This window comes from Enhydra lutris, unplaced genomic scaffold (assembly GCF_002288905.1).
Source record: "Enhydra lutris kenyoni isolate GAN:26980312 unplaced genomic scaffold, ASM228890v2 scaffoldscaffold15, whole genome shotgun sequence".
Classification (NCBI taxonomy): domain Eukaryota; kingdom Metazoa; phylum Chordata; class Mammalia; order Carnivora; family Mustelidae; genus Enhydra; species Enhydra lutris.
In genome coordinates, this window is record NW_019154099.1 from 18,338,593 (window position 1) to 18,410,681 (window position 72,089).

At 37.0% G+C, this 72,089-nt stretch overlaps 1 protein-coding gene across 1 annotated transcript; it reads right to left on the reverse strand.

Moving 5' to 3' along the window:
* Window positions 1-34,734: 34,734 nt before the first annotated feature.
* Window positions 34,735-40,027, reverse strand: LOC111147128 (protocadherin 20). The gene is made up of 2 exons (XM_022503032.1): window positions 39,896-40,027; window positions 34,735-38,832 (listed from the first exon to the last, which is right to left on the reverse strand). The coding sequence occupies exons 1-2, from the start codon at window positions 40,025-40,027 to the stop codon at window positions 36,106-36,108; spliced, it is 2,859 nt and encodes a 952-aa protein (XP_022358740.1). The 3' UTR covers window positions 34,735-36,105.
* Between the last annotated feature and the right edge of the window lie 32,062 nt (window positions 40,028-72,089).

A 72,089-nucleotide genomic window follows, 5' to 3' on the forward strand; every position in this document is an offset into this window, starting at 1 on the left:
ATTCTTGAAAGCCAGTAATTATACATTTACTAGCACCATTGGCTATATTCTTATGTGTATGTTTCTGCATACATACTACCAGTCATTGGAAATAAGTATGTTAAAATTTCCCACCAAGATCATGTATAGATATATTCCTGGTAAGTTTGTCAATGGTTATATACTTTGAAGCTACATCATTCTAAGTTTTAAATTGCTACATTTGATTGCTGAATTGAAACTTTTATAACAGTGAACTATCTGTCTTTCCTTAGTCATAGTTTTGCTTTATAGTCTACTCTGAAATTAACAGCAACATCAGAGTTACTTTTTTTAGATTTTCCATGGAATGTATCTTTCTATTCTTTGTTTTCCATCCTGAATAATTGTGTTTAAGTATGTCTTTCATAAGTAAAATATAATTGAGGTTTTATATTTTATCCAGTTGATAATCTTATCTTATAAAGGAAGCATTTAGATGATTTATATATAATATATTACTCACTTATTTCAATTTAAATCTCCTAATTTATTAAGTGATTTGTCTTTGCCTCATCTGTGCTGTCTTGCTTTTTTTGGAAGTGATTGTGTAAATGTCATTGTTTCACTTTTTCTTTTCTTCCAACTGAGAAATATTCTTTAAAATTCACTTTCAAGTGAATTGGTGTGTGTGTGTGTGTGTGTGTGTGTGTATAATTATATATATATTCAGAAAAACAAAGATATATTTAGAAAAACAAAAATTGAAAAATATTGTGTTTAATATAGACAGAGAGAGGTATATTATAATATTTAGGGAAAATTTAATTTTCAAGCTAATAAAAAGAAAAATAAAACAAATGCATACACTCATTCTTAAAGGATACAAGGAAGATGAGAAAAAAGCATAGGTAAAGTAAAGAGAAATCACTTAATAAAATGGTACACTGAAGTAACAATATCAAAAGTAATGTTCCATTTATAAGACCAGAATATTATATTGGATGAAATGTTTCAATTATATTATGTTTGAAATAGGTTTTGCAGGGGGGTTTTTAAAGTCTTTTGCTAATAACTCCAGTATCTGTAGTGCCCACAGGTCTGTTTCTATTTTCTGTTGTTTCTCTGGGTTGTGTTAATTTGTTTCATTTACTTGAATTTTAGATTATTTTAGTGTGTTAAACATTGAATTTGCAATATTGTTTATAGAAGTATTTGTATGCCTTGCTGATATTATTCTTCTAAGAAGGATTTACGGTTGTTTTTGCCAGTCAGCCATAGAAAGTAACCATCCAGAATCTCAGCAATCAGTTTCATGTATTGAGTTAGTTGAAAGCTGAGTTAAAGTCTTAGTGGTAGTCTGCCATTTCTTGCTCAGATTTATGCCTAAATTTCAGCCCTTTGTTAGTTCAGCCAAAGCAAGGACATTCATCAAGGACCCTTTAAGGAGTCATTTGATTACACCTCTGTACCCCTGAGTGCCCTAGTCCATTAAATTATCTCTCAACATCTCAGCTTCTCAGTTGTCTCTTTCTTCAGTAGAGGGCTCCAATTTCTTGTCTTACTTCTCTGGCGCTATGTCTTTCTCCTTATCAATTCTTATCAGTTCTCTACCTTATGATGTCTTTTAAGTTTTCATAAACATATGAGAACTTAAAAATATTTTTTCAGCAGAGTAATTGATCCAATTTTAGTCTATCATTACTGAAAAGTAAGCCCTTAATATCATGGGAATTTATTTTAATAGCATGGTGACTAAAATATATTATCTTTTAATGTCTTTTCTTTTTAACAAGCTGTTTTAGTCTTTATGAAATCCCTTTTAAGTTGTTGAAGTACAGAAAGGAATTATCTCCACTTCACAGGTGACATAATTAAGACATAGGATATGAGGCATAAAAATGTTAGTTTATTGTATGTCTCACTAACATATGCATAGAGTTGGGGATTTGAATACTTAACTCCTTTCTAAATAAGTAGCATTAGCAATGTTAAAGGATCCTGGCAGCAGCTACAGTGGGAGATATAGCCATATTCTCCTCTTTATTCTACCTACCAAATCGGCGACCTTAAGAATAACATACCTTCCCTAGGCCTATGTCTTACTTAGATGAAAAGTGGTTGTCACATAGTAAACACTCATTAAGCTTTTGTTAAAATGGATGTGATTTAGTTATAGTATCTTTTTTAAAAAAGATTTTATTTATTTATTTGAGAAACAGAGAGTGAGTGACAGAGAGAGAGAATACAAGCTAGAGGAGGTACATAGAGAGAGGAGAAGCAGGCTCCCCACTGAGCAGAAAGCCCGTTGTGGGACTCGATGCCAGGACCCTGGGACCATGACACCAGCCAAAGGCAGACACTTAACTGACTGAGCCACTCAGGCATCCCTATAGTAGATTTTATTTAAAAAAATAATAATAATAACCTATATCCTTTCTAGCATTGTTCTATTGAAACTGAAATTCTTTAGGATATCCTTTTTTTCCCCTTTTTGCACATTAATGATATTTCATGATATATTCTATAAGAAACAGTTGGATTTCTGGTTACATAAAATATAATACTTTCTATGTTCTATGTGGAACATAAAAATATAAAAGCATCTGCTCGTCCATTTATCTGTAGCAACACATTTCACTTGGATATATGTGACAGAGAATGATATTTAATATGGTTGAGGTTAAGATTTATTTTGGAAGATTAAGAAAAAGCATTTCACAATTTTATAACCTATCTATGGGATGCTATTTAATGTATGTGACCCACCATAGGTCTTTCCTCACTCATTAAGACTTTCGTTCCCAGAGCTGTACAATGGGGCACTGTTTATATTTATAGACAGTGTTCTTCTGGATGAAATCAGGACGGATTTTTCTCTAAAACTACAGAGTAATTAAACCTAATCTGAGGAATTTATAACTTCTGTATGTGCAGCAAATTTATCTCCTCCACTAGGTTTGGTAAAGTGAGAAGAAAACCTGTGATAAGGAGATTAACATATGAATTATTATACATGATTATAGCCATCAGAAGGGAATTGGATGTACATAAACAGATGCATGCTCTAGTCCTCCTCGAGTGTCATGATATTCTGGGCCACTGTAAAACAATGGTAATGTGATTGGTGGATTCGCTTCACGAGAGTTTTCCCTGTCATATTGAGTTTGTCAAAATTTTATAATAAAACTAGTCTTAGGAAAGACAAGGAGAAATGAGAAGTCATCTTGTTACTTGTTTCTCTTACTCTCTAATCTGTCCTCCCTTTCCTCAAAGGGAATTCTGACAGGGCTGTCAAAGTGATATAAAAATTACAAATAGTGTTCCAACAGGAGGAAAAATGTAATAACATAGCAGTAATGTAGTATGAATGAAGCAAGAGGTATTGCTACTTTTTTTATCTAATTCCATAAAAGAAGGTAATCGCTGCTTCTCTGTGTGTGTGATTATAGAAATGTCAGTACAATTTTAAGGTTTTATATAGCCCATCGGTTTTTAACTTAAATTAGATCCAGCAAGAATAGAAAAGATTTAAAGACAAGCCAAGAAATAGTCATTTAGTGTGGTAATCATAGAGGATTCGGCTAAAACTAGAAGTAGTTGGAGTAGGATGAAAAATATTTATGTCATTTCCAGTTTAGTGATTAACCAATAATTCACAAAAGGAACCTACCAACATCAGATATTTTCCAAATTTCGTGGAGTGTTGTTGTTTTTTTTTTAATAACCTGATAGATGGTGGCTTGTACTGTTCGTGTTGCATTTTAGATTCCAAAAGCAGTATTTTAGAGATTTGTATGGGAGTGAGAGAGCAGTTAGGGACATCTGGATTGCTCCGGGCATGACCCAGACATTTTCTACTTGTCCCCTCCTCTTCAATGAGAATAATGATAACTAACCCCGAGAGTCTTGGTGAGAACTTTGCCAAGAACAGTAATAAGTTCACAAAGTATCCTTTTGCAATTAAAATTTAATATCACTATGGAAATCTATTTACTATTTATGCAAGATGTTGAGAATTTAGAGGATGGTGTTATTGACTCTATAATAACTTAAACATTTCTTCCAGTGTAGAATTCCTTAATGAGGGTCCATGGATTTTGTGGGGATTTATAAGTAGGCTGGACCTCAGGAAACAGAAGCACCATTTTCTAGAGTTCATGGTTTCCTCACATTCTCAAAGGAATCTTCATTCCCCAAAGTTAACACTCATTTGGGAATAAGATCCTTATATTACTATATAGCATTTTGAAAGAAAGGCACACAAAGAAAAGCTATATCCTAGGATGGTATATTTATAATTAGCATATAAAACACTTTTACAGTGATTAGGACATTTAAATGCAGATTATTAAAGCAGAGCAAACAGGAAGAGAAGGCTCTAGGTAAACAAAATGCACCAATTGCCTAGTATATATGTCAGGCATTACGTTGTGTCCATCATACAGATTTCATTCTTGTAGAATAAATTGTATACTTGTACAGATCTAAATATGATGACTATCTGTGATAAAAATAGTTTTTAATGTCAATATTAATTACACTTTAATGGAAGTCATTAGATTTGACAGAAGCTAATGATCAGTGGCCCTCAACCTTTGCTCCATATTAGAATAACCCTGGGAATTTTTAAAGAACTCCAGAACATAGGTCCCACCCAGATTATTTGCATCAAAAACTCTAAGGGAAAGGCTTGTGCACTGGCATTTTAAAAATATCTCCTCAGGTGATTCCATTGTTCAGAGGGTGTTGAGAACCAGTGCTCAACTATTTAAATGAATAATACTTAATTATATCATTCAAGCAGTAAGTGCATTCAAGTACAATTTTCCTTAATTTATCCTGACGAACTAACAATCCATTCATTCATTATTCATTAAATATACATTTATAGAATGCCTGCTGACAGGTGAACACTTTGTAAGATGTTGACAATTAGTGATAAATGTTTGGGTTTTATTCTCAAGGACATTACAGACATAAAAGGAAAATGATTATTCTGTTTGGGCTTGAATTACCATTCACAGAAATTTGCTCAAGTAGTTTTGAGAGAAAAGCGGTTTTAAAAAATTCTTTGTGGTTTTGATATCATGAGGTTTTTCAAATAGACTTCAGACATTTTTTTTTTGGTAGTTTTCATTGTTCACTTCATCCAACTGTCAAAAATTTAGCACAGTTTTATAATACTTCCTACACAGGCAACTGAACTCAAATGGAGTAAAACACTTTACCTTCTATCTCTAAATGCAAGGTTCTAAAATCTTCTTTGAGTGTTTAGTAGAGACCAACACTCTTATTTTATTTTCTTGTAAACTAACTATTAAATTTTTATTACAGGTTAGAACTAACAAATGAGTTCAACCATATTGCAAGCTCACAAATCAATATGCAAAATCAATTATACTCTATACACTGTCAGTAAACAGTATCAGCATGAGAGTATGAAAACAATCCCATATAAAATTGTGGGCCGGAGGAGGGAGGGGGTGAAATGGGTGTGGGTTTCTTTGTGAAGTGATGACAATGTTCTAAAATTGCTTGTGAAGTTCTTTGTAAATTTCTCTTAACATACTAGAAAATGATCGAATTGTACACTTTAAATAGTGGACTTTTATGGTATGGGAGTTATATTTTAATAATTTCATTAATAAATTCCATTACAGGACTATCACATGTCATCTCTTCTCCCAACAACACTACCTCTAAAGTCCTCATTTTCAGTCTAACTCTGTTTTCTTATTTCTTGAAAAAAAAGAAAGAAAGAAAGAAAGACCCAAGAGCAGTAAAAATGCACCCCTTATTTTCTATCCTCAATCCCATCTCCTATTGCCTCCTCTGGGTTTTTTTGTGGTTTCTTCTTCCCACCCTGAGATCTCTGTATTGGCATTCTAGATTCCATCTATGGAATTCTATATGTACTGAATTCCCAGGTAATCACAACCAGTCTCATGGCATTTAATATTCTCCACATACTAATGAATTCCATGTGAATCTCTAGCTTAGTGTTTATCTTAAACTCTGGAGCTGTCTGTTCCAGCTGCCAATTCAATATCTAAAACTTCATTTCCAATGCTCAACTCCTTACTCTACACACCTCTGAAACCTTTATCTTCCTCTGTGCTCTACCCTGTCTCAGCCACTGGAGAGTTTAGACTTCTTTGTGTTTAGATCCAAACCTATGGAATCCTTCTTGACTTCTCTTAGTAAGTCTTGCAGATGACTTTCTGTTTCCTGTGCTGCTACCATCCTAGTCCACACCCCCATGATAATATTAAGCCTCATTCTGGTGCTCTGGGTGTCAAGTGGGGAAAGGGAGCTTGGGATACTAACATTCAGAATGTACTTTTACTTAATCTCCCTGATTTCAGTGCCTCTGTTCTTAGTGTAGCATATACTCCATATTTCTTAAGCCCTCTGGTGCAACCACTGCAAAGTACTCTTCAAGTCTTCTGTGTTGGAGTAGCAGTCCTCCATCTGAGCAAAGAGGGATGGGAAATTTAGGGATATATTTGCCTTTTATATATTAGCTTCAACCAATATCTCTGTATTCAATCCAACCTGTTCAACCACTTTCAAAAACACCTGGTACCATCCAGTAGTGTACTGTTTGAGTTTTTCCCCATGGTCAGCTGAATTTTCAGTTTTCCCAGATCTGCTCATTCACTTGCCACTTTTTCAACTTCTTTTATATATCAAAAAGTTTGTATCTGTTACTTCTTTCAGACTCTTTTTCAATGTTTTTCCCTTAAGTTTTTTTCTGCCATTGGAATGCAGTCTCTGGAGAACCAGCAATAAACAGAGTTTTTAAAACTTGTTTTTGTTCATATACCCATTATCTTTTTAATTTATCCCAATTAAGTTTTCATCTTTACCACTCCACTTAAGCTGTTCTTTTCATGACCCAAAATATTTCAGTTTGCTAATCCAGTGGTCACCATCTCAGCAACTTCCAACGAAGTTGTTTACCCATTTAGTCTTGGAATACCATTAACACTTGGTTTTCAGAATACCATTTTCCACTCATTTATGGTTTTTCAGGGGACATACCATTCATATTGGTTTTCTTGCCAGCTCCTATTTTTCATTTAGGCCTTGAGGTATTGATGAACCCCAAGGGTTTGGTCTTAGGTTTCCCTTTTCTATCTACTTGTTTAAAAAATAAGTTAATTTATTTACCATAGACTGAAAAATTATTTAAATGTAAATTGTATTTATATATAATCCTGATCTCTTCCTTAAGATTCAAAGCTGATTGTATACTTATCTTGTTTACTTATTGTCTAAAAGGCATCCTCATGTCAACATACTCAAAACACGTCAACATCTTCAACACTCCAAATGTTCCACTTCCAATCTTCTAGCGTAGTTAATGACATCACATTCATTAATTCTTTGCTTAAATACTTCCTATTTAATTTATTTAATACTTCCTATTTAATTTATTTAATACTTCCTATTGCTTCTTACCACGTTTGTAATAAGAACTGAAGTCTTACCATGATTTGCTTGTATCTTGTTTGTCCAACCACTCCATTCCTTTTTTAATCTTATGCCATTCTCTTCCCATATCACCTCACCTTCATTATTTCCACAGACGCATTCAGGCCAGTTGCTTTGAGCTGTAAGGCCTTAGGACTTTTCCATTTTCTACTCCTTCTAAATGGAGAACTCATAACATCTCATCACTGCTCTTTATTTTAACTCATGTGTCAGCACAACAGTTCCTTCCCCAGTATTTCTCTTCATTCTCAGTCTTTTTAACCTTTTGGATTTTGCTCATCCCATATCTCCTTTTCTCATGCTTATTATCCGTCTCAGGATAGTTTCTTCATTATCTTTCTTATTTATTTGCTTTCTTATAAAAATTCAGTCTCTCATCCCTATATCATGTGGTTGAAAGAAATAGTTAATGACTATATCATACAATGAAGGAGGAAGACCAAGTGTTTAAAAAGATGGTGTTTGACACTGAGTCAACCAAATAGCATGGTGCCTAACCTTAGTTTCATTTTCCTCAAGATTTAACATGCAACCTATCAGGGAAAAAAGAAAAAAGCAATGGTTAGTGTTAGTTAATAAGGAGTGATCAAGAAGTTAGTAATATATCTGAAAGCATGCTGTCATAGAAATCAAGAAAGAAATTTCCAAAAAGAGGACATGTCCAACAAGTGTCAGGTCATGGTAAGATCTTAAGTTAGATATGGAATGCAAGGGGCTTCCTAGATGACGCAAGGGACAAAACGAGAACTGAGTATATAGATTTTCTTGGGGTTGTTCTTTATGAAAGGAAGTAGAAAGGTGGTGGGATATTGGCTGTGAGGGAGTAGTACTCTGACTAAACTCATTTGATAGTGGAAGAGCAGTTGCCATTTGGGCATAGAGGAATAGCTGCCCATATTCTTCAATGGGATAAACCATGGTTGCTTGAGTTCAGGGATAAATATTATAAAACAATACAATATCTTTCTAATAAATTTTAGATAGCCTTCCTTTAAGTTGCCCTAAACTGGTTTTTCCATGGTATAGATTCCTTCGTTTTTTGCTTTCAATTCAGCTCTGTATGCCTTGTGTATATTGGCTAAGCATCCCATATCTTGGCATTAGGTTGTCCTTCACATTTAGTTTTCAGAGTTATGCACTTTGATCTTTTCTCTATATATGTCTCAGCACTTCAGTTGGAAGGTTACATAGGTGATTATATTCAGAAGCTACCTTAATGCAGAAGTCTGTCAAGACTTTGATAAGGTGTCGGGGCGCCTGGGTAGCTCAGTGGGTTAAAGACTTTGATAAGGTGTCTTGTATTTTTTATTCTTCAAGTTCTTCCTATTTCCAGTTAGATCATAAAAAATTATGTATGGCACCTATATTAATTTTAATACAAAAAATATAAAAAGTATTGCTTACAAAAATACTTTATCTTGGGGTAGCTGGATGGCTCAGTGGGTTAAAGTCTTTGCCTTCTGCCCAGGATCCTGGGATCAAGCCCCACATCAGGCCTGCTTCTTCCTCTCTCTCTCTCTCTGCCTGCCTCTCTGCCTACTTGTGATCTCTGTCTGTCAAATAAAAAAAATACTTTATCTTCCCTATTTGTGTAGAGTTGATACAAGAGATACTCATTTAATAATATTTCCTGTACTTTGGCAAAGTATTTTATAAATACACCAGCAAATATATAGTCTATTATATAGTAAAGTACTGTAACAAGAGAAGAAGAAATGTAATAGCGCTCCAGGAGTGATCCTCTTCTGATCTTAAATAGAACATTGTCCGTCCAGCTAATGCATATTGCGCTAGAGAAGAATTCCAATCTCTCACTTCCTCTCAGTTAGGAAATGGAGCATGTATCAGAATTGTAAACATAGAACAATGTGTATGTTTTAAGATTATATATATATATATACATATATATACATAATAAGAGTGTGTGTGTGTGTGTGTGTGTGTGTGTATATATATATATATATATTCCTTAGGACTCTACCAAGACACTCTCAGTACTAATAAATGAGTTCAAGGAAGTTGCGGGAAGCAATCAAGATAGAAAAATCACTTACATTTCTATATATCAACAACAAACTATCTGAAAGAAAAATAAAGAAAACAGTGCTATTCACAATAGCATCAAAATCAATAAAAGACTTAGAAATAAATTCAACCAAGGAAGTAGAAGATTTATACTAAAAGAATAAGACATTATGAAAGAAATTGTAGAAAAACAATTAAGATAAAAGGTACTCCATGTTCATGGATTGGAAGAATGACTATTTCTAAATTTTCTCTACTACTCAAAGTAATCTATAGATTCAACAAAATCCCTATCAAAATTTTAATGGTGAGGTTTACAGAGTTAGAAACAATCCCAAAATTTTATGTAAGCACAAGGATTCCAAATAGCTAAAGCATCCTGAGAATGAAGAACAAAGCTAGAGGCATGGCACTTCATATTTTAAAATATATTACAAAGCAGTAGCAGTCAAAACAGTATGGCACTGTCATTTAAACAGACACATAGATGAATAGAACAGAATCAAGAGCTCAGAAATCCTCGTATCAACTAACATTTGGCAAAGGAGCCAAGAATACTCAGTGAGAACAGGATAGTTTCTTCAGTAAGGGTGGTGAGATGAATAGATATGCACATAAATAAAAATGAAACGGAATCCCTGTCTTATACCAGTCACAAAAATTACCTTGAAATGGATTAAAGATATAAATATAAGCCATGAAACTATAAAACTCCTAGGGAAAAAAAAAAACATAGGGAAAAATTCCATAGCAGTCTTAGCAACAATATCTTTTGAATGACACCAAAAGTACAAACAAAATAGAAAATTTAAAATGTGGGACTACATTGAACTAAAAGTCTTCCACACAGCAAAGGATATTATTAACAGAATAAAAAGACAACCAAAGGAATGGGAGAAAGTATTGCCAAACCATAAATATGACAAGTAGTTAGTATGCAAAATGCATAAGGAACTCATAAAACTCAAAAAAAAAAAAACCCCACAAATAATCCAATTAAAATATGGGCAGAGGATCTAAACAGACATTTTTCAAAAGAAGACATACAAATGCCCAACAGGTACCTGAAAAGATACTCGACATCACTAACTATCTGAGAAAAACAAATCCAAACCACAGTGAGCTATCCCTCCACATCTGTCAGAATGGCTGTTGTCAAAGACAAGAGATAACAAATTTTGGTGAGGAGGTGATGGAAAAGGAACCCTGGTGCGCTGATGGTGGGAATGTAAATTAGTGCTACCACTATGAAAACAATATTGATGTTCCTTTAAAAAATAATATAGAACTACCATCTGTTCTTAGCAATCCCACTTCTGGGTATACATCTGTAGGAAATGAGATTACTTACCTTGAAGAGAGAATCTGCATCACCGTATGTATGGCAGCATTACTCATAATAGCCAACGATGGAAATAATTTGAGTGTCCATCAATGGATGGATAAAGAAAGTGTGGTGTGTGTGTGTATGTTATGTGTGTGTAGTATACATTGAAATATTTAGTCATAAAAAGATGGAAATCTTGTCTTTGCTTCAACATGTATGGACCTTGAGGACATTATGCTGGGTGAACTATGTCAGACAGAGAAAGTCAAATGCTGTATAAAACCATTTATATGTGGAATCTAAAAGAGCCCACACTGTAGAAATAGACTGTAGATTGGTAGTTCAAAGGGACTAGGGGTTGGGGGATATAGGGAGATGTTGGCCTAAGTGTTTAAACTTCCAGTTATAAGATGAATTAGTTCTGGGAATCTAATGTACCATATGATGACTATAGTTAACAATATTGTATTATATATTCCAAAGCTGATAAGTAAAAGTAGATCTTAAATATTCCCAACACACATACACACAGACACACACACAAAGGTAATTAAGTGAGGTGATGGATGTTAATTACTTCTATTATGATAATCATTTCATGATATGTGCACATATCAGATCATCACATTGTATACCTTTAGCTTGCACAGTAAGTCAATTATATCTCAGTAGACCTGGAAAAAAAGCCAGTATGTGTTTGTTCTGAAATTGACATGGAATTTCTTTAAGCAATTCTAAGGATTAAGAAATACCAAATAGGAAGGAATGAAACTGAAATGCCAATTTCAGAAGTTATTATAAAAATGTCCAAAGAGTAAAATATCAAACATTATTTAAAGAGATAGAAGACAGATTATTATAAATGATCTGCTGAGTACAGTTCCATATACCTGCTAGAAGAGAACAAGATCTAAGTACTGGTAGATAATATTCCAAAATGTTTGCTCTATATCTATTATGGGTAAGCCCAATGTGAAGAATTTAAAAAATATATATCTCAGAGAATAAAAATATTCTAGGGGCACCTGGGTGGCTCAGTGGGTTAAAACCTCTGCCTTCGGCTCAGGTCATGATCCCAGGGTCCTGGGATCGAGCCCGCATGGGGAGGGAGGGTCTCTGCTCAGCAGGGAAACTGCTTCCTCCTCTCTCTCTGTCTGCCTCTCTGCCCACTTGTAATCTCTGTCTGTCAAATAAATAAAGAAAATCTTTGAAAAAAAGAATAAAAATATTCTAAGTCATCAAAATATTAGAAAAAAGCCCAGTTATTTTACTGTGAGGTTATAAACATAACTGAAGAACTTCTTGATAGAACAAAATGATTTCTTACTTTGCCTCTTTGAAAATTCTTCACTTTTCTTTTTTTAGGAAAATAAGCTCAATTTTTTAAAAAGATTTTATTTATTTGAGAGAGAGAGAGAGACAGAGAGATAATGAGAGAGAGCACAGGTGGGAAGGAGAGGGAGAAACAGTCTCCCCATGAGCAGGGAGTCTGATGCAGGGCTCAATCCCAGGACCCTGGGATCATGACCTGTAGGCAGACAAGAGCTGTAGGCAGACACTTAACCGAGTTACCCAGACACCCCAATAAGCTCAAAGTTTTATATTGAAAATGCCAGGTAAACCCTTGCCTTAGATTGTATTTATTATATAAACCTTCAGCCTCCTATCTCTTTTCCCAAGTCCAATGGCATGTGCTCCTATTAAAAGTTAAAGTAAATGACCAGCTACCTTGAAGATCAAGGGTGACTGACATTAAAATAATTCAAAGCCAGATTTCTAAAGTGATGTTATTAAATATTAAACATCATTATAATAATAGTTTAATAAAAAGTCATCAGTTCTATTTAATGTAAAATTAGAAAAATGGTTTATTTTGATGGATTAAAAAGGTAAAAAGGGCATTACTTTAATATAGATTTCATGTCATTTATTTAATAGATGCAATTATAGATGCATTTCAAGTGATCTTTTGTGAAAGAAATATTAATGCTCATGAAAAGGCGAACTCAAGTGATTGTAGGTAGTGTGCACTATATGCTATTTAAGAGACATATTTAAAAATTCACAATTACTTTAGTATTTTCTAATTCAATTACACAGAGAGTGACAGGTTCTGGACAGACCCTAGTGGTGCTAAGGACAAATTCCTGGTCTGTCAAGAGACTCACAACTGGGCCCATTTGTGGCACAGAGCCATCAGGACACTCCATAAATGTGTATCTGTCCTGCCTCTATTCCTGGCTCAAACAGAAGCTGGATCTCCCAATTGGTCACCTGCCACTGCTGGGACATCTTCCTGTGTGTGAGGAGAGAGAGGGAGAGAGGGAGAGAGAGAGAGAGAGAGAGAGAGAGAGAGAGTGTGTGTGTGTGTGTGTGTGTGTGTGTGTCTTCTATATAACATTCCCTTTTTAATACACACCAAAGATCTGAGAAAAATTTTGTTAGAGAATCACATCAGTCTTTCAAAGAATGCAGCCTACTTTCCATGTTGCTGTAATACTGAACAAGCATAGAAAACACGAGCAACAGAAAGCATATCCTACAAAAAAACATCCTGCTGATAAAACGCATGTGGCAACCAGGTCTCTGGAGATTTGGAGACGCTGCCTTCCTTCAAAATAGATTTAAACTTACAAACAGAAAACACTGTGAGTTCTTTTCTTCATTTGAACGAAGACTACATTGCACTTGTAAATACACTAGGGCGTATTCTTAGGAATGGTTGGCACATTTCAATTTAATTTAATTTTAAAACTTTTTATAGCCCTTATCTTGTGTCACATTTTTTTTAAAGTCATGCATTGTTTGTTCCTGAAAACAAACATGTAAGAAGATATTTTTACTCTATTTTACAGATGAGGTGTATAGAGTACTTTTTTAAAAGTGTTTATGGTTGTCATGAGAATGTACCTGGTATTCTGCTACTACAGAGAATGTAATTGACCAAGGGTTCTAGGTGCTGTACTTTGAAATCCATCCTCATGTTTGTGCCATGGCTGTACCTCCCACAGGCTGCTCTAGGACAGTGACTTTGGGATACTAAGGCAAACTGGTTTCTGGCAAACATATGGCCGCCAGGACTCCTAGATGGCTGACTTGACCAAACATTCTTGAGACTGCCGCTTGAATGGTGGTGTCAGATGCTTCCACTCGATCTTTTCTTTCTTTCTTCATTTTTTAATATATATATTTTTTTAATTTGAAAGAGAGAAAGCAGGGGCAGGAGCAGAGGAAAGAATCTTAAGCAGACTCCTCACTGAGTGCAGAGCCTGATGTGGAGCTCAGTCTCATGACCCTGACTGAGATGATGATGTGAGCCAAAATCAAGAGTCAGACACTTAACCCACTGAGCCACCAGGTGCCTCTCCACTCAGCCTTTCTAAGCTCAGTTCTGCTTAACTGTTCCAAAGGATGAAATGCATGGAAGTGTTTCATTTCATGATTTTAGTTTGTCCCTGCATTGTGAAAGTTTTTAAAGAATGCAATGAATGAAGAAGAACAAAACAAAAATAAATAAAAGAAGAAATTAATTTCCACTGTGTTCAATTCACTTATGAATGTAAGTGCAGAATCCTAATTAATATGCCTGAAAATAATTCAACACCATATTCAAGAAAAATCAGAAATGAGTATCAATAGTGTTTTTAAAAATATGATGAGATACCACCTCATACCTGTCAGAATTGTAAAACTAATAACACAGGAAGCTGCAGATGTTAGGATGTGGAGAAAGGGGAACCCTCTTGCACTGTTGGTGGGAGTGCAAACTGGTGTGGTCATTCTGGAAAACAGTACGGACATTTTGACAAACAAAATTGTTTTGACTAACAAAAGTTAAAAATAGAACCACCCTATGATCCAACAATAATATTATTAGGTATTTACCCAATGAATACAAAAATACTGATTGGAAGGGGCGCGTGCACCCCAATGTTTATAGCAGCACTATCGACAATAGCCAAATTGTGGAAAGAACCCAAATGCCCATAAAGTGATGAATGGATAAAAAAGAAATGGGGTGTGTGTGTGTGTGTGTGTGTGTGTGTGTGTGTATGACATTACTCAACTATCAAAAAGAATGAAATCTTGCCATTTGCAATGACATGAATGGAGCTAGAGTGTATTCTAAAAAAATAAGTCAGAGAAAGACAAATACCATATGATTTCACTCATATGTGGAATTTAAGAAACAAAACAGATGAACATAGGGAAGAGGAAACAACGAGAGAGAAGCAAACCATAAGAAACTCTTAACTATAGAGAAAAACTGAGGGTTGCTGGAGGGGAAATTGTAGGAGTATGGGCTAGATGGGTGGTGGGTATTAAGGAGGGCACTTGTGATGAACACTGGTTGTTATATGTAAGTGATGAATTGTTAAATTCTACTCCTGAAGCCAATATTACACTATATATTAACTAACTAGAATTTAAGTAAAAATTTGAAAAAAAAATGTGCTGAAATATATTTGCTAGTACTCAAAATTAATTTTCCAAAAGAAATTAGATTGGTAGTGTGAGATTATTTTTTTAACATAATAAAAGAAAACTATCTCATATTGTATTAAAATTTGATGTCTTTTAAGTTTGTAAATGGGACCAATCACTTTGAAAAATAACTGTTTAAAAAAACTGTTAAAATAACTGTAAAAAAAGAAGACATAAAATAAATGTAAAAACTAAGGGAAAGTGACTTTTTAAAATTTTTAATGTGAAGGCATTAAACATTAGCTTAGTTTTTCTAGTTGAAGAGAAAACCTCTAAATGCAAAACAGCTTACCCCTGAGTTATCAAAAGTCCTATTGTAAAAGACCATTATATTCAGGCACCTAACATTACCTGATGAGAATGTCTACAAATTCTAAGTGCTTTTTTTCTGTTAAGGGGAGAGAAACCCAATCTTTTGAAAAAGGGGTAAAATTCTGGATTTTTAAAATGATAATAAAAAGATCATAATCAGTTGCCAGGGTGGATCAATTGGTTGAGCGACTTCCTTTGGCTCAGGTCATGATCCCGGACTTCCAGGATCGAGTCCCGCATCGGGCTCCCAGCTCCTTGGGAAGTCTGCTTCTTCCTCTGACCTTCTCCTATCTCATGCTCTCTCTCATTCATTCTCTCTCAAATAAATAAATAAAATCTTAAAAAAAAAAGATCATAATGCAAGTGATAACTTAAAATATAAAAGTAATTATTAAATTGCATTTTATCATTACATATTCATATGAGAGTTTGTCATGTGAAATGTGTAAATATATAACATTTTGTCACGATGCTAACTTTTAATATTTTAGGTGAAATATAGTGCTCATAATAAAACAAAGTTAAGATTGAGCCATATATTATTCTATTTATTAGATGTAAGATTTCATTGCTGTCAAGGTCCTGTGCATGAGTAAATTAACTCTGACTTAGAGCTGAATTCCAAGCCACAGTAGCCTTTTGCAAACACATTCCATTCACTTGTCTTCTTACTAGATTATAGATGATTTGGGTACAAGAGCCAAGATTTAATCACTTTTGCATTCCAGTCAAGAGGGAACCAGATATGAAACTGTGGTTTCTTCTATTAAAATCTTTGTAATACTTATTGTATTTTATTGGAACTTAGGTATCATAGATTATAACATGTACTGCTAAGACAGCAAGAACAATGCCAACTCCAAGTGTAAAATCCATCTCTATTTTGGAGATGATACATGTACAAAATTTTGCCTCTTAGAATTCATGAGCTATGATAATGCCACCTTTACCATCAGTTCAGGGATCCTTCATGGAGAACTTTAAAAGAAATACCCATGGTCTTGAGCCTTGGTCTGCTTGCTTAAACTCTTGAACTCAGCCAAACCATGATCAGTACCTTTCAAGACTAGAGTATAAATATTCACAGACTCTGATCCCTCGTGTAAATTATCTTCAAGTAAACCCTAAGTGTCTCGAGTATCTTCTTCTCCCAAATTCCCACCTCCTATTCTCTATGGGACCACCAGGAGTAATTTTGTTCATCCTAAACCCACCATTTTGTATTTACATGGTCTATATTCCAGATGCATCCCTCTTCAGTCCTCTGTTGAACTCATATTGTCCTTTCTTTTGAGCCGGTTTCCCACTCCATCTGTCCCCTAGTTTTTAACTTGCCTGACCCAAACTCTATTGTGTTTGTAGCAGGTACATATTTTACTGTTTATATGTTCACATGTATAAAAATGCAACCATATTTTCCTATATCTCAATTTAACTTCTATTTTAAACCTCATTCTACTCAGTAATTAATCTTGCCAATTCAAAGTGAATTCAGTCAAATTTGTTATTTCTGTTTAATATGGGTTTATAATTCAATCATGTTAAGATTTAAATGTACTTCTGAGATCTTCTCCTTAGCCTTCCATAATGAGGTTAATTAAATTTTAAGTCCTGCTAGGCACACCTCTTGCTAGAGGGTCATTGTGGACATAGGACTCTCTAGATTCTTCAGGATATAAAATAAAGCTAAGGTCTTATGCTTGGGCATAAGAATGGTGAGCTGAAGAAATTATATTATTCCATTTCCATTTTGCCTTCTGCTGCTAATGACCCAATAATACATGAGCTATAGCTTCACAAAATTTCCAGTGGGGATGGTCCAGGCTGTACTGGGGAAACCATCTCATGGCAGGCTGAACTCAGATTTAGAAGCACAGGTTATCCTTACTCTTGGACTCCAAACTTGAAGGGTTCCAGACTGGGAGATGGAGGCAGTGATTTTCCACCACCACTCACCCACCCTCTCCCACCCACCTATCCTCTGTCGTATGCACAAATTACTTTTAACACATTAGCTTGTCTTCCCCCCAAATTTTTCTTTTTCTTTACACATCCTGAGTTTTCTAGCTCAGAGTTTTCAGGGAAGAATGTCTTTGGCCAGTACATGTGGGCTTTCTTCCTCACATCTGAATCTTAAGCTTTTGTTCCTGGAAACGGAAAATGTCGTGTGTTTTCTTCCTGGCTTAAATCCAACTATTCACTGTTATGAGTGGTGATCCTGGCTCCTACACTCTGAATTTCAGTGATCATGGGTAGCAGAACAAAGATTCTACAATTTATGTCTTAGATTAGTATTCTGTCATGCTCAGTTAACATCTTCATTCTCTTATATTTTTCCTTCATTTTCTGAACTAAGCAGAAACATGGCTTTTTCTAGATGATGCTACTTCTCTAATGCCCTTAATTCTCTATTTCCCCATACTTCATGTGGCTCAGGGTCAAGGGATGCCCTGTGTCCTCTTTATGAACCTGGTAATAACTTTCATCACCCCAATTTCCTGTAGGAACTCCTCTCATGGACATTCCCCAAAAATTCAGGGCATTGGAGTGCCTGGGTGGCTCAGTCAGTGAAATGTTGACTCAGTTTTGTTTCAGGTCATGATCTCAGGGTCCTGGGATTGAGGTCTGCTTCAGGCTTCCCACTCAGCGGGGTGCCTGCTTTCTCTTTGTCCCCCCCCACTGCTTGCATGCTCTCTCTCCTTCTGTCTCTCTAAAATAAATAAATCATTTTAAAAAACACAAAAATAGAGAGCATTTATAGGATGGAATTTTAAAGAGGACACTAATCTAATGAGATATAATTGACATCACTTTTCAAACTGTGATAACAAAAGTGAGAATTTTCAAATAATTTAGATAAAACCAGTCACGTTACTTTAAATGGCCATTCAATTTAAAGGTATAGAAATCTTGATAATGAGAAGATGAATGAAAGTGGATTTAGGGTTGAAATAGTGTTTCGGTATTTAGAGTTGATAAAAGGTGTTTTTTTAAAATTTTTAATTAAAAAAATAATTTAGGATTCATCAGAGAAGTCACAAGACCTGTGATTTTCCTTTGGGCACAGTGAGTAAATGAATAAATGCTAAGGAACAGTTTTGGGGGGGAAAAACCCAAAGCTTTCTGTTTCATGTCATAGTGTTTTAGAAGGATACATTTATATTCTGCTATAATTTTCTTGGTCACTGCCAACCCCAAAGTTCATTGCCTTTCCCACTTATTCATAGAAGATATAGCATATTCCTTGCAGTCATCCTATTTCATTAAGTCCTGACACTCTCTGGGTTATTTTATCATCCAGGTAGTTGATCTAGGCACCAGTATAGTATTTCATTGCCTTCTATCCAGTGACCCTCTTACCCACAAGGTGTAAGCCTCTGCTCCCCTGGGCACACTTTGGACCAGGCATTTGGCCAGAACTGCTCCACTTCTAAAATAAGAAATATATTGTTTTGTCTGACCACAACCTTCTAACCTACTCTTTTAACTTAAATAACTCAATTCCTCCACCTGATTATGTATTCCTAACCTATGGTGTCCTCTGCTTTCTCCACCTCAGCTCTCTCATCGGAATTGTTTATGTCTTTCTTAAGTTTAGTGTTATGTCTACTTCAACCACTCTAGTATCTTCTAGTATCTTCATCTCTTCTGCCCCATTTTCTTTTCATCACTACTGTCTCAGAAAATCTGTCTAGGTTGAGATTCATAGGTCCCTTTTCTCCCTGCTGGCATCTGTGTGCATGAAGAGTGACATAGAAGATCACAAAATCATGCCAATTCATGTTTAAAGCATCCATCGCTGTCCTTTTCTATAATTAGCTCCTTTTCCTTTTCCAAAAGCAGTTATTTCAAACATCCTCCACTCTCCACAAATTTCTAACTCTACCATCTCCCCTTAATTCTCAACAGATGATTTCATCTTTCTACTTCTTTGTCCCTCACAGAGAGAATAGGTAATTACTCCTTTAAGTTCCTTCAACCAACTTATAATTTCACCTTTTCTATAATATCACCCATCTTTGACCTTTATCTCTTCTTTGGATAACATGCTCTCTGCCTGAATTACCTTCAACCTGAGCTATTGATTCTTCTTTATTTTCTCCTTCTATATCTCCCTTCATATTAATTCCACTGCATCCAATATTTTTCACAGGAGACAGGAAGAAAGAAAACCTCCTTCAACCATATACCACTCTTCAACTTTGCCTTGTATTTCCTCCCTCTCTCTCAAAGCCACATTTCCAAAAGGGAATTGTCTGTTCCTATTTTCTGATGACTCTAAATTCCACTGCAGTTTTGCCTTCCCTCACACCATGCACCGAAACTCCTCTTGTCAAGGCCACAGTGACCTCTTTGCTGCTTAATCAAATCTAGCATTTTAAAATATACAAATTATTTTCACCTGCCTGCTGTTCTTTTAGTATTATTTCAATCTCATAGTATTATCTACATTTTCTGAATAAGAAACTGACACTCTGAACGCTAATTTGGTCAACATCACAAACATAACTACATTTGGCAAAAGTTGAGCTTGAATCAAGGGCTTCTGACTCAGGATCCTATATTTTGTGATGATAAAATAAGGTGAATCAATTATATTCTCATATTCATTATTCCATGGATATTTACAATTTATTTTTTACTTACTATCCTATATTTCCATTGCCTACATTGATAGCAGATGCCACAGCATCTGAAGTTATTAATAATTTAGATGACCCAGAAATTTCTGGGAAAAGGGGAAGCTAATGAGAATAGTTTTGCCTCATGAATTTCTGAGCAAACATAAAGACACTGAACATGTTAGAGGCAGACTAAGTAATATAAATTGACTCAAGTAAAAATCTAAAAAAAAACCCAAAAACCAAAAGAGTGAAAGAGTAAAATCTCACCCATTTTGAGAAACTAGTTTGGGCTTAAAAAATCAAATTTTGAATGATTTCTAATCTGTTGGGGGAAACAATTCCAATCTTTTCTCTTTTTCTTTATAAATCTCTTTCCATTGAGAAACTTATATTTTGGTGATAAGAAAATCATGCAGAAGAATAGATACAACCCACAAGAATTTTCAGTGCATTGCTATGGCATTGGTCTATGTGAAAGGCCCTGAAAAGCAGAAGAAAGTAAGCTCTCCATAGTAGGCTTTTCTAAAGAAATTGCACTTGAGCTAAGACTTAATGGATTGCAGATGTTTTTCAGATGGATAAGAGAGGAAAGGCATCTAAGCAGAGGGACCAGCATGTACAAAATGCAGAAACATAGATATCCTGATGTGTTTAGAGAACTACAACTAGCTGTCCCAATGAATTATTAGTCAAGGCTTTAAAAAATATAATTACCAGGGTGACAATTCAAAATAGTTCGGAGGACTAAAATCAGCAGAGTGGGTTTATTGTTCACACACTGGAAAGTCTCCAGAGTGGCTGGTTTCAAGCACAGATGGATGGGAGGACTTAAAAGATGCCATCAGTTCTCTGTTCTGTTTCCCTCTCCTGTCTTTCTCTCCCTTTCCTTTCTCCCCTCCCTCTCCCTCTTTTCCCTTCTGTGTTAGCCTGATCCTCACATAGGCTCTTACACAGAGAAATCAAAATAGCTACCAGCAGTGCCATATTCCCATATTCCTGGATCACAAAGTATGTATTCATTTTATGACTATTATCCTGTGTGTGAATGCAGATTGCTTAATAATGTGTCCCCTACTGGCATGTCCCACCTTATTTTTTTTTAAAGATTTTATTTATTTATTTGACAGAAAGATCACAAGTAGGTAGAGAGGCAGGCAGAGAGAGAGGGGGAAGCAGGCTCCCTGCCGAGCAGAGAGCCCGATGTGGGGCTCGATCCCAGGACCCTGAGATCATGACCTGAGCCGAAGGCAGAGGCTTAACCCACTGAGCCACCCAGGTGGCCCCCACCTTATTTTTTATTGTCTACACATATTTCAGTTATACACATACCAGGTTAAGAAATCCTATTCTAGATGAATGGGGAATCATTGTCAGGAGGGTAATAAATTCATGTGTGAGAAAAACAAGATGATTCTAGTAATTTTAGAGATAACACAGGAAGACAAAAAATTGCTATGGCATTTGTGACAGTTCAGACAATTGTTGTCTTTACAATGTTTATGTCATAATCTAACCAATTATATATTGATATAAATATGGGGTATTTTCATTACTAATAAACTCTGCAAAAAGTATGGTCATACACGCAAGTTTGAAGCTATTTTCTTTGGTTATCTTTTTAGAAGTGAAGTGCAAAGGGGAAGATAATGCACAATTTAGAATGTCTGCATACATTCTAAATTATTAGAATGTATTCTAATACATTGGCCAATAACCTTCCAGAAAACAATTCCCAGTTTTTACTTGCATCCGCAAGTATATTGAATTTTTGAATTCGATATTTCATTCATTCATATTTGAATTTTCCAGCAGCACAGACTCCTTGAAATTATGTAGCTTTGTAATTGTCAATATGATAATGCAATTATGTTAGAAGAGAATTTCTTTATGTGTATTTTCACAAAGCAGGATCTGTCTGTAGTTATCTTAATGTGTCCATTTATGGTTTGGCTAGTAAAGGGTGAAAGAGATGGTTGTCTTAGCACATTTACTATCTGGTGACTTAATTTTTAATCATAAATATGTCAGTGTGTCTACCTAAAGCAGCATGACAGGTGTGAGAAGGAATTGACAAATCCAACATTTTTACAAAAACAATAGGTTAGCAGCGCAGATTAGAGAGAAAGGAGCCAAATGAAGATGGCATATATTACTGGCACCATGTCTCAGATGGAAGGGCCAGGAAAACAAATGAGAGAACCATTTGGATGTAATTAGGAAGCAGGAGGCAGGAAAAAGAAAGAAAAGTCTTGTAAACTAAGAAGCAGATGATGCCTCTCTAGCCAACTCCCCAAATCTTTCAGCTTCCCTTTCCTGCTTGTTCTGCTATAACAATGTACATGGACACTCGCTGAAAATGTATTCAGCCTGGAGATTATTAATAATTTTGAAACTGAAACCAGCTGCATACAAAATACTGTAGGCCAAATGCTTCAATTGGTTCTCCTGGCTTTATGCATTTCCTATTAAGACATTTATCTCATTAAATTGCAGTTTTATTTTTCAGTGTCCTTAACTAAACTCTGAGCTCCAAAGAAGAGTTCCGATAGCATGTTTGGATAGTATCTCTGTACATGCCACATCTTAGATGCTTAATGAGAGTTCTTAGTAAATTAATTTATGAATTACTTTTCACATATCTCCATGGGCTTCCTTCCCACCGCCCCCCCCCCATTCAAAGCAACTGAAACTCAGAATGAAACACACCACTTTTTAAAATTATTTGTCCATTTCATCAGATATTTAGGGGTAAGCCCTGAGGATACAAAAAATTGGCCTTGGAAATTTCTATACCCTTGATGTGTAGTACTTTAAATAAGGCAGTGTGGGCAAGGGGAAGTAAAAAAGGAACTAATATTTGAACTGTGTACAAGATCTAGTGTTCCGCACTTACGTGCATTATTTCTAGTCCTCAGAACAACTCGAAAGGCATCTTCCTGTGTGGATGCTTTGGGGACCATGGGGCTCATAGGTACTTACAAAATGTCCTTAAGGTTTTAACACTGGTAGTTGGAAGATCCAGGATTAGTAAATGCTTATTTTCTTTACCTTGTCAAATGTTGCTGGTCCTTATTTACTTTCTGGAGCTAGACAGTATTTTTCTATTTCTTTCCAGTCATACAAAACAAGAGGATGAATAGTGAGCTTGTCATCAGCACCTCTTTCATTCCTAGTAATTAAAACTGATAGTAATTCTGGTTTTGTTGCCCTCATATTTTCATGCTTAAAATAGATTTTCTATATTTTTCTCTTACTCTTCTTCCTTACTAAATACCTCTCATATTGGTAGTTGAAATGGGGTTTCCAGATCCTAGAAAAGACAGCCTCCTGAATAATTACATTTTTTTGTTTCCCCAGTGGCCATACGTGAGACTTCTGTTACCCACTCCCTCGCTTTTGCATGAGCCAGAACATAAGATCTGTGTGATGATGGAGTGGGCCCTCCTTAGAGCGGCACTCCCAGGCTTAACTCCAAGCCTCTGCTCAGTTGCCTTTTAAAGTCAAGATATGACAGTTTTATTCTGAAGTACATAATTATTCCAATTTATGTGTAAGGACCACCTGCCATTCTTGCTTTCATTCTTTCCACAAATATTTGTATAACTCTCTTGTGGATAGAAGACATTATTTAGGTCCTAGAATGACAGCTTTTTATTTTTAAGACAAAGTTGTTGTGTGCATCAGGTTTACATTCTAGTAACTGTCCTAGACCAAAATTTCCAGACATATTAGTTACCATTCTAGCTACTGTGCCTGCTTTTGATGATGATGATGACAACATTCTGATGAGGGAAGAAAAAAAAAAAGACCTGATTCATGCAAATTTATAGGTTCAGTCTTTAGAGAGTGTTGGAAATTGCATCTTTTTTTAATAGCAGCTTCAGGGAGGGTGCCAGTGATGAAGTAAATCCCAAATTGGCTGAATAGTAGAGTTCAAATAAAATTGGCAAGTTACAGGAATAATGGGACTCACACCTGGTGATTCTCAAACTTTGTTTCACATTCAGGTCACCTAGAGACCTTTTAAAAAATCTTGATTCCCATCCTACACCCCAAACCCATTCAATCAGAAAGTTGGTGGGTGAGACCCAGGTATCAGGTTGCTGTTGGTTTTTTTGTTTGTTTCTTTGCTTCTTTGTTTTAACTCCCTGAGTTATTTCAGCATGCAGACAAGCTTGAGAGCCAATGATCCAAATACATTTTTATCAACCTTTCATGTACATGCAAATCAACTGGGGATCTTATTAAATACCGATTCTGGTTTCATAGAGCCTGGGTGGGCCTAGGTTCTTCATTTCCCCAGGACTAGCCAGATGTTTTTACTGCTGGTCTGCACTGCACATACTGAAGGTCAAGGCTCTAACCAATAATTCTCACCTTATCAGGGCTGGAAGAGCTCTGGAGCTAACCACTAGCCCTTTACTGGGCAGTGGTTACTTCAAATCCCATTCAGGACAGTGGAGGCATATAAGCATTCTGTGACAAGGACCACTTAGGGGAAAGCTTTCAGGGAAGAGATTGTGATGTTGTAGGTTTTCTGACAATTTTGAAAACCTCCTCTTCTGCACCAAAGCCTGAGCAGGAACTGCTGGGACCTAGATCTGCAGGTGCTGATCTCCTTGAAGATGTTCTGGAAATACCATCATCAGGACACATGGTTTGCTTACTGATGTTTACCTAATGGCCAAGAGAAAAGAAGAGAAGGCCAGGCTTTTTACCTACATGTGGAACTTCAGTTCTGTAGTTTCTGCCTATTCTAAATGTATTTCATAAGTGAATAACCTGACTACAAATTGTTCCACAACCTAGTGGGTGGTTAGACAGATGATGGTAGGAAAGACCTGTACTTTTTGTAGAAGTAGAGCTTAGAATCGGGCAACTTCTAGAAATGAGTTATTTGGCCCCAAGAGTGATCACCCTAATTTCTTACAAAAATGTGTTCTAGCTTATCACATAAGATCCCTTGTCTCCCCAATTCTTTTTCCTTAATTTTTTTTTTCTTAACTACGTGAAAATTCTATTCTTGGAATATGTTTTTATTTTAAATTTTTTTAATGTTTGAATTTCAAACTTACTTGAACTAGTGTCCCCAATTTTTTTCTTAGATTAGAGTTTAGAACAAAAGTCCTACTATCATAAAAAATGGCTGACATACAAAATGAAAGAGAAATGTACACGTTTAAGAAAGGGAACTGTCTTTTTGCCAAATGAGGAATAATGTGACTTTGAATTTTAACCTTTCAGTCATAGGAGTCCTGATAGGAATCCAAAATATTTGACGGTTCTTGCAAAATGATATTATTCTACCAGTACAAAATGTATTCTATAATATAATCTTATTGGACTATTACATATTAGCTATGCCAATAATAATGCTCAATAAAAGTCCGTGCATACTTAATCAATGATTCTAATGAACTTCATCTTCTGTGAATTTATTGTATAGAGGTAAACAGCTTTTGAATAGGAAGTCAAGTTGGTAGAAAAGTAGAATAAGAATGTATTAAAAAAAAAAAACTCCCAAAGTGCTTGTTTTCAAAGAATTAAAGATTACAAATCACTTCAAATGATCCATCGATTAGAGAGACTTATCCATTAGAAAAGTTCTTTTTTCTGCAATAACAAAAGAAAGATATATTTTAACATGCATCTTTTTTTTAAATCAGAGCAACCTTTTACATATGCAATCATAACACATTCACCCACAGTGTATCTCAGTTACAAATATCAGCCATTCAATTCATCTCATCCCAAACTGGGTCTGAGATGAATTCAACAATTCAGCACTGTTCATTCCAGCTCTAGTCAACCGAGAAAATCCTTTATGGTAATAAAAACACCTCTGGTTTTCTGTTTATTTCTGTGACTTAGTAAAAGTGAAATGAACACAGAATCTAAATGGCAGGTTTTCACTGACTGGAACACTGTACATTTGTAACACATGATTTTCCATATATATTTATATTGATTATTTAAAATTTTTTTTCTTTACTTAGAAAAGTACAATTAGGTATGTACTTAACACTCCTGTAAAGGAAAATTCAAAAACATCTGTTATAAAAGTTGCCCAAAATACAACCAGACTTTGTTATAATCATTCAGTTAAACTAAGATCCATGCCCTTAGTAGATCTGTAATTTGTTTTTCAGGATACTGTTGTAGTTTCTATTACTACTTTAACAAATTACCACCAAATTTGGTAACACCCATTTATTAACTCCCCTTCCTCTAGTCAGAAGTCCCAATACAGAGTGACTCAAACAGTCCTCTGCACGGTGCTTTGTAATGCAGACATCAAGGTGTCAGCAGGGCTCTGTGGCTTTCTGGAAGCTCTGCGGATGAATCCACTTCCAAGCTCAGTCAGGTTGTTTGTGAATTCAGTTCCATGTGGTTACAGGGCTGAAGCCCCTCCCTGTGTTCTTGTTGACTGTGACTTAGGAGTCTTATTTCCTTAAGTCTGGCTATCCCCCCAGTTCTAAGGTCCATAATGTCAATTACATTTGTGACCCCCCCCCCTTTTGCCATGTTACAGAACATATCCATAGATTCCACGCACGAAGAAGGCATGGTATCTTTGGGGCATTATTCTCCTTACAGATAGGCTAACAGAGGGATTCTGAGAATGTTGAGCTTCCGTTAGGAAACACTGACAGAATGGTTGAGTATGATCAAGGAAGCTCAAAGGTGAAGAAAACATCGATGTCTGAAGTTTCCTCCTGGTTCAATGAGACAGATATTTTATAAGTTTTCCTAGATATTTTACCTGTCTTTTCTAATATGTACCTTCACCACTAAGGTCTTTTAGAAATCATCTCCAATTGGGCTAATTGACAATCACGACCCAACGGTTTGACAGAGAATATTGGTATGACATGGCACTTCAAACTGTGTGTCCTGAGTCAGGCATAAAGCACAAGAAAGAAATTAATTCGATCCACTTAAGTTGTATTCAATGTCTTATTTCAAAGAATCTTCCAAGGCAACTTATACTTAGTTATTCTTCACAGAAATCTGTGCTTTAAATTGCTAACCACATTCGTAAATGAGGTGGGGAAAATGGTAGGTTCTATAGTGCTTTTTGAAGGATAAAGTCTTTTGTGGACTAGATGGAGAAATCAGACATAGGCAGGACAGTTGGCTTTGCTAAATTTGAATGCTTAGATGATTCAGTGTAAGTATTTTAAAGATAAGCTAAATACCTGTTATTGAAATTCCTCTCCTTGCAGTGAATGTTAACTGCTATTTAAAAAAAAAAAAAAAACCCTGTAAATAAAATGGAATTTTTACTGTCAAAAAATGAAGGATCATAAATTAAAAGCTGTCTCAACGCAATAGTGTTTTTTAGCACCTGTTTAATGGTTAGCGTTACTCACATTCATTTAGACTCTGAAAACGTTTAGGATCTTATAATTTAACTACAAAATGTGAAGGAAACTGGTTTCCCAAATTAATAAGGCATGGGGGATGTGGGGAGTGTGGTGAGGAGGAGAGTGAATGCTGCTTTTCTTTCTTTTTTTTTTTTCTTTAAAGATTTTATTTATTTATTTGACAGACAGAGATCACAAGTAGGCAGAGAAGCAGGCAGAGAGGAGGAAGCAGGCTCCCCGCTGAGCACAGAGCCCTATGCGGGGCTCGATCCCAAAATCCTGGGATCATGACCTGAGCTGAAGGCAGAGGCTTTAACCCGCTGAGCCACCCAGGAGCCCCTGAATGCTGCTTTTCAAAAGGGAAAAAAAAAACAACTTTTAAATAATTTAATTTTTTTTAGAATTTTAAAATTATTATTCACTTAAATTTTTCTTCCTCTGTCCATCCCACTGTACCTTTAAAATATAATTTTTTTCCCATGAATTTTCTACAGTTTCCTTCTCTGGAGTAATTTTTCTTCATAATAAGATGGAGAATTCAAAATGTATGTGCAGTAATTTTTATATATTAACATTAAAATGTTCTCTCATCATACATTTCACCAGATCTCATAGCTTTGAAAAAAAAAATAGTGTTACATAGTATTGTGTGAAAGATTTACATAACAATTCCCAGTGTGCATTTTACATTCCTATTAAATCAAAGCTTCACATTGCCAAGAAAGTATCTTAAGAAAGCTTATTAACACAAAACTATGAATTTGAAATGATTTAAAGTGTATTTGCAAAATAGAAATCAGTGCTATTTGTGAAACATAGTGTGGCAGGTTGCTTGTACATATGTAGAGTCAATGAATATCATAGTTACATTTTAATTATTCTGAAACTTAAAATTTATGATCTTTCTAAGGGGAGTAACTGGTTTACAGTGCCTGTTGCATTTATTTTTTTTTTCTATTGCACTTGTTTCTTTAATTTTTTAAGTGAAAGTTTCCTTTGAGAGTTATAGGGAATTCCAATTTTCAAATTGAATGAAAGAAATATGTTATGAAATTCTTTAAATTTACCCATTCTACCCACAGAAAACAATTTCTATTCATTAATTCATATACATTGCAAAGATGATATTCCTCCAATAATGTTTATATTCTCCTTATTAGCCATTGATATACTGCATATCTCTGGGTAACACCCTGATTTGCTGTCATGACCTTTGTCTCTCTGGTAGAGGTACGCAGGTAAGAGGCATAGGTGATGAGCTGAAGGAGAAGCAACATACTCATTTCTCTATTTGTGTAGTTCACATTAGTTTTTTCCCAGCTGGGGAGTAACCTTTTTGGGGATGGAAGAAGACTTACCCTTGTGACTAGCACAATATCTTGCTTGTAATAAGCATTGGCTGATATGTTTAGCAAAGGTGTTTAGTAAATAAATAGTTAATGATAATAGTTTGTAACTTTGTTGAAGATTCAGGATATTGTACACAAATCTGTAAGAAGGACAATAATCCAAAGTTCCTTTGAGGTAGTGAAGTTTGTGATTTAGTGAGTTCCTAACATTCAGTCATTCTGGGTTTACCTTCATTTACCTTACTATATAGGTGTTTTTGTTGTTGTTGTTTTTTGTTTTGGAGGGTTTTTTTGCTTTTTATTTTTTAGAAAGGGGGAGAAAGAGAGAGAGAATCCCAAGCAGGCTCCATGCCAAGTGCAGAGCCCAGTGTGGGGCTTGATCTCACATCCCTGAGAGTATGACCTGAGCCAAAATCTAGAGTCCAATGCTTAACTGACTGAGCCACCCAGGTGACCCAATTCATTGTCAAATCAATCACATCCTTTCATCCACACTTGGACTTACATTTTCTATAATATAAACATGAATTTTGCACAATAGTTATTCCTACATTTTAAATCGAGTTTATTCCTTCTGTATTTCTGTAGGGTTCATAAAATTGTCCTTGATTATTCTCCCCTATTCTCTAATCTTTTAAAGTTTTATGTTTTCTTACTATTTTCTTGCAATTACCATATCTGTCAAATTTTAGGGGCACCTGTGTGGCTCAGTCAGTTAAGCATCTGCCTTTGGCTTATAGGGTTCTGGGATCAGAGCTCAGCATCTATTAGGCTCCCTGCTCAGCGGGGAGTCTGCTTCTCCCTCTGCCCCCACACCCCTCGTTCTCTCTCTCTCTCACTCATTTTCTCTCTCTCAAATAAATAAAATCTTTTAAAAATTATAAAATAAAAAAATACCTAATTGTATACTTTTCTATATTTTTTCTTTAATATAAGAGAATAATAAAATAATAAAAAAATATGTTATTTTTTCTTTATCTTTAAACTTTATCTTTGAAATTGTGGGTTTTTTTTCTCCCAGTGCATGCAGGGGAAATACATGAATCTCAATAATTCAAATGAATAAATTAGTTTTGATTGACCTCATTTTTAGCTGAGTTTTCATCTCAGAGGTTTTTTATTTTAATTTTTGGTATTATCTTTGTAAGTATAACACTTTGGTTAACTTTCTGATGAAGGTAAAGAGAAAATATGTTTTAAGGGAAATATTTGAAGGAAAAGTTGGATTTTGTTTTTAGTAAGATTTTGAATATTTTTTTCATTCGTGATTCCTGTTTTTTCTTCTAACCCCTTATATTGTCAAGTTTTTTCCTAGGTATTCTATAGCTTAGTTTGTTCAACTGAAAAATGAGAGGGTTGGACTACATTATCTCTAAAGTATCGTGGTCTGACAAGTTAAATCAAAGTCCTGTCCCTCATGAGATTTCCAAATGAGAAAGGACATGCCAATTCATTGTAAAAGGAGGGAAAAAGTCAAAGGGCTCAAGAAGTGAATAAGTTCATTAGATTGCTTTGAACATATGGGCCTTTAATCTAAAACAGCATCAACTTTATGGATTTTTATTGTCTAATAAAGATATTGATTCAATGAATTTGAATGAAGAATGAGTAAAAAACTGCTAAGATAATTTCATGACATGCTAGTTAATTCCAAAAACAATAGTAATAGCTAATTTTTGTGGAGTACTTTACTTGTGTGAAATATTTTGCATGAATTAATTTATTTGATTTGCAAAATTTTATGAGGAGATAGAACAAGTTCATCATTTCCATGTAGATGAGATCTTTGGAGGGGCAATTTTTTCTAAGAAAGGACAAATAACTTTTCTTGAAGCTAGGACTGCATACAATACTGTTTTTATACCTTCTATACATTTATTTAGCCTGGATTGGAAACTTCCACCAGTGAGTACTAGATACTAGTAAATTATTCATTCACACAGGATAAACTGAGGCATAAGATACGTTAAATGACTTCTTTCATCCAAAAGTGATGTTAAACCTCAAGACCTATGTACTTCTTGACTGTAACTACCCATTTCACCTGCGCCTAGTTTTTGGATCTTGTTCAGAATTGCCTGCAACAGACATATCACTGTTTCTTGATATGCACACAACACTTGAAATTATATTTGCATCTTATTGATTTATCCATTTGATATTTTGTTGCCTTTTTTCTTAAATTTTTAGTATGACTCTCCTGCCTGTGGAGATGTTTAGTGCAACTACAAGCAAAATATTGCGAATGGACAAAATATTCTTCATGAGGTCAACTTCATGTTGGAATATCTACCACATGGGCACAACACGATAATGTTTGTTAAATTGAATAGAATAGACAGTCATAAATACGAAATAAACTGGGTAAATTAGTGCCCTTTATAATTCCATCTGTGTCATAAAACCCAAGATTAGAAAGAGGGTTATGGCTCCAGCGCTGTCATTGCTTATTTAATGTTTAGTAAATGAGTTCCCTATCCTTAGCAAATTTGTAAAATAGGCTCGAAAGCCAATTATGAAAATTGTGAATTTTCTGGCTTCTCACTTGTGGATTTTTAATTTCTATTGGTCTCACAAGTTTATAGCTTTAGTGTATAGCTTTGTCAGCTATAACTCATTTACCTGCTGTATTCCATACTGAAATATATCTCGTTCATATTCCCTTAAGGCCCAACCTTTCCCTTGAATTATCACTACTACCTGCTGTGGTCTCTAGAATCTTTTTCAACAGAAGCTTCATACATGGCCAAAATGATCTTTTAAAAACACACATTCCCTGGGATAAAATTGGAACCTCCAAGTATGACAATGAGTCCCTTCATTATCTGAAGTACACCTACAGCTCCAAGCTCATTGTTCATTCTCTGCATCCCTTCAGCCACAATTATGATTCTTCAATCATGACATGCCCACTTTTGCCTGTGTGCTTATACATTATTCCCTCTTCCTTGAATCCCCTTCTCTCTCCTCTGCCAATTTCCCCTGTCTAAATTTTTCAATTAGACATCACCTCCTTTGAGAGGGCCCCAGTTAGAAATCAGCCCCTTTGGGAAGCTTTCTCCAATATTTTCTAAGATTGGGTTAGGTCCTGTTCTCTTGATGTCCTGGGAGTAGGCATTTTCCCCATGCAGTGTTTTGAGATTGATAGGTCTTCTTATTGGCCTTCTGCACCATAATCTAAAGTCATAGGGGTGGGGGGCGCACCTTGGTGGCTCGATCGGTTGAGCATCTGTCTTTGGCTCAGGTCATGATCCCAGCATCCTGGGATCGAGCCCCACATCAGGCTCCCTCCTCAGCGGGAAGCCTGCTTCTCCCTCTCCCACTTCCCCTACTTGTGTTCCCTCTCTTGCTATATCTCTCTCTGTCAAATAAATAAATAAAATCTTTGAAAAAAATAAAGTCATCAAGGGTCAAATACTCTGTCTTGCTCTCAGTTAAATCCCTGGTAATTAAGAGTACTAAAATAAATACGAATGGAATGAATGAATGAATTTGTTTGTTTTAATGATCCCAGTATCTTAATTCTTGACACTAGTGGGTTTAAGGATTAAAGTTCATCCAATTTTATTCAATACCCTCAAAGGAATACATTCCCAATTTAGGTTTATCAGAGAAAAAAAATGCTACTATTTTAAAAACAGTTCTGTACAATGACATTTAAAAAATTATTTTAGACTGTATGCGTGTATGTATATATTGATCTGAAAAATAGGTATGATCTTTTCTTATCAGATATAGAGACAACTAGAAAAGACATTATAGGAGTCTCTTTTTTTTGAGAGATTATCAATTTTCAAAATTTTTTTCTTGCTTTCAGTCCATTTGTATGACTGTCATTTCTACCTTTTAATATTTATTTATAATTCATACTGTGAAAGCACACGGGTAAGCAGAGATTGCACAGTCAGCAAATGGTATTTTGCAGCAATTGACTGCTTTTTTGAAGTGAGCAATCTACCGTAGAGGGGAGAAAATTCTCAGGTATCATGTCTCTGGCCCCTGTGAACTGGGACTGCCCAATGTTGAGTTGAAAAACACCATATGTTCCATATTGTCTTCCCTTACATTCTCCATGGTCTGTCAAAGATCTAGACCCCACACTCTTCACTTCTCCAACAAGAGATTAGAACGAGTGTCCATTGACTCAGGAGAGGATTGCATAGTTCCTCCTTTTACAGTTGTTAATTGAGACATTTTCTGGGAGCACAAATTAGAATCCTTATGAGGTATCTTACTGGAATCAAGTCAACTTTATACCATCCCTAATATTGTGCCAGTGATGTTTTCCATAACAAGATTATTTCCGTTGTTTTCATAAAATTCATGAACACCCAAAACACAAAGGATTTTAATGTTATTTTCATTACACTCGTACTACTAAAATTGTTTTAAAAGAAGAATATATATATTTTTTCCTTTTTAACCGCTATTGATAGAAGCATAACTGCCAAGACAACTTTTTTTTTTCTTTAATAGGGTCAGGGAATCTACTCTCAAGACTCAAGTAACGTAAATTGTTTTTTCCCCTGTAGCTGAAATTGCTATGTTGCTTTTAAATTTCCCAATCCAAATTAATGAACAATTTTCTCTGTAGTATGAGAATGGCTTTGGCAGTGCAAAGATCAGAGCAATCTCTTCTTCATTAAATTGGGCAAAGAGGATTCACTGGTTCTCAAACTGTTAAATGGATATCGGGGTTTTTAATGAATGGAACATTTATTTTTGTGCCAGCTCAACTAACAACATTGACATGATTAGCATACATTTTGGCAACTGTTCTAGCACAAGGTGTTAGTAAAAAGGGTCTTTTATCTTTGAGCTTAATTTACTTAAACTTTCCTTGTTATAAATGCTTTTAATGTGAATGAGATGTTTTTGTAAAGGAAATCCTGGCACAAGAGGTTGTTCAGAAATACGCCTTTTTATTAACGTTATAGGCATTTCTCATGCTAGAGATGAAGCCTATACCTCCAAACACATGAACTTTCTTCAAATTTAGAAATAAACAGAATATTTTGTTACTTGTACTCATGGTGAAATCACTGCCCTTAGGATATTTTTAAAATTTGTGGTGCTATGTATTTCAGATGTAGTTCCTTTCTTTTAAAAAGAGAAAGAAGAAGATACAAAAATAACTAGAGTATGGTTTCCTCCATCGCTATACATTAATTATGAATGAAAAGTTTTGAGGGTTAAATGATCTTAGTTTCTTAGCTCAGGTGCCTCTCATACAAAAGAAATTTCCAATAAGAATATATTTCCTTTTTGTAACAAACAGTACTGCTTCTGACTCTTATTTTATTTATTCAAATTGTCAAACTGAAGAAAATAAGAAAAATGAGTTAATGCAAATTTGAAAGGTCCTGGGTGTTTGCATTCAATTTTTTTTTGCAATGTATTTTTAAAAATATATTGAAAGCTATTGTAACACAGCTAACAAGGGATTTGTCAGAAGTATGTAGTAAAATGAATGTGTATAGTTGATACAAAGCCAAAAATTAATATGCATGTGCTCACGCATGGGAATAAATTTTCATCCAAATGCCTGTCAAACATCTAGGCATACTCTCTATTATATACATATAATATCTCTATCTACACACACATTCAATGATTTACCCAATGTTTAATTGAGTAATGAATTAGTTTAATATAAACTTTAGCAAATAGCATATTTACGTTACCCACATTTACTTCTAAAAGCAAACAAATGCCAATAGCAGGCACTTCAGTGAAAGAACAAGCCCGTGTTCAAATATAAAATGGTAAAAATGAGAAAGAAATTATGAAAATATATACCTTTAATTTGCAGACATATAAACACGTTTGGTACAGTACAGACACATGAGGCCAAAAAAGTAGAATGATCCAGCTTAAGCTAACACATTCCTTGTTTACACAGATACTTTGCTATAGCTCTCATATAAAATAAAATTCCCAGCTCAACACAATGAAGTAAAAGAGATCAATCACTAAGGAACCAGCTTGCTTCGTTGCAAAGGATTCAGTAAAAGCTAAGTTATCAAAGAAATCTGCTGCTGGGCTTACAAATAAACTCTTGGACCTAATCCAAAGCCAAAGAAAGGAAGCCAGAAACGGTAGCCAACAAACCCAAACAACAAAAAGATAAGTATAACTTTTATATAAAGGGCCCAACTAAAACAACCGGTAGTGTACACTAGCTTCTAGAATAATTCCGCTTTAGTATGATTTTTATTTTCTCAGGTGATAAATGAGTTCAAGCACATAAAAACCTAATATTTAACCCAAGTATGAAGTACTACCGACAAGTTGTCAGAGCATCAAAATGTCATAAACACCTACGAAGCAACTAAGGATTGAAACAGGTCTTTGCTCCTGGCTGTTTTCCTTGGACACAATTTCCAGTTACAATGTCTGTAAGGGAGAATATACACATTTCCCCTGTCATAATAGCAAGCGCAGTGGTAAAGGGAACAGAAAGCCATTTGAGTACATGGAGAGCAAAATACTCTGCAGCAGTTCAACTCTGTAACACACACATGGCCATGTTTTCACCCTGGCTAAAAAGAAATTGCGCTTCTTTGTAACACCTTCTCTTTCAAACTATACATGATGTACTTGTGAGGTAATAAACATTCTGTTTACAAATGCATTTCTTTTCTTTTTTATCATACATTGAAGTGCAGTGAAATTCAATTTATTTCAATTTCATATCTCTTAAATGTTAAAAACAATATATTTAAAATATACTCTTTCGTTAATTTCATGTACAACAACTGTCCTGTACAATACCTCAAAACAGTTCCCTGCAAAGGAGCAGCTGATGCCCTCTTGTGGTTAAAGGACTTTTTAGACAAAAAGATGCAATGTACCATTTTCTTACCTTATTCTCAGGTTCTATCATTCTGCTTGGTGAATGAAAGCTGCAAACCATGTCCAAGCTTTTTTTTTTATAACAGTTCTATAGCTGTTAGTACTAATTTTCATTAAAAAATGCTGTACACATTTTATAACCTCTGATTTTAAATTTAAAAACCTGTAAACAGCTTATTTACAATATAGTACAAGTTATAAATTAGTCGTCCTTCATTGGAACTGTCATCTACACACTCTTGTTTCGGTGATGGAAACTACCCAAAGTCCACTACATCTCTGTGCTGTTCCACAATGAAATATCAAATATTAGAAATAGCCATTGGTTTCCTCTCTCTCATATGCAAGTCAATTTTTCCTTTGAGTGGAATTTGTACTTCCAAATTTTCGTCTTCCCTGTGATGCTTTTTCCCTCTCCTTAAGCAGATGTATATGCCCATCCCTGTTACAAGTGTGAGAGAACCCAAGCTTATTACAGAGAGAGCAACTAGAGTGGGCACACAGGACAGAGACTCAACTTTCCTATGCGTTGGTTCTATTGAGATCTGTGGTTCTTTCTCCTCTATGTTGATTTCTGGTTCCTTTCTTAGAAGACTCTCAATGTAGCTCTCATTACTGACAGTGTCGTTGACAAATAAGTTCACCATGACTGTGGAATGGAGAGGTTCTGGGTAACCATGGTCGCTCACTTTCACCAGTAAACGATGAAGTCCATAGTCTGTCTGCAGCAATGCCTCTTCCAAAGTAATATTGCCAGTTTTAGGGTCAATCCTAAAGGACTCAGGCCTAGGACCTCTTCTTCCTATGATGCTGTAAGCGATGACAGCGTTCATGCCCGTGTCTTTGTCAACAGCATAGACTTCTGTAACTGGGGAGCCGGGGAGAGTAGAAGGCAGTACCAACAGGTAGGACATGTTGGACTGAGGAAATAAAACCAGAGGAGGGTTGTCATTGATATCGAGAAGGAGAATTGTGATTTTTGCAGTTGAAGAGAGGGCAGGCTCACCCCCATCAACAGCTTCGACCCACAAAGTATAGGAGCTTTGCTGCTCTCTGTCCAAAGAGACTTTAGCTCTCAACATGCCCTTTCCCGTGTCTATGACAAAAATATCACTCTGGTTCACCACCGAGAGGGCTACCCAACCATTTCGTCCAGCATCAGCATCTGTGACACTAATTACCCCAATTTCACCATATCCTGGAAAGTTTTCTGGCACAAAAAAGCTGAAGTCCTTGTTGATGAACCTAGGGCTGTTGTCATTTTTATCCAGCACGGTGAGAGCCACCGTGGCAACTGATTCTCTGGGTGGCTTCCCAGAGTCAACAGCTCTGACTGTGTACCTATACTTTTCTTTCTCTTCTCGGTCCAGCTGAGTGGAAACTGTCAGAATTCCTGTGACACTGTCTAAGGAAAAATATGAGGGGGCATCAGGTCCCAGGAAATAGGAAACTTGGCCTCTCTCTCCACTGTCAGCATCCGTCGCGTACAGCTTTGTCAAAAAGGCATTGGGCGCGTTATTTTCTTCGATAGTTAGTTCCAGCAAGGGTTGCAGGAAAATGGGAGCATTGTCATTGTCATCCAGAAGCTGCACTTTAATAACTTTTTTGACATGAAATCCCTCTGAGTTCCAGGCCACCACAGCTATTTCATAGAACTGCTGTAGCTCATAATCCATCAGTTTTGTGGTTTCCAGCAAATATTCATTATTGTATGGTTTGTAGGGTGATAACCTAAATGGTCCTTCACCGTCCAGGTAGCAGTTCACCTTGTATTTACCTTCTGGATCTCTTATGGTGAAGAATGCAATTGGAGTGTTAATGGGCTCCAGTTCTTTCAGGTAAACAATACCGTCTATCTCATTGGCTATATAACGAGGAACAATTTCAGGTGGTCTGAAAATGACTTTGATGATGGTCACCAGTGCTGTGGTCATAGCAGGGATGCAGCCTGGCCCGTTAGCAAGGATGGTGAGCTTGTGCGTTTGCAGAACACTTCCCCCAATCTTACTGAAAAGTTTAATGACTCCGGTGGTTTCGTCCAGATGGAATAAATCCTTGGATGCTTGTGGAACTTTCTGGCTGTAAGCGTAGGTGATCTGAGCATTGGTTCCCAAGTCTCTATCCACAGCCTGAACAGCTGCAACCGGTGTGCCCACTGTAGCATTCCCAAACACAGTGACATTGATCTGTGAATCTGTGAAGAGAGGGCAATTGTCATTAATGTCAGTTATGCCGATGGTGAGGGTGGCGCTGCCCAACAGTGGTGGAGACCCACCATCCTCTGCTATGATGATGCTCACATACTGGTCCTGGGTCTCCCTATCCAGCAGTCCCATGACAATTAGGTAAGGAGTGCGCTCCCCATTCTCATTCTCCTCCACATCCAGCGTGAACATGCGGTGGTAGTCCAGTAAGCGGTAGGTCTGCACTCCGTTCGTGCCTACATCTGGGTCCATGGCAGGATGCTCTATGGCGAGCCGAGTGTTTATAGGTGCATTTTCTGGAACCCAAACCGAGATTTGGGAAACGGGGAACTGCGGGGCATTGTCATTGATGTCCCGGATAGCGATTTTCACCTTCACAAACCTAAAGTATTCCTGAGGCAGGACCAGCACATCCAAAAGCAAAAGACAAGAGTCAGAGGAAGGGGAGGAGGAGATGGAAATACTGCCGCCCCAGGCAGCTCCTCCACCTCCTTCAAGACACAGGGCCTCCCTGTCGATCTCCTGGGCCGAAGTGTGCAGCTCCCCGGAGCGGTTGTCTAGGGTCACGTACTGACCACTCAGTCCCCGGGAGGCCAGGCTGAAGGAGAGAGGGGGGTTCCGCTCAGCCAGGGCGCGCTCCGGCAGCTGAGACAGCTGGTCCTGCCTCCCGGCAGCGCGGGGCACCAGCCGCAGGTCCTCCGCCAGGCTGCCGATGAGCACCCCCGCGGGCAGTCCCTCGTTCAGGCTGTACAGAAGCTCCGTGGCCCGGCTGTAACTCGCGAGGCAGTTGAAGGGTCCCACGAAGAGGAAAAACAGAAACAAATGCTGAAAGTGGAGGGGGAGGGGAGAAGGCTCGTTACACACACGCGGGAACACGGAGATTGGAGTCAGAATTCAGGGCCACAAGGTCCTATTTGCCCCCATCCCCATTACCAAAGGCAAACCCTCCAGTCAGAGAGGGATGAAGGGGAAAACTTGCTGCAAAGAAAAGATCTATGGGGCAACACTGTCGCCAAAACTTAATTTTTTCTGTTCGCTTTCTACCCTCCCCCTCCTTTCCCCAGCTCTCCATCGGCGCCCTTTTTCAATTAATAATCGGAATCCCCAGCCATAAAGCATCCCTGGAAACACACGCCAGAGTGGAGAGCACTCAACTCAGGGACTGCGCAACGCCGCAGGGAAACCACCCGGGTAGGTTATGGAGAGGGAGAGGCTGGTAGTGGAGAGGATTGAGCGATGATGGGCAATTCATCATTTATTTCCCATTGAAATGTTTCTACCACTAAGGTCTCTGGAACGCGAAATGTGTCACATCCCTTATTATGAGAACACCACCACCGACAATATCAATAACAATAATTATTATGTGGAAAACATAGTGACACTTTCCCTTCGGAACTAGCCCCCCCTCCCCATTAAATAAACACTTTAGGTCAGAGAAGTAATTTTCATTTTAGCTCTCATCCAGGGTCAAATCGAAAGGATCTGAATCTCCACCTCCTAACAAGCCCTCCCTTGTCTCCCTCCCCTAAGGAAAAAGAAGTAAACGCAGAGAATGCTTATGCAAAAACAATTTGCCAATTACAGCGGACAGTCCTAGCAGGTGCCCACAGCAGCAGAGAAATCTCCGCACCCCAGTATCTCAAGCGGATCGAGCACCCCCCCATCTGCCTACATTTCTATTTCAGAAACTTACTTTCCCGACCTGAAGACTTGCCTATTTCTTGCTAAAAGGAAGACACCTTATGCCAAACTCCCTTCCCCTCCCCCCCAACCTTCCCGTAAAGTTTGGATTAAGGGAAAGGTTTGAAAACCCATCAAGAATAGGAACTGCCCCACAGCACTGCAACTTGTCGGGGCTGCAGGGCTCCCGGACCTCAACCCTTACCGGCAGGTTTCTGTGGCTGGTGCTGCTCCTGGGACGACTGAGACGCCCCATATCCAGGCGCGGGTGCCAGATCGCCGGGCGCCAGCTCACTGCCAGGGCCCGCGAGCTGCGCGCATTCCCTCGGCCGCGCATTCCCGGGGAGGCTGCAGTCAGCGCGCTCCTGTCGGGAGGGCGGCAGAAGACACTCCCTCTCTGTTCATGCAAATCGCTGGGGGAACTTCAGCCAATAGTCACTGGCTCGTTAATTAAGGACGCGAGCTAATGGCGGGGGGCAGCAAGGCGCGGGGCAGAAGCGCAGGGTCATGGTTTCCTTCCCCGGACGCAGCTAAGTCCAGACTCCGCCGGAGGAGCCGGAACGGGGGGCTTGCCTCTGAAGATTGCGACGAGGCGCCACCCGGTCGGGCACTGGAGCGCGTGCCCACCAGCCTCCCTCCTCGCCGCACCAGTCAGAACTCAAGTCCACAGGTTGCGAGCGCGAGGGGGAGATTAGAATAAATAAATAAGCCTGCATGTATATCTGAATGTAGAGAGAGAGGAGGTCGGCGCTATAGGGCAGCCACAGGCGCGATCCCAAAACGCTTGCTTTTACCACCAGTTCTTCGGAAAGACTTGCTTCCAGCCGTGTGTACACAGAGAAAGAAAATCCACTCTTCTCTGCGGAGGGAAGGAACTTCAAACTCTTTTTAAGGTGGTTTGAGCCGGAAGAGCAAATAGATGAATTCGGTGAGGGTTTTGACATGCTCTAATTTTTGAATCTTCGCTGTTGGTGGTGGCAGGCTTCTGCTAGTTTCCTAGTTGTAGGCGCAAGGGTCTCTGGGTGTCTGCCTTGTGGTCTTACTTTAGAGCCAGTTGTGGCTTCTGGCCAAGGGAAAGGGCCCAGGGGGAAAGTGGAAACAATTGTGTGGTAACTAACACAAGTAGTTCTGCCTCTTGGCAATTTTAACATAATTCTCAAAGGGGGGCATTTTATTTTTTCACTCACTGAAGATTAGGTAAAAAATTGGTTACTTTTCAAAATGTTGCTTTTTTTCTTTCTCTTGGAATGCTTACTGGGAAAATGGCCCTTTAGAAAGGAGTCCTGGAGGGGTGTGGTGCAAAAATGCTTGGATATTTCCTCTGATTCTCACACTAAATAGTCATGTGACCTGTATCTTCATTTATAAAATCAGGGCTGGTGAGAGAATCCAATGCATTAAGTCTGTGAAACCCTTTTTGATCTTCAGGGTGCCGTAGAAGTAATGGAAAAGACCATTGGCCTTTCCCTGAGTAGACATTTCTCTTCATCACTGGGTTTCCAGATAGACTCTGCACTGCCCTGAGCATAAAATCCTCCCCATTGCCTATTTAGTGACTGAGCCCCGAATAGAAAAATCTTCCTCTTGGGTCACAGAAAGGTCTGACATCCTGTGTTTTCCATAAGAACCACCTTAATTTTCCTATTCTGCCCTATACTAACTAGAATCTAAATTGTTTAGCTGAACTAATTGTTTCGCTCCTTCCTATTTTCTCTTCATCTCTACTAATTGTAGAGACATGGAGTCCTAAATACTGACAACACACTACATCAAAACACCTGGTGTGTGGAACAGTTGCTTACTGTGCAAATGGGACCATACACGGAGTACACAAAATTCCCTGTAGTATATATCTGGCGTATGATATGGATCTGATTTATAAAATTAGTTCCTTTAAGCTCTTTAGAATGAAATTGGAGTACTGATGAAGAGGTGAACACACAGAGGAACGTGTACACGTGGATGTGAAGCCATTATACTGCTGATAAACAAAGCACAGTCAGGGAATTAGGATATGTCTCTTCTTCAGCTGCTAACTCTGCCCTCCAGATGAACTTTTACCATAATTGGTAAATATTTACTGAGGGATCTGCAGTTGAGACACGTCTGACTCTAAAAATCAGTACCAAGCTGCTTCTGAAATGTGTTTAATTTATGTCTTTGCACAATACCCACAGCTTCTGGAAGTTTGGGACACATGGATAGAAGCAGGCAAAACGTCGGCAGTGAGAGTACACGCAGGCTGGACGCCCCCAGTCTGAATAACTTTAATGTCCACACAGAAAGCAACCGTGATAGACTGTGTATCCCCCTCACAGTTGACGCCCTCTCTCATAGGTTAAAATCACTCACCTTTTATTCTGGTGGAAATATAGGACTCTCTTTCCTTAATTTGTTCACTAGCGCTGTCATTTATGAAGATGATCCAGTTGAAGTGACATCGCCTCTTTGTGATTATGTTGTTGACTGTCTTTGATTTCCCCTGGACTCATAAGCTCTTTCTTTCTCTACTTTGCAGTGGATACTTTCGGCACAGATGCACCATTTTCAAGTGTCCCCAGACCATACCCCAGCAGAGTTTTGGTGTTCTGACCATATCATCCAGCTGATCTCTATGGAAAAGGTTAGTGCTTCTCCTCCCCTTCATTAGGTAGGCAAGAAATCTAATCTAGATATTCGAGAATACAGAGATTTAGCAATAATTTTTCTAGAGTGTTTCTAGAAAGCAGGACCGTATTAACTATAATGTAAGTTGAAACACAGTAGTTAAACATTCCGGAGATAACGTTTACAGTGACAGTAATAACTCCCATGGCATTGTGATTGCAAAGTCCCTGCATGGAAGTTTGTCATCAAAATTGGAGGAGCTTGGCGTGATTTGAGGTAAAACCTTCATGTCACAATCCAAACTCTTAACTGAACTACTTGTTAGCTTCTTTCCTTTTTGAAGATCTAAGCAGAGGTTTCATGCAGGGTTACACTGTAATTAGGCCTCAGGAAAAATAAAAGTCCAAATACCCTTCTTTCTTCTCTTGTGCCTTCATCCTGGGTACAGTGAAAACATTCCCAAACTCCTGTGCCTGAGGATGGCAGCCCTGTGACCTACCATCTGGTGTGACATATTTCTTTCTAAAGATGATCTGGAGAGCTTCTGTGCTATTCTTCCCTTGAAAATAATACTTACGTACTTCTCAGATGTCTCAATTGCTCTGGGCCTGCTTCCCAGGTGTTTTATAAAAATTGATCTAGAAGAATAGTTAGATTATATGCCTCCCAAGCCTAATTTTTCTATAGACAAGGAAAACAATTTGATACAATAGATGGTACACTGAACAGAACCAGGAAATTTGGATTCCGTTCCCTGGGTTGCTGCTAGGATGCTGTGTGACTTTAGGTAAGTAATCACACCTCTCTGTTTCAAATTTCCTATAAATACACTCCTACATACTACATGGACTCATATGCATTAAGTGGCTTACCTAATATCTGTCATTAACAGACACTAAATAATGATACACAGGTTACTTTGGTGAGTATTTACTGCCTGGTATCACTGAAAGTTAATAATAATTTTCATTTACTGCAAGTTTCCTCTCCTTGTAATCTTATCTCTTTATAAAGTGTGAGCATGCTTTTAAGTGTTCATCAGGATACCATCTTCAAACTTTGTCCATTTATCAAACATACCCTAAAATTTTAAAAATATTTGAAGTACTGTGTTTTCCAGGTAACTTTTATAACTGAGCCATTTAAAATATTTCAGTAACAGTATGGTATCCACAAGTTTCATGTAATCAATATGAATACACAGATAGTTAAACTTATTTTGAACTGTAGTTCTATAAATGTTTTAAGTAATTAAAGGGTGTAAATAAGTATAAATTTAGCATATGATCTTATTTTAAGATCACTCCATTTTTACTTGTTAATATATGAAATTAATGATCCTTTTGGATGACTCACATGTATGTGTGTATATTTATGATATATATTATATATATGTAAGTGTAAATCATAAAATATAGGAATACAATATATAGTATAATATAAAATAATTATAAATATATAATTAAATGTTTTTATATAAAACATATTTTTAAAAATATATATATGTTTTTTAAATTTTATCTATTTATTTAACAGAGAGAGAGATCACAAATAGGTAGAGAGGCAGGCAGAGAGAGAGGGGTGAAGCAGACTCCCTGCTGAGCAGAGAGCCTGATGTGAGTCTCCATCCCAGAACCCTGAGATCATGACTTGAGCCAAAGGCAGAGGCTTAACCCACTGAGCCACCCAGGTGCCCCAAAAATATATTCTTTTATAATATAAATTATATATTTATACACATTACATAATACATATACATAACGAATGCATACACACACACATTCTTTTTCTTATCCAATAATCAAGACTGAGAGATGATCACATTTATAAAATCAATACAACACTCAAAAAATAGTAAAATCAACTGTTTATTATCAGTTATGTTTTGAACATGCTACTAGGTGCTTTACATGTTTATTTGCTTACTCTTCATAACAGTTTTATAAGGTAAGTATTATTTTCAATTTCTCAGCTATAAGTTGCGGGCTTGTCAGTATCTTTGGCCCTGAACCGTGGCCCCCAAAGCACATGTTCTTTCTACTCCATACACCATAACACCGTCTTCTCACCTGAATGGATGGATCTAGGGCTTATATACATTTAAAGGTATTTCAAGCCAACAAACGTTTATCACTCACCTGTAGCAGGAAAAACATTGGAGGCATAGATTTGCTATATGATGCCTTTTTGAAGTAAAAACTTCATTAGTCAATTACATGTAAACAGGTATATATACCGAAACACACCCTCCTCTGTGTTTGGCCAGCTTTATTCTTCTTATGACTTGTGAGCCGAGAATATATTATGTGTGTAGATGTATTGTGTTTACATGAAAACCCTGAAAAGTTCTAAGTAGTTTTATGGATCGCCTCGTTAACCCTCATTTTGTATATTAGTTGAGAGCAAGAGAAGTGCTGCATAACTAATTCACATCTTAAAAGTATTCCTATTTCTTGGAATAGTAGATCTTGGCCTTGGGATTGGCTCTGATTTTAGAGGATAACTTAGAAAAAGAGCAGTTACTTTCTCATCATCTATGACTTCCAAAAGCCTTGATCTTAAACGTTGCCCTAAGTACCAGTTAGTTACTTTATATTATTTTATTTTTCCAATTTACAAATATACTTAAGAAACAGTAATGGAGGAGCTCCCCCTGTTTCGTAGGGCAGATGTTCCAAGACCTCTAGGGGATGCCCTGAAACCCCATGTTGCACTGAAGGCTGTTTCTTCTATACATACATACCTGTGAGAAAGCTTAATTTATCAGTTAGGTACAAGAAGAGATGAACAAAAACTAACAAGAAAGTAGAACAATTTTAACAACATACTGTAATAAAAGTTATGGGAATGCGGCCTCTCTCTCAAAACATCTTACTGTACTGTATACTCACCATTCTTGTGATGGTGTGAGATGATAAAATGCAGACATGATGAGATGAGTTGGGGGGGAATGACGCGGGTGGGCACCATGACTAACATTAGGCTACTATTGACCTTCTGATAACATGTCAGAAGGAGGGTCATCTGCTTCTAGACTACAGTTGCCTGTGGGTAACTAAAACCCCTGGAAGAGAAACTGAGGGAAAGTTGTGGGGGGGGCTGTAATTTAGGTAAATTGTTATTCAAGTATATCAAACTTGTAAAAAAGCTTACATTGCATTTTCCCTACACAACTCAGAGATTGTAAGGCTAAGAGCAAATTAGCATATTGGTTCTTTTGCTAAACAGCTTTACAAGTTGCTTTAGTAAATAAATATACTATTTATACTACGTGTACAAAAGGACACAATTAAGATAATTTACTATAATACAAATTTGTATTCTAAAACATTGAATACTGAACTGTGCAATTTATGTGACTTTAGGCTATACTAACTACTACGTTCTTTTTGTTTTAGACAACTGTGTAAACAGATCTTATGTTTCTCCTTTTTCTCTGCATATTCCAGTAGGAAGGGTAGAGTAGGGTAGAACAGTTAGGTAGGGTAGAATAGTTCTTTTATTTTCAGGACTTAATTAGCCTCACTTGAACAGGGATAAGTATAGCTGGGCAAAGTCATCAGAAAACCCCAGGCCTAATTTTAGTTCACATTTTCAACTTTCTCTCCTGATCCTCAAAATAAATTTTGAAAGTCATTTCCAACTCATTTAAATTTCACATTCTTTCTTCTCACTTCTGGGAGAGGTGATAATGAGCAGTGAAATCATCAAAAGAAAGGTGGTAGGATTGAGGAGGAGACAAAATGAAAGGCGTGGAAAATCCACAAAGTGGATCAGCCGTTGCTGAATAATGAACAGTTAAGGGAATGCAGTTCATTGATGACACATGTGCCTTACTTCCTGGAGTCAGACCCTGGGAGACTTGAAAGAAGGGAGAGGTATGGGCTGTGAGAGGATAAAGTAATCACAAGCCCTGTAAATTAGCATAGAAATTAGGTCAGGGGCAAAACAGATCCATTGAAGGAGAGAAATCATTTTACGTTTTATTGTAGGGCACTGATCCCAGCCCCTGTGTCCCTCCGATACCAATGCTTCACTCCCAGGCTGAAGTGTAACATTTGAAAAGCTTCATGAAAATTTGTTCTCAGATCGTGTTTTTACACAGATCGACGGATCTTTTGCCTGGCTTTATAACATCTCTTTTTATCTGATTCTTTGACTCTAAGGTAGGATTGTTAAAACCTGCGTGGCTCTTCTGATCTCAGTGTGTGTGGTATATGAAAGCCCTGAGCTGGTATCGCAGGGTCAACGAAAGGTTCTTTCAGTGACGTAAAAAGTCAACATTTTCATGGGGTGGAACTCTGATCACTAGCTGCTTCTTGCTGGATAACTTTTTAGGAAGAGGGAAAAGAGTGCTGACCTCAGTTTCATTTACTGCTAACGTCTACCAATTACCGAGTATGGAACTTTTGCCGGTGCACGGGGAGCCTTAGCTCTGATCTTCACAAGGACCCCGCAAGTTAATGATGACCCCGTTTTAAAGATAAAGAATCTGAGAATTTCAGAGGGTAAGTAGGTTGCCTGAGGTCGCACAGTTGGGAAGTGGCCAAGCTAGGACTGAAAAAGAAAAATTTGAGGTAGTTTATTGTAATGTTGGTGAATCTTTCTCCTATATATTCACTGAAATAAGCACGTATATTTAATATTGAATACATGCACATTATAAACAATGCATAGAATGTGATAGCAACAGAATTATTAAAAAATACCAAACTTGTAGAAAAATTGAACAATTATTGACAAAATGTAAATGTCATGTTTATGAAATAACACATATTTTTTTCTTTCTTTATTTGTATTATCAAGAAAAGGAAGTTGATTTTAAAAATGAATTTTCATTAATGGTTTGGAGTTATATACCAATAAGACATTTATTTGGTAAAAGTAATATTCTTCTGGATGATGAAATCATAAATATCATAAAGGTTATCCAATTCTTAATTATAGATATTTAAATCTGATCAAGTTGGTATCAACTTTATTTTAAATACAATATTAATAAATACAGTTTTTTCTTCTTAATGGATAAGTAAATTCTTCGTTAACTAGATTTTAGTGAAGCATCACTAATAATAATTAGCTTTTTCTAAAAAAATATTTTATTTATTTATTTTACAGAGATCTCAAGTAGTCAGAGAGGCAGGCAGAGAGAGAGGAGGAAGCAGGCTCCCTGCTGAGCAGAGAGCCCTATTCGGGGCTCGATCCCAGGACCCTGAGATCACGACCTGAGCCGAAGGCAGAGGCTTAACCACTGAGCCACCCAGGTGCCCCTAATAATTAGCTTTTAATGACAAAATTGTGTTATTAATTTATTTTAAATATTTTTATGTGCCTTTAGGATTTAAAGTAAGACCAATGTAGATAAGGTGACTATTGCTAGATAATATTTGTCCTTATGCAGAATTTTGATTTTGTTCTACTTAACACTCATAAAGGAGAAAAGAAAGCTAGAAAGAAAACAAAGCATAAAAAGAAAAAAAAAAGATTGATTTGTGTGGGAAGCAAACTTTCTCTACGGCATTTTTCTCTAAACGGAAAGGATTAAAAATGCCTCGAATGTGCCATAAGCATGACATGTATTTTCTATAGAAGCAATTTTTTTATTCTAAATGAGGAAATATATGACATGTTTTCTTGAAACAAACAAACAAAAATGCCACTTCCATATTCCAATAGATTAAAAAAAAAAAGAAAACACCCAAATCTATTAGAGCTCTGTCAGAACTTGTTAAACGATTAAGTAATGATTGTAAAAGGCATTTGACACACAACATATACTAGTCATAAAGCTGAGAAACCTAAGACCGACTTGTGAGCTGTGAGCATGAATATTTTGGCATTTTTGTAGTATTTCTGGATCAAGATTGATTCCAGGTGCCATCTCCACATATCTGTGCATAGGTAAGGCAATCTCTTCTAGGCTAGATGTGGACGGATCCTTGGACTCTGGATCACTGCCAGTCTGGCTCTCTGAGGTGTGAAACCACAGCCTACTGTTAACCTCTCAATAGTAATCAAAGCAGGAATGAACTTTTATTTATTTATTTATTTATTTATTTATTTAGTAAAAGGACAGGTTTTCACTTCCACTTACTGTTAGTCAAAAAAATGTTAGCTATCTTGAGTCACCTTTATCTTTTTCCCTCCCATAGATTTTGGCAAGTAGACTACCTACTCCTTAGACCTTTTCAGATGCTGAAGGATGGCAGAGACAACATGGAAGATGCTAGACTCTTTTTATTGTCGTTGCTTTCACGTATTTACAGCCTGCTCTCGTTGACTTCACCTGTTCATAGTCCACTTTTCCTGACTCTGTTACACTACACTTAAGTATGTTTTAGAGCTAATACCTCTGACCTATATTGACTTTGTTGGATTTCCTCTTCTCACCGTTTAACTATGAAGTTTCTCCAAAGATTCTATTTCCTTCTAATCACTCACTGGAAAGCCCTTCCATTATAATTCTAGTCATCTCTTTCGATATTTAGGCTACCCAATGCCCCTGAATTCTACACATCCAAAACTTTTCCTGTTACCAGAAGTCATCTGCTGGTGAAAATGCCTTTCTCCCAGGTTGACATCTAAGCTCCTCCCTAAGGAACACTTGCTCCTTCTTATTCAAAGGGGCCTGTTCTTGGTCAAATAATGTTAACATGAGGCTGTGCTTCTAGCACAGAACAGAAATATCCATGCTTGTAAACATACTAATTACTGAAAGTAGTTCATAAGTATCATGAAGCCAATAAGTACTCTTGCCATCTGTTGAGGGAGGGTAGAACTGAGGTGCCTAGTTTTGTTTTCACCCTACCAATACATTCAGAACTGACTGTCGAAACATAGCAGATACAGAAGTTTGACGAAATCACATAACATTACTGAGCACTGTTGCCTGAGAAAAATCAGCAGTCTACCTCACAAGAGGCCTCAGAGAGTTGAATTAGAGTTGTAAGGATGTTATAACAGCCACCAGGTTTTGAACATTCATGGGACTAAGATATACAGTTGACCCTGGATCAACACAGGGGTTGGGGGCTGACCCTCCAGGCAGTTGAAAATCCACATACAACTTTTGACTCCCCCAAAACTTAACTACTAATGGCCTTCCCAATAAGCATAAAAAAATCAATTAACACACATTTTGTGTAAGTATTATATACTGTATTCTTATAATAAAGTAAGCTAGAGAAAATAAAATGTCATTAAGGGAACCATAAGGAAAAAAAATACATTTACACTATACTATATTTACTGAAAAAATCTGCATATACGTAGACCTATGCAGTTCAAACCCATGTTGTTTAAGGGTCAACTGTATCTACATATATGCATATTCACATACATAGACACATACTTACATGTGTATGTATGTGTGTGTGTTGTACATAAATTCTCACAATAGCCCTATCAAATAGAAATAACTGTTTCAAGTTAAAAATAGGGACATTATAGCTTAAAGCTTTATGTACATTATCCAAGATCATACAGCCATTAAAGAGATTTTCTTTTATTTTTAAGTAACCTCTACACACAATGTGGGGCTTGAACTTATAACCCCGAGATCACGAGTTGCATGCTCTACTGACTGAGCCAGTTTAGGAACCCCCACACAGCCATATTAAAAACCTTCCAAGCATTACCTTAATTCAGGCACTATATGATACTAGATTATACAGTTGTACAAGTTGAAAAATCTTATTTGGGGAAGGAGGGTAGACAGAGTATTTTAAAATCTCAGACTTAACTCATATTGACCCAGTCTGACTATATGTCCCAATTTCCTAAGTCTGTTTTAGCCTACTGGCTCAGGGCATCGATAATACCCATTTTCACTCTAAAATACTGTGGTTCAGATAATGAAATATAAGGCCAACTTAAATGAGCCATATTTATAAGATTGGTGTAGAAACTTTGATGTACAAATAAAAATATAACTGTTACAAAGATTTTCTTACTTCTGTGGCATGGTCAGTGCATTCTTCTCTGAAGACAGATCTAAGTGGGAAGCAAAAGAACTAGGAGAATCCAACCTTAAAGTGAATCAAATGTTTATTCATAGCAGGCTGAGTCTAGGACGGTGTAGCCAATGAGAATGGGATACTTGCGGCCATTTGGCTTCAGTTCCAGGTCATGGCTCAGTAGTTTGATCTGTACTTTCTCTGGGATGTTCCCTTTATTGTTTCCAAATCTGGTTGTTCTCTCTGCTGATGAACACATGCTTTAAAAAAACAAACCAACAGGGGCACCTGGGTGGCTCAGTGGGTTAAAGCCTCTGCCTTCAGCTCAGGTCATGATCCCAGGGTCCTGGGATCGAGCCCCGCATCGGGCTCTCTGCTTGGCAGGGAGCCTTCTTCCTCCTCTCTCTCTCTCTGCCTGCCTCTCTGCCTACTTGTGATCTCTCTCTCTGTTAAATAAATAAATAAAATCTTAAAAAAACAAACAAACCAACAAACATAAATATCTTAGGGTATGATGAGAAGCCTGAGGAACCATTGTACTTTCTTTAGTGAGCAGTTCCATGCTTCTGCTGGGATTGTGTGATCGGTGAGAGGGTGTTTTCCCTTACGGTGGAGGTATGGAAGGGCATTTCACTGTAGTCTTTGTAGGGAAAAGGGGACCACATTGTGCCTTTGAGCCTCTTTGCGATCAGATGGATCTGGCTTCAATACTCTGTTCTCCAAGTTACCCATGGTGTACCCTTGAATTTTTTTTTCTTTGCTTTTTTTTATTAACATATAGTATATTATTTGTTTCAGGGCTACAGGTCTGTGATTCATCAGTCTTACACAATTCACAGTGCTCACCTTAGTACATACCCTCTCCAGTGTCCATCACCTAGCCACCCCATCTCTCCCATCCTCCTCCACTGCAGAAAACCTGTTTGTTTCCTGAGATTAAAAGTCTCTTATGTGTTGTCTCCCTCTCTGGTTTTGTCTTGTTCCATTTTCCCTCCCTTTCACTATGATCCTATGTCTCATTTCTAAAATTCCTCATATCAGTGAGATCATATGATAATTGTCTTTCTCTGATTGACTTATTTTGCTTAGCATAATACCCTCTACTTTCATCCATGTCCTTGCAAATGGCAAGATTTGGGGTTTTCTTGATGGCGGCATAATATTTTATTGTATATCTATACCACATCTTTTTTTTTTTTTTTTTAAAGATTTTTTTATTTATTCATTTGACAGATAGAGATCACAAGTAGGCAGAGAGACAGGCAGAGAGAGAGGAGGAAGCAGGCTCCCTGCTGAGCAGAGAGCCCGATGCGGGGCTCGATCCCAGGACCCTGGGATCATGACCTGAGCCGAAGGCAAAGGCTTTAACCCACTGAGCCACCCAGGCGCCCCTATACCACATCTTCTTTATCCTTTCATCTGTTGATGGACATCTGGGCTCTTTCCATAGTTTAGCTGTTATGGAAGTTGTTGCTATAAACATTGGGGTGCACGTGCCCCTTCAGATCACTACATTTGTATCTTTGTGTACCCTTGAGTTTAACTTGGAATTTTGAAGACTCAGTTTTAACATTTGGTTGAAAATTTTCCACACTCACCATTTGCCAGGCACTGTCACAGGAACATTACCCATCTTAAAGTATCTAATCTTCATGCCAGTCCTATAAACTAGGGACTACTAGCAGTCACTATTTTAATAGGAGGTATAAAGAGGCTTCATAACTTGCCCCAGATCACTCAGCCAGTAGTGGAGGAGCTGAGATTGGAAATGAGGCAGTGTGCCTCCAGAACCTGCCTCCCCAACCCCCCTGTACTTTGGTAAAACAGGATTGAGAGCACTTACCTACCAGTGGTACGTATTTAAATGAGGGGATGTGTTTAGAGCATGTCACGGTCCCTGGCACAGAGAAAGGTTCAATCAATGCTAGCTGTGAAAATTGTAGTTCCATTCACTCCTTTCCCTCTCCTTCCCATCCTTCATTTTCACTCAGATTAGACCATGGTTCTTTTATTTCCCACACCATATAATTATCACTGTTTCTATACCTTTTTCTTTGGTTAGGAAGTCCTATATTGTTTGCTTTGCTTTTTCAAAACATGCATGGGACCTTTTTCATTCTACTCTTTTGTGCCTTCATCCACATCAGTTTTGATTCCTTTGAAGTTTATTGTAATTAGATTATTAGAATAAGTTATGACCATTTTGCATATCTCCACATATTCTTCTATATCATTTTTAGAGAGAATAGAATTTTTTTAAAAGATTTTATTTATTTGACAGAGATCGCAAGTAGGCAGAGAGGCAGGCAGAGTGAGGGGGCAGGGGAAGCAGGCTCCCTGCTGAGCAGAGAGCCCCATGTGGGGCTCGATCCCAGGACCCTGGGATCATAACCTGAGCTGAAGGTAGAGGCATTAACCCACTGAACCACGCAGGTGCCCCAAAGATTTTATTTATTTATTTGACAGACAGAAATCACAAGTAGGCAGAGGCAGACAGAGAGAGAGAAGGGGAAGCAGGCTCCCTGCTGAGCAGAGAGCCCAATGAGGGGCTCGATCCCAGGAGCCTGAGATCATAACCTGAGCCGAAGGCAGAGGCTTAACCCACTGAGCCACCCAGGTGCCTGGACAGAATAGAATTTACTCATGGAGGTTTGCCATGTGGATATACACATTTATTTCAATATTTCATATAAATATCTTTTCAATGAAGTATCCTTTACCACAACTTTGCAAAAAGTTATTATTATTTAGTATATTACTACATATTGGATATCTCTTTTATTTTTTTTTAAAGATTTTATTTATTTATTTGTCAGAAAGAGAGAGTACAATCAGGGAGAGCTTCAGGCAGAGAGAAGCAGGCTCTTAGAGCCTGGTGTAGGATTCAGTCCTAGGACCCTGGGATTATGACCTGAGCTGAATTCAGGCACTTAACTGACTGAGCCACCCAGCATCCCTGGATATGCATTTTATTTTATTTTATTTTATTTTTTAAAGATTTTATGTATTTATTTGCTAGAGATGACAAGCAGGCAAAGAGGCAGGCAGAGAGAGAGAGAGCCCGATGTGGGGCTCGTTCCCAGGACCCTGGAATCATGACCTGAGCTGAAGGGAGAGGCTTTAACCCACTGAGCCACCCAGGTGCCTCTGGATATGTATTTTAAATAGGATATAAAATTTAAGGTTTTCTGGTATGTTTCAGTACATATATCTCAAGAATTTTTTTGGTAGTTTGTAGTAGCACTTGTAGTATATGAGGGTACTCATTTGTCTATTGATATCACTTCTAGAGAACATATATATATATATATTTCCAATATGAGAGTTCCAAATAACATTTATTATTGTTTTGATTGGAATGGTAATAATTTCGGAAAATGGAAAATTTCTTTTATGTTTTTCATTTTCAGCAGGAATTGGTAGTTTTTCTTATTGCTTTATAGAGTTCATTATACAATAAGGGTCACGGTGCCATTATTTTCTTTCAGATGTTTGGTAAATTTTTAAATTATTTGCTCTGTCTTGACTTGTAGTTCCCCAATTAAATAATGAGCTCTGTATATATCATGGTTCACACAGACTGGGCAAAAGGTTAATGTTCAACTAATAATTTTAAATGGCTGAAAGCACTTAATCTCTTAGATTTTAATTATTTATTAGATATTTTTAAATGTCTTTAAGTTTCACTAGCAACACAGATAATAAATTTCTAAACACAGGAGACTCTGCCTGTTTATGCAGTACTTGCATAGCACTATTTATTTAATTTTAATGAATATAATATGTATTAACATTAATGTACTTTGACTATAATATGTATTATGTAGTACTCTAATGTGAGCATACATGGTATAATTAATATTCCTTTACCAGAGTTAAACTGTAATGTGGCTAACTCTGTTTATTGAAGGAATATGAAATTCTTTCCTTCCAGATTCAATATAGGAAGTGTCATATTCTTATTTTCATCTCTGCTGGATGGGACCTCCTAGCATCCAGAGACAGCTGGTCCCGTGAGATCTGCTAATCCATTTGTTCCTTTCTTTGGTCAATAAATTCTTCCCTAGAGTTCAGCAAAATGACAATAATGTAAAGATACTTTGCTCCTCCAGGGAAAATGTTTCCTTTTTTTCTTTGCTTTGATACACTGTTCTTTTCATTTTGGGCTCTAGTTTAAAACATGAGGGAGAGTGGTAAATGACCAACTGAATGAAAATGAGAACTTAAGAGTTGCTGCCCCAATAGAGTAAAAGCCTTTGGGTAAGGAGTGACTTTCTTTTATTCCTCTTGTGGTCTATGGTATATTTTTCTTATCTGCAAAGTACAGAAAATAACCCCTTTCTCTGATGTCATGCATATTAACTAAAAATGTGTCTATAAAGAGCTTAAATTTCTATAGTCAAAAAAAAAGTTCTTTTTTCACTTTTAGGGTTCAAGTAGTCTTCAATCCCAAATCTTGACGGATAAAGCTATTACCAGAGCATTACAGAAAAATCCTGCCGTAATCTTTTGTACTGCCGTGTCTGTTAGTCTTCACTATTGTCTCTTTCTACCTTCCCCTACTTCTCCATTTTATCTGGCTTATAGTCCACTATATAATAGAAAAAAATGTATTGTTTCTAAAAACCAAGGTTATTATTAGTAAGTCAGTAACTGGGGTATTTCAGTCAACATAGAGATATTTCATGTGACAAAAGTATTATATATCCTAGTAGAGCTATTTTCTATTACAGCAGAATTTGAGACTTTGATTTTTAATTTGAGATGATAGGCATTGCACAAATGTGAATTCACTGCTGGCTAAATCTGGACATTATGACAGGTATAATTATATTCTATAATTTAAAATCTATTAAGTGAAGATATATATAAAATATTACTATTGATAGGAATTTAAATATTTTTTTTTAATTTTTTTTATTTATTTGTCAGAGAGAGAGGGAGAGAGAGCGAGCACAGGCAGACAGAATGGCAGGCAGAGGCTGAGGGAGAAGCAGGCTCCCCGCCAAGCAAGGAGCCCGATGTGGGACTCGATCCCAGGACGCTGGGATCATGACCTGAGCCGAAGGCAGCTGCTTAACCAACTGAGCCACCCAGGCGTCCCTATTGATAGGAATTTAAAAACTGTACTGATCAGGGCACCGGGGCGGCTCAGTCACTTAAGTGTCTGCCTTTGGCTCAGGTCATGCTCTCCATCAGGGTCCTGGGATGGAGCCTCACACTAAGCTCCCTACTCAGCAGGGAGTCTATTCCTTCTCCTTCTACCCCTCCTCACCCCCTAACTTGTGCTCTCTTTCTCTCTCAAGTAAATAAATAAAATATTTTTTAAAAACAAAACAAAACAAAAAAGCATGTATTGATCTTATGCTTAATAAAGTCTTCCTGATGACCATAAAACTAATTAGATATTGTTGTTATTCCAGATACAGATGAGGAACTGAGACACAGTGAAAATGTTAGCCATATTAGGCAAGGTCATGCTGCAGTAACAGATTAATCCCAAGCTCTCAGCAGCTTCACACAACCCATATTTATTTCTTGCTTATATTACATGTCTACTATTGGTCTCCATGTACTGTCACTCAGGACCAAGTTGATGGAATTTCCATTGCTTGTGACCCCTCCATCCCATTTCTTTTTTTTTTTTTTTTAAGATTTATTTATTTATTTATTTATTTTATTTTATTTAACAGAGAGAGAGAAAAAGAGAGGGAATACAAGCAGTATTCCACTGCAGAGAAAGAAGCAGGAGTCCCGTTGAGCAGGAAGCCTGATGTGGGGCTCAATCTGAGAACCCTAGGATCAGTACCTGAGCTAAAGGCAGATAGATGCTTAATGACTGAGCCACCCAGGTGCCCCCGTACATCCATTTCTTAACTTTGAGGGACCCTGTTTTGGGAAAGAGAAAACATGGAGAACTCATGCTGATCTCTGGCCCACTATGCCTGTATCTTTTCTACTCATAGGCCATTGGCCAGAACTCAACATATCTCTTTCTCATCTATAAGAGTTAGAGAAATATAGTCCTCTCTTGTACTCAGGAAGGAGAGGAGAATCACATTTAAATCCTTAGAATAATTTTTAAAAAAAGTTTAACCTGTCCAAAGCCCAATAACTGATAAATAGTGGAACTGGGATTTAAATCCAGACAGACTGGTTTCAGACCCTGTACTCTTTTTTTTTAATTTATTTAACATATAATGTATTATTTGCCCCAGGGGTACATGTCTATGAATCATCATACTTACACACTCACAGCACTCTCCCCAATGTCCATAACCCAACAACCCTCTCAATACCTGCCCCCCCAGCAACCCTCAGTTTGTTTTGTGAGATTAAGTGTCTCTTATGGTTTTTTTCCCTCCCCATCCCATCTTCTTTCATTTTTTCCTTCCCTACCCCACAAATGCCCCACTCTGCCTCTCAAATTCCTCATATCAGGGAGATTATATAATTGTCTTTCTCGGATTGACTTATTTCGCTCAGCATAATACCCTCTAGTTTCATCCAGGTCGTTGCAAATGGCAAGATTTCATTTCTTTTGATGGTTGCATAGTATTCCATTGTATATATATATATATACACAACCTATTGTGGACAATGCTGCTATAAACATTCGGGTGCACATGCCCCTTTGGATCACTACATTTCTATCTTTAGGGTAAATACCCAGTAGTGCAATTGCTGGGTCATAGGGTCGCTCTGTTTTCAACTTTTTGAGGAAACTCCATGCTGTTTTCCAGAGTGGCTGCACCAGCTTGCATTCCCGCCAACAGTGGAGGAGGGTTCCCCTTTCTCTGCATCCTCGCCAGCATCTGTCATTTCCTGACTTGTTAATTTTAGCCATTCTGATTGGTGTGAGGTGGTATCTCATTGTGGTTTTGATTTGTATTTCCCTGATGCTAGTGATGTGAAGCACTTTTTCATGTGTCTGATGGCCATCTAGATGTCTTCTTTGCAGAAATGTCTGTTCATATCCTCTGCCCATTTCTTCTTTTTTTTTTTAAATTTTTTAAAGATTTTATTTATTTATTTGATAGAGAGAGATCACAAGTAGGCAGAGAGGCAGGCAGAGGGAGAGGGGGAAGCATGCTCCCCGCTGAGCAGAGAGCCTAATGTGGGGCTCGATCCCAGGACCCTGAGATCATGACCTGAGCCAAAGGCAGAGGCTTAACCCACTGAGCCACCCAGGTGCCCCCCCCCTGCCCATTTCTTGACTGGATAATTTGTTCTTTTGGTGTTGAGTTTGATAAGTTCTTTATAGATTTTGGATACTAGCCTTTTATCTGATATGTCATTTACAGATATTTTCTCCCATTCTGTCACTTTTCTTTTGGTTTGGTTGCCTGTTTCCTTTGCTGTGAAAAAGCTTTTGATCTTGATGAAGTCCCAATAGTTCATTTTTTCCCCTTGCTTCCCTCGCCTTTGGCAATGATTCTAGGAAGAAGTTGCTGCCTCTGAGGTCGAAGAGGTTGCTGCCTGTGTTTTGCTCAAGAATTTTGATGGATTCCTGTCTCACGTTGAGGTCTTTCATCCATTTGGGGTCTGTTTTTGTGTGTGGTGTAAGGAAATGGTCCAGTTTCATTCTTCTGCATGTGGCTGTCCTATTTTCCCAACATCATTTGTTGAAGAGACTGTCTTGTTTCCATTGGACATTCTTTCCTGCTTTGTCGAAGATTAGTTGACCATAAAGTTGAGGGTCTATTTCTGGGCTCTCTATTCTGTTTCATTGATCTATGTATCTTGATGATGACACTTTGTAATAGAGCTTGAAGTGTGGAATTGTGAAGCCATGAACTTTGTCTTTTTTTTTTCAACATTCCTCTGGCTATTTAAGGTCTTTTCTGGTTCCATATAAATTTTAGGATTATTTGTTCCATTTCTGTGAAAAAAGTTGATGGTATTTTGATAGGGTTTGCATTAAACATGTAGATTGCTTTAGGTACCATAGACATTTTCACAATATTTGTTCTTCCAATCCATGAGCATGGATTCTTTTTGCATTTCTTTGTGTCTTCCTCAATTTCTTTCATGAGTACTTTATAGTTTTCTGAGTACAGATTCTTTGGTTAGTTTTACTCCTAGGTGTCTTTGGTTTGGGGTGCAATTGTAAATAGGATCGCCTCCTTAATTTCTCTTTCTTCTGTCTTGTTGGTGTATAGAAATGTAACTGATTTCTGTGCATTGATTTTATATCCTGACATTTTACTGAATTCCTGTACAAGTACTAGCAGTTTTGGAGTAGAGTCTTTGGGTTTTCCACATAAAGTATCCTATCATCTGCAAAAAGTGATAGTTTGACTTCTTCTTTGCAGATTTGGATGCCATTAATTTCTTTTTGTTGTCTGATTGCTGAGGCTAGGACTTCTAGTACTATGTTGAATAGCAGTGGTAATAATGGACCTCCCTGCCGTGTTCCTGACACTAGCGGAAAAGCTCTCAGTTTTTCTCCATTGAGAATGATATTTGCTGTGGGTTTTTCATAGATGGCTTTGATGATATAGAGGTATGTACCCTCTATCCCTATACTTTGAAGAGTTTTGATCAGGAAAGGATGCTGTATTTTGTAAATGCTTTTTCAGCATCTATTGGGAGTATCATTTGGTTCTTGTTCTTTCTTTTATTAATGTATTGTATCACATTGATTGATTTGTAGATGTTGAACCAATCTTGCAGCCCTAGAATAAATCCCGCTTGATTGTGGTGAATAATCCTTTTAATGTACCTTTGGATCCTATTGGCTATTATTTTAGTGAGAATTTTCACATCTGTGTTCATCAAGGATATTGGTCTATAATTTTCCTTTTTGATGGGATCTTTGTCTGGTTTTGGGATCAAGGTAATGCTGGCCTCATAAAATGAGTTTAGAAGTTTTCCTTCCATTTCGATTTTTTGGAAAAGTTTCAGGAGAATAAGTATTAATTCTTCTTTAAATGTTTTGTAGAATTCCCCCCGGGAAGCCGTTTGGCCCTGGGCTCTTGTTTGTTGGGAGATTTTTGATGATTGCTTCAATCTCCATACTAGTTTTAGGTAGTTCAGGTTTTCTATTTCTTCCTGGTTCAGTTTTGGTAGTTTATCTCTCTCTAAGAATGCATCCATTTCTTCCAGATTGTCAAATTTGCTGGCGTATTGTTGCTCATAATATGTTCTTATAATTGTTTGTATTTCTTTGGTGTTGGTTGTGATTTCTCCTCTTTCATTCTTGATTTTATTTCTCTTTTCTTTTTTGATAAGTCTGGCCAGGGTTTTATCAACCTTATTAATTCCTTCAAAGAACCAGCTCCTAGTTTTGTTGATTTGTTCTAATGGTTTGTTGTTGTTGTTGTTGTTGTTGTTTTTGTTGTTTTGGTTTCTATTTCATTGATTTCTGCTCTGATCCTTATGATTTCTCTTCTCCTGCTGGGTTTAGGCTTTCTTTGCTGTTCTTACTCCAGCTCCTTTAGGTGAAGGGTTAGGTTGTGTACTTGAGACCTTTCAAGTTTCTTGAGAAAGGCTTGTATCGCTATATACTTTCCTCTCAGGACTGCCTTTGCTGTGTTCCACAGATTTTGAGCAGTTGTGTGTTCATTTTCATTTGTTTCCATGAATTTTTTTCAATTCTTCCTTAATTTCCTGCTTGACCCATTCATTCTTTAGTAGGATATTCTTTAGCTTCCTTGTATTTGAATTTTTTCCTACCTTCCTCTTGTGATTGAGTTCTAGTTTCAAAACATTGTGGTCTGAAAATATGGAGGGAATGATCCCAATTTTTGGTACCAATTGAGACCTGATTTGTGACCCAGGATGTGATCTATTCTGGAAAATGTTCCATGTGCACTAGAGGAGAATGTGTATTCTGTTGCTTTGGGATAGAGTGTTCTGAATATATCTGTGATGTCTGTCTGGTCCAGTGTGTCACTTAAGGCCTTTATTTCCTTGTTGATGTTTTGCTTGGATGATCTGTCCATTTCAGTGTGGGGTATTAAAGTCCCCTACTATTATTTTATTACTGTTGATGTATTTCTTTGATTTTTGTCATTAATTGGTTTATATACTTCGCTGCTCCCATGTTAGGGGCATAGATATTTAAAATTGTTAGATCTTCTTATTGGTCAGACCCTTTGATTATCATATATTGTCCTTCTTCATCTCTTATTATAGTCTTTGGCTTAAAATCTAGTTGATCTGATATAAGGATTGCCATCCCAGCTTTCTTTTGATGTCCATTAGCATGGTAAATGGTTTTCCACCCCCTCACTTTAATTCTGGAGGTGTCTTTGGGTCTAAAGTGAGTTTCTTCTAGACAGCATATTGATGGGTTTTGTTTTTTCATCCATTCTGATACCCTTTGTCTTTTGATTGGGGGCATTTAGCCCATTTACATTCAGGGTAAGCATTGAATGATATGAATTTAGTGCCATTGTATTGCCTGTAAAGTGATTGTTACTGTATATTGTCTCTGTTCCTTTCTGGCCTACTACTTTTAGGCTCTCTCTTTGCTTAGAGGACCCCTTTCAAAGTTTCCTGTAAGAAATTGGCTGTAGGGCCATTTGGTGTTCACAAATTCTTTTAGTTTTTGTTTGTCTTGGAAGCTTTTTTTTTTTTTTTTTTAAGATTTTATTCATTTATTTGACAGAGATCACAAGTAGGCAGAGAAGCAGGCAGAGAGAGAGGAGCAAGCAGGGTCCCCAGAGAGCCCGATGTGGGGCTTGATCCCAGGACCCTGGGATCATGACCTGAGCTGAAGGCCGAGGCTTTAACCCGCTGAGCCACCCAGGCACCCCTCCTGGAAGCTTTTTATCTCTCCTTCTATTTTCAATGATAGCCTAGCTGGATATATTATTGGCAGGATGTTTTTCTTATTTAGTGCTCTGAATATATGATGCCACTTCTTTCTGGCCTTCCTGGTCTCTGTGGATAAGTCTGCTGCCAATCTAATATCTTTGACATTGTATGTTACAGACTTCTTGTCCCGTGCTGCTTTCAGGATTTTCTCTTTGTCACTAAGACTTGTAAGTTTTCCCATTAGATGACGGGGTGTGGACCTATTTTTATTGATTTTTGAGGGGTGTCCTCTGCACCTACTGGATTTTAATGCTTGTTCCCTTTGCCATATTAGGGAAATTCTCTACTATAATTCATTCCAATGTACCATCTGCTCTCCTCTCTCTTTCTTCTTCTGGAATCCCAATTATTCTAATATTGTTTCATCTTATGGTATCATTTATCTCTCAAATTCTTCCCTCATGGTCCAGTAGTTATTTGTCTCTCTGTTGCTCAGCTTCTTTATTCTACATAATTTGATTTTCTTTATCACTAATTCTGTCTTCTGTCTCATTTATCCTAGCAGTAAGAGCCTCCATTTTTTTAAAGATTTTATTTATTTATTTGACAGAGAGAGAGAGAGATCACAAGTAGGCAGAGAGGCAGGCAGAGAGAGAGAGAGGAGGAAGCAGTCTCCCCGCTGAGCAGAGAGCCTGATGCAGGGCTAGATTCCAGGACCCCGAGGTCATGACCCGAGCTGAAGTCAGAGGCTTAACCCACTGAGCCACCCAGGAGCCCCAGAGCCTCCATTTTTTATTGCAGCTCATTAATAGCTTTTTTGATTTCAGCTTGGTTAGATTTTAGTCCTTTTATTTCTCCAGAAAGGGCTTTTATTTCTCTAGACATGTTTCTCTAATATCTTCCATGTCTTTTTTGAGCCCAGCTAGTACCTTGGGAATCATCATTCTGAACTCTAGAGCTGACATATTACCAATGTCTGTATTGGTTATGTCCCTAGCCTTCAGTACTGCCTTTTTTTTTTGTACTGAGTTTTTCCACCTTGTTGTTTTATCCAGATAAGTATATATAAACGAAAGAATAAAATACTAGAAGGGTGGCAAAGACCCGAGAAAAATATGTGTTAACCAAAAGAGACAGAAGAGACCCCAAATTGGAAGGAGAAGAAAAGGGATTAAGGAAATAAAAAATAAATTTTTAAAAATATACGTATATATTAGACTGGTGACTAGAACAGATCCACCCACTTGATTTTGGGTGTATTTTGGTCTCTTAGAAGAAACTATTTCCCAAAATTTTAAAGAAAGAAAAATTTATATATATACAAAAAATAAGGGTAAACATGATGAATGCATGGAATATGACTGTAAAGATGAAAATTTTAAAAAATTCTAAAAAATGAATTGATAAGATAAGTTGATTGGAAAAAGAAGGGGAAAAAAGTGGAGAGAATTTGCTCAGGCTGGAGACTAGAACAAAGCCCTGTGCCAGATTTAGGGTATATTTTGATCTATTAGAAGAAATTGTATCCCAAAATTTTTTAGAATAAAAAAACCCATATATATATATATATATATATATATATATATATATATATATATGCAAAATTAAAGTTAGATACAATGAAGGATAAAATATGATTATAATAATGAAGGTTTAAAAATTTTTTTAAAGAAAATATTGTTAAGATAAACTAGTTAAAGAATGTTAAAGGAGGAAAAAGGAAAAGTTAAAAAATTAGAATAACAAAAAAATAAAATTAAAAAAATTAATTAACTTTGCAAGACTAAAGAATCCTGGGGAGAAAGCCATGAATTCCATGCTTTGCTTTCTCTTAGCTCTGGAATTCTGCTGTTTTCCTTGATCAGTGAGCTTGGTCTTAGCTGGATGTTCTTGCTGATCTTCTGGGAGAGGGGTCTGTTGTAGTGATTCTCAAATGTCTCTGTCTGAGGTGGAATTCCACAACCCTTGCCAGGGGCTAGGCTAAGTAATCTGCTTGGATTTGCTCTTGGGAACTTTTTATTCCCTGAACACTTTCTGTAAAGCTCTGGAGAATGGGAATGAAAATGGCGGCCTCCCAATCTCTGGCCTGGAGGAGCCGAGAGCTCAAGGCCCCACTCCTTAGTATGCCCTCAGAGCAAAGCCATCAATCACTCCTGTCTCCTTGGTCTCCAGCTGTGTGCTGAGCTCACCCAGCCTGTGATCGAGCATTTCGGCTCTGGCACACAGCCCCTTTTGGAGTCTCCAAACCCAGCAGAGTCCTGCTGTGCTGTTCTTCCAGTGGAGGAAGGTGGGTCTCCCTGGATCTGCCACTTGTGGAGTACCTGCTCAAAGAGCAGTGGCCCGACTGTGCCATGGATCATAGTTAAAGGTAAATCCAAGCTGAGAGCAAAGGCCTCAGCTCTGTCTATGTAGTCAACTTCCCTGCTCTGATACCTGCAAACTCTGCTACACACAGACACCCCCAATCCTTCTGTTACCCTGCAGGGCCTGAGACTACAGTGTCCCTGCGAGGGCTTCACCCCCACTTAGCCTCTGGAGCATTGTCCATCAGTGGAGTAGACTTCTAAAATTTCGTGCTCCACAGCTCCACTGCTTGACGGGAGCCGTCCTCACCCCGCACAGTCTGTCTTCCCGTTGCTTCAGATTCACTTCTCCCCACATCCTACCTTTCAGAAAGTGGTCAATTTTCTGTTTCTAGAATTGCTGCTCTTCTCCTCTTTGATCTCCTTTTGGGTTTGTAGGTGTTGGGAATGGTTTGATGACTATCTAGCTGAACACCTGTGACCTGATATCATGTTAGTCTGCTACTCCTCCACCATCTTGACTCCTAAAAACCAGACCCTATACTTTTAACACCTCACTATTGTTTATATCTGATGACACCTGATGTCATTTTATGACCTCCATTCTTGCTCCAAATTATATACTTACTGACTTGTTTTGGAATCATTTATTCCAAAACCCTTTGCTTTAAAAAACAATAAAGAAATGGCTTCTTAAAAATTCATAGATTTACTCTTATCTAATATACCTCCATAGTGACTACAGCTGTTGAGCATGTTCCCAATAAATATTATATGTATTTGAATTTGCATGTAAGTACCATATATAATTAACATATAAATATATATGATATTTACAACAAACAGCAATAACTGAGACTGTTCTAATGCCTGCCTGGTTTACCTGATATTTTAAAGAGGTGTACCTTAATTGCTCATTCTCTTCAGATTCTTAAATTTCAAAATATATCTGTTATTTTGTAAGGCTACTAGTCAAGTTGGAGGACAAAGCATTCAGGACAGTTTACCCATATCCTGGGACTATTGAAATTCTTTTTTTCTCAGTCTATAAAGAAAACAATATTTTAGTAACTCTGAGCCCAGGCAAACTCTGCCTCCTATCCTAAGTAAATAGCAGATGAATTTCAGATTTCCTTTATTATAATTTACATAGACTCTATAAAAGCTATAAATGCTGAGGTTTGATTTTCCTATCCATACCTCTAGTCTAGTCAAGGAAAACCAAAAACTAAACACACATTAGATTTCAGAATATCTTCTTGTTATTGCCTGTTCAACAGCAAATAATATGAGGATCATAAAGTCTTGAAAAAGATGCTGAATTTCTTGTGGGAATGGATAAAAGTGCTCCCTGATGTGTTAAACTCATCCTAAGGAGTGCTTACTGGGGAAAGAAAGACATTTTATTGTCAAAGGAATTTAGGTGTACATAAGGTTAGAGATTTGTATGGGCCTGCTAGAAAAAGTATGTGCAACAATGAAATAAAGAATTTAGGATATTGAAGGTCCTGATTTTTTGTGTTTAGAGATTGGTGTCTTTCTTTTGATTTGGATTAAACTGTAACTCCTTCTAATTATTTTATTACTCTGTCAGAAAAATTTTGAAATCATTGACAATGATATAATACCATATATTAAGAATAAAACCCTCTAACAATACAAATAGAAAAATATAGGTAAACTCCGACGTGGTTGTCTTGTACATTTTTTAATGTTAGAATTATCTATTAGATTTACACACATTTAGATGCTTTAGGGCCCAGTTCATGTTAAAAACCTCTCACTTTATATATAGGGAAAACTAGGCTCAGAAAGGTGAAGGTCATGCCATAAATGTCTCACTAATCACAAGGTAGAATGAGTGAATTCTATTTACAGCTATCTCACATTGGTACATATTTCTCTTTTATTTTTCATTGAATTACAGTTCTGATAAATTTTCAATTGTGGATATTATGATCTGTTGCAATTATAGGTGAAGATGCCTACTATAAATTTCTTAAGTTTCATAAATGAAGTAACAACATCGAGGCAATGCAGAAGTAACCTTATCAGCATATAATGAATTAGACCCTGATTAGCTTGACATTGTAATGAATTTAGTTGTGATTTTAGAAGGCTCAATGGGCCTTTCACCTTCTTATTCCACATAAGGATATTGCATATTATATATTCCTTCTTATTCCACATAATCCTTCAATACAATTTTAGTCATCTCCAAGACCCTTCTTACAAGGTGTAGGAGATTATGATATGAACAATTACATAAAGTAGCTTTTAATTTCAAAAATAAACTGTAATTACAAGCTTTTACTTTTTTGTATCAAAGCATTTTTTTTTTAAAGATTTTATTGATTTATTCAACAGAGAGAGAGATCACAAGTAGGCAGAGAAGCAGGCAGAGAGAGAGGGGGAAGCAGGCTCCCTGCTGTGCAGAGAGCCTGATGTGGGGCTCGATCCCAGGACCCTGAGATCGTGACCTGAGCTGAAGGCAGAGGCTTAACCCACTGAGCCACCCAGGCGCCCTCAAAGCATTTTTAATGGTAGTTTAAAGTTTGATTTTTGTATTATTTATATCAGTATCTCTTAGTACTGCATTCCTTCAGAGAAATTATTTGTATTGTTCCAAAACAACACAGGACAGGAGGAAGTCTTTCTGGTCTTATCAGTCAACAATTAACTTATAGCAATAGCTAAAAAAGATCTAAAATGTTAATAACATACTGAAATTTGTTTCTACCTGCTCACAGATTTCTAATCTTTCTTTGAGTCTGTTATAAACCAGTCACAGTTTTGGCTGGTGTAGAATCCTGTAGGATATCATAGAATCTTGAATTAATGGGTACAAGATATAGACTTTAATTCTCTCTAAGCATTCCTATGATCTTAACCAGATTATCGACTTTCTTCGGTGTCTCAGTTTCATTATTTATTTAAGAATGTGTTGGATTAGAATCTCTAAATTTCATTACTTAAAAATTCTGACTCAGAGTCTCTGTAACACATTTTACGATTTAAACATTAGATAACAGTGAAATATAGAATAATTTTTTTTTATGAATTGACAACTTTTTCCTTATATTCCACTAGTTAAAAGACAGCTGTTCCTTAACTTCACATAGATTTTGGAGTTATTTGGCCAAACTAATCCCATTATATTGTGCAAAGGTTATAGTCCTGTATTGGAAACTCACATTGGGTAGCAAGACTGAATAGCAAATACAAGTTCTCATTTTAATCAAAGAGGCAAAAAAGAAATAGAATTAGCTCTATTAGTAATCAGAGAAATTAAAATTAAGACTTCATTGAGATGGTATGTTTATACTTGCTAAATGGGTCAAAATTAAGATGTCTGACCAAACCAAGTATGGGTAAACATGAGAGTCAGTAGGAATATTCATACACTGCTGGTCTCTTAGTGGTCGATCAATTGATCCTCCTACCTTAGGGAACAATTTAGTACTGTTTAAGGTTATTTACATATGTAAAAGAACTGTACTTTCTTTTTTTTAACAGAAGGGAATTATTAATATACAATCCAGACTAGTAGTTATATCTGAGAGCAAAGCAGGGGATGGCATAGAAAAGGAACAAAGATTGAAAAATCACGGGGTTTGATCTGGTTAAGTCGGGTGTTGGGTTAATTCATCATTTTTATTCAGGATTTATTTGTATGTGACATATTCTTTTGCTTGTATCAAGTATTATGCATTGTAAACATTAGGTAGTAATTATAGCCATGTGTACTTTTATAAACTGAATCTCAACTTTTTGCTAAATTTTTTTCTGGAAACTGTAAAAATTTTTATGTAAGAATTAATTGTTTTTTTCTCAGAGGGAAAAATTATTATCAGAGGGTAAATTAATATTCAATGAATTGATATCAAAGAATTTCAAGATCTAGTTGTATACAAAAGTGAATAATGACAGCTGGAAGTAGAGGGGTCAAATGATTATAATATCCTGTTACATGAAGAGCATTTGTAAAGTGTTAATGGAAGCACATAAAAGAAATCCCCATTAATTCCCTAAGACTTAATGGGGATTTCTTTTATGTGCTTCCATTTAAAAGTTAAGAATATAACAAAAGGAATTTACTAGAGAGGAAAAGAAGTAGAGCAAACAGCATGTTCAAAGATGGTTAGGAGTACTAAAGCAAAACATTTCAGGGAGAGGAAGTTGCCCAGTGACTGTGACATTTGAAGGCCATAAAGTGGAGTGGTGGGGATATGTTAATAGAGAGGAAAACCAAGATATGAGGAGTGTGCCCTCCATATTAATACATTTGGATGATAATTGTCAAAGAATTGAGAAAATTTCTGGATGACTGTGATTTCTTTCTTTGATAACTGGGAGCATATTTTATGGGGAAAGGTGAAAAATAATCCATTAAACTTGTTAGGTTTCATATTCCTTATTTGAGAAAGAATGACAAACAAGAGTACTTAGACATGCAATTTCTGGGGAGAGGTGAGACTTGGAGATGTAATTATATTTTTAAAAAATCAGCTTAAAAGTGGCAGGAGAACCATGGACTGCTTAAAAACATCTTGGGATAATGCTTAGGGAAATGAGAGAGTCAAAGGCAGAAATCTGGATTATAATAATCAAGAGGCTGCCGTAAGAGGCTGAGAAAGAGAAATCATATTGGTAGTTCTGACAAAAGAAGTAATCATTTCAGTAGGGAATAAAGGGTACTCTTAATAGAGTCCTTAGGTGTTAGACACTGTACTGAGCCCTTTACACACTTTATTTCATGCCATCCTTCTCACAGTCTTTGAAGCAATATGTTATATTCCTAATTTTAAAAATGAGTTGAATGAAGCAGAAAACAGTTAAAATTGTTTAATGCCACACATATCCACTAATTGTTAGAGATGAAGCTGAAACTGTTCTTTCTGAATGCAGCTCACACTCTTAAGTGCCCCTCTGTATCAGAAGAGATTGAGAGTTGATAATGCCCAAAGCCAGGAATTAATCAAGTGGAAATTAATTAGAAAATGAAATCAAGATCGAAAAAGAGGCCATTGGATTTAATGGATAGTAAGAGCAAGTTGGTGTTTTAGAATGAGGAATCAATTAAATCTTGGGGAATTTATGGAAAAATATTTTTTATAATGTAACTTGGAGGTAAGAAGTTTACAAAGGAATTATAAGACAAAGATGATAGGCAGCCATGATTTGTATAGTTAGACAAGCTGAGCAACGATGGACAAGTTACTTAATATTTCAGTATCAGCTTAATCGTCTCTGAAATGTAAACGATCCTCAATTTGCTTTGGAGGGGTAAATTGAGAAACATACATAAAATCTGTCACTATGAAGATTGGATAATAGAAGTTTACATAATATTTGCAATCCCCTAATATGAGATTTTACTCAGTTCTACTTTTGAGGAATGAGAAGGATGGAAACCAGACTGCAGTGTACATACACCAAGGAGCAGATAAGAATGTGGTAGTGGATATTTGAATGTAGAATATTTTGTAGCATTTGACAGTGAAAAGGATTGCATTAGGGATGTAGTTGAATGGAATGATGCGAATTAAAGGAAGAAAAGTTTATAGAATAGAGGGAGAGATAAAATGAAGATGGGAAAGTGGATGGCTCAGGTGCCTTCAAAGAGCTGGGTAGGATAGAGTTGAATCATATGCCTGAAAAAATTAGATTTGTGTGGCTCCCCTGATAATTTGTTTCCCTTCTTTTTAACCCCTTTGAATAACAGGTATTGAGTCATCTTGCAGTGGAAATTCTATTAGACCAATTTTCAGAATATCTGAGGCAGTGTCCTCAGGCAGGTCTCAGTGTCTGCTACAGACTGAATGTTTGTTTCTCCCCCAGATTCATATGTTGATGGTATTTGGAGGTGGGGAGGTCTTGGGAGGTAGTTAGGTTTGGATTAGGCCTTGAGAGTGGGGCCATCATGATAGGATCAGTGTCCCTATAAAGAGAAGGAGATACGGGATCTCCCTCAGTATGTGACATCAAGGAAAGTCTGTGTGAAAGGAATTGACCATGTTGGCACCTTAATCTCTGACTTCCAGCCTCCACAACCACAAGAAATAATTTTTTGTTATTTAAGCCACCTCGTCTATATGGTATTTCCTTTTTTTAAAATTTTATTTATTTATTTAAGAGAGAGAGGGAGAATATGCTCACATGCAGGGGCAGGGGAGGAGGGGCAGAAAGAGAGGGAGAAGCAGACTCCAGGCTGAGCAGGGCTGCTATCCCAGGACCTCAGGGCCCCAGAGATCATGACCTGAACTGTAGGTAGACACTTACGCGACTGAGCCACCCAGGTGCCCATATGTGATATTACATTATAGCAGCTTCAATGGACTGAAACAATGTCCCAGGGTTTACTTGGTTTACCCATTTGTATAGTAAGGCCATCGGACTGAGAATCCTTGAAATCCTTTCCTGTTATTCTGACTTCAGTTCTGACAGTGTCTAAAACAGTTCCTTCTTGAATTTGGTGCTTGTCATCTTTTTCTTTGTTCTTAACCCAACATTAATCCTTAAACTTTGGGGGAGGGGAATGACAGAAAGCAACCTGAGGATGTGTGAGAGTGGTTAGGGAGGGAAACTTTCAGTAGTTAGCCTAGGGAAGCATAGATGTTTATGGGATAATGATGTACATATCAGGATCAGAACTTTCACTGTGTTTTCTTCTCTCTTTCTCTTTCTCACATCCTGTTTCTTTCTTCCCTTTCTTTTGTTAAAATAAGAAACAAATGGAATCCAGCCTTGAAAATTCCCTGAGCAGGAATTTAGTCATACCAATTTAGTCTTACAAAGTTTAGGTTAGTTTATTTTCCAAGACTAACATGACCTGGGTCATTTCTTGCTTGTGCCTCTGGAAATCATCAGCAAAACTTGAACTCTTTTCCATAATTGATATGAGGTGACCACTAATCAATTCTGTATCATTTAAGAGAATTCTAATATTGGGGCACCTGGGTGGCTCAGTGGTTAAGGCCTCTGCCTTCAGCTCAGGTCATGATCCTAGGGTCCTGGGATCCAGCCCTGCATCGGGCTCTCTGCTCAGCAGGGAGCCTGCTTTCTCCTCTCTCTCTGCCTGCCTCTCTGCTTACTCATGATCTCTGTCGAATAAATAAATAAAATATTTTAAAAAAAGAGAATTCTAATATTATAACCAATCACTGCAAAGAATAAACCATCTCTACTTTCTCACTGTATAAGCTGCTTTATGACAATATGCCCCTGAGCCTCATTCCATGTTTTGGTCTGAGGGTTCTGGGTTCACAAACTGTCTTTTTGGTGTGTGCACAAGGAACTTTTATTAATTACTACTTCAGTTAAATCATTGGTTTTACTTCAGCAATTTCTAACTTTTGACACTTTCTTTTCACTCCTTCTTTCCTTTCTTCCTTTTTCCCTCCCCTCCCACTTTTCAAAATGAAATTAGGAAATAGAAAAAAAAAAGCTCTTTTTATTCTATATATTCAAGTAAGATAGTGAACCATTTAATGGTGAAACATTTTAGATAATTTTGCTTACAGATATCAAATGTTGATTTACTCATGAATTTTTATTTTAAAGATTGTCCACTTTTCTAAAGAACAGAATAGGAATTCTATAGTATATATATGACATATATTTCTTCACAAGTCATTTGGAAAATTTGAAGGTCAACATCTCACATTATTTACTGGGCCCTTCCAAGCTCTAATTTTATGGTTACTGCCTATTCTTGTAAAAGCACATTCATATACCTTATACTAACATCCCACATAGACCTTCAAAAAGTCACACACATGCAGACACACTCCCCCCAAACATATCCACCTGCACATATACCCACATTAATGCTAATATATACAATAAGAATAAGTAGTCATAAGTAGTAATGCAAATTTTCTGACAAATTTATTTTATGACATTTTTGGAAGACACTGTAAACCAAATGTTTTCAAACATATTTTGATTTGGGGAAGAGTTTTAAAGATTCCCTTTTAAGAAAAGTGTTGAAATATCAAGTATTTTAGAACTTTTATCCTGTTAGCTTTTTTCCCAATTATTTCTTAGCAGGAAAGTCTTAACATAATAATGATTTCTGTATTGTGCAGGAGAAAAGTGTGGTCTATGATACAGTGCTAATATGATACGGCTGAAATGCTTAATACCATAAGTCTTTCATACCATTTCTTATCACATTAACACAGGGACAGCATTCCTCTCCTGGCCAGCTTAGTCTCCCCATTGCCTCCAACTATTGGAGATTCATGAATATTTAAAAGTTGTGACAAAGCTCTTGTTGACTCTGTGCTATGGTTCAACAGCTAAAGTTGACTTTCTTTTTTCTTCCAGAAGTTGGATTCTCTCAAGGAAGATTCTATCACCTGCAGTGGAATACAACACCTGAGAGAAAGGGGTAGACCTTGCCAGACAGTTCTCAGAACACAGGAATGAGGATTCTCTGATAGCATCTGTGTCATCCAATTGACTACACAAGACCACTGGGCTACAGGCAGCATGTCTACCATGCTGGCAGCAAAAGGAGAGGTATGTATATCCATAGAGTCTTCTATTTCTTCATTGCCAAGCTTCTTGCTGACTTGCTTGCAATTGCCAATGTAGCAATTTGACAGTTTACTATTGATCCCCTTTAAGCTGATAGTTTTGCATAAGTACTTTGCATAGGCACTAAGCCATTTCGTGTATTTGACTGTGTAATTCTGTATTAGACCTGATTCCTTTTCATTGAGAGACAAAAAAATAACAGCAGTGAATGAATCTGTATTCCCCT

What these genes read in the sequence shown, in the direction of transcription:
- LOC111147128 (XM_022503032.1), bottom strand. Translation starts at nt 40,027, where the DNA reads ATGCGCGGCCGAGGGAATGCGCGCAGCTCGCGGGCCCTGGCAGTGAGC. An exon ending in CCAGCCACAGAAACCTGCCG is followed by an intron (nt 38,833 to 39,895) that starts GTAAGGGTTGAG and finishes CTCCACTTTCAG; the next exon opens with CATTTGTTTCTGTTTTTCCT.